This window comes from Leuresthes tenuis, unplaced genomic scaffold, assembly GCF_036924035.1.
Source record: "Leuresthes tenuis unplaced genomic scaffold, fLeuTen1.0.hap1 SCAF_15, whole genome shotgun sequence".
In the NCBI taxonomy this organism is placed as follows: Eukaryota; Metazoa; Chordata; class Actinopteri; order Atheriniformes; family Atherinopsidae; genus Leuresthes; species Leuresthes tenuis.
The window spans coordinates 25,937,646-26,008,809 of NW_027325369.1; the positions used below are offsets into that span (position 1 = coordinate 25,937,646).

The window sequence follows — 71,164 nt, forward strand, 5'->3', positions numbered from 1 at the left end:
TATTATTGAACAGGTTGGGTGTACACCATTGAGGTGTATTGTGGAAAAGCTTCAAGCCACAAGGGTGAACAGCAATAACTCCACGGAGCTTCCAAAGAATTGCAATGAATATGATCACCTATTTTTAGTACCTCTGTGATTATGATGTCTGACTATGTGAGTGCTGGCAGCCAGCACTTTGTCACTCACAGTGCATGCTGAATGCTGTGCATTTGCTGTGGATTCGGCAGAAGCGCTGAAGCAGGCGTTCTATCCAACTTTCTTTTTGTGGTGAGACATCAAGACTTACAAAAGCACTGAATTTTTCACGCAATATTTGAATGCACAGCAGACAGTGATGAAGAGGTTTTTTACACAAAACTGTACTTAACTTGTTCTCATCTTTCAATATCCTCTCAACAGCAAAATTCCTACTCTGACTCTTACACCATTCGTCGGAGTGTAAGTCTCACTGTGATTAATAAGAAGACTTATGCAAATGGGGCATATGCTTTTCAGTGTATTGTGCACTGCAACATATTATGTAACATTTTCACACAAATCAGTGTAGTTTTCTTGAATCTTACAGTGCCTTTTACTCATCCAATGCCTTTCTCTGTTAGACTGTAGGAAGCTCCACTCTCATTCAGGATGGGGCTCTGTCAGGCAGTCAGCGAAGCTCTTCCCCCCACAGAGACTACAGTCGGCACTTACAGTATTACGTGACAGTGCACAAAAAGAGGAGTCTTCGGGAGATCAAACATGGTATAACATCCATTTGAGAAGTTACCCTAAGCTAAGAGGGTTTTCTCTGCCTGACATTCTCCACATCCGAGCTCCTTACTAAGGAATTGATGCAACTGTAATTAAATCCAAGAAATGTAACTTGTCAAATCTGATAGCAAAAATCACTACATTTTGTTGTTTGTGTCTGACTGATAATGCTCAGACATGTGATTTTTAGTTTACTTCTCCTACACAAGAAAGAAAAATCCTACAACCAAACTGCTAAAACACACAATTTATTTAAGGCTTACATTTTCATAATTACTGTGAGAATGAATGAATGTGTGCAGGAAGATTGTGAAATTAAAAGTCGAGAAGAGGAATTACCTTTTTCAGAGCTGACATTCTAGGTGGATCCTCCTCCCGCAAAGCCCGTTCACATGCTGAGGTCCCAAGCCAAGTTTGATGGGTGCGCAAATCTCAACTCAGCCCGGTGCTGATGCTGAGCCATGAGGTGCATGCTTAGTATTCTCATCTCGCTTCAACCACGTCCTACAGCTTGCGTGGTGTGCGCACGCCCAAAGCCGCTGTTATTACTACATTCAAACACATGGGGAGCTCTATCCTGGTGTATCATACTTCACGGAAGAAAGTCAATCATTTTAATCCATTTTTAAATCAAAGACGAAGTTTTAAAAGAGCCTGAGTTACTTTAGCTGCAATGACACGCTTGTTCAACTCCCTTGTGATTATTTTCAAATCACCAGGAGTCACAACATAAATCGACGGTCTTTGGTAAAATATACAGCGAGTCCTTTTTATTAAAGTGCCCCCCCAGATAAATTGTGTCAGAATGTGCATGCATTAACCATGATATTGTACGAAAAACCTTGATTCGTATGCCGATTTCAGGAGTGGTTTTGACTTATTCAAGAGGTGGGTGAACTCGAGATAACACGATCCTTTTCTGTTCTGTCAACAAAGTGAACTTTAAAGTGGAATGGTTTTGAGTGGAAAGTGGCGCAGCCGGGCGGAGGTCTTGTCCCCGTTTCTAACCATATAGTATGTGAGTGATAGGAGGTGGAGAGCAGCAAGAGTGGACTGGGCGTTAATCTTGTTTGTTAGGTGTAGTTAAATGTTTTCTTTAAAGTGGTTTTAGCGCTCTATCGGTTCTTAGAGATGCAAAAGTCTGTTATATCACCTGTATGTAATACCGGATGTGAGGCAGACAGCTAAAGCGGCTAAATTTAAAGCATATTTGCTAGTTGACTCAGCTAGCTTGCTAGCTTGCTAGCTTGACTGTTTCGAAAACTAGGCGAGCTAAAATCCGTGGCTTTCTAGCTTCAACTGAGTTGGATATGCCAATATGTCTCATAGGAAAGAAGGTGAGTACGACGTGTTTTCCCAAAACATTATTGAACTCAAACAGAACTACATATGCCGCAAGCTAGCTTGCTAATGTAACTAACTGTCTTACTCTCATGCCAAAGTACGTGACGAGCTTTATTGTAAACAAATACACGTGCTCCACTGTCAGATGACAGGATATTCACTCTTTTCACATCCAGCGCAACAATACTCCTTATATGTGTACAACGTATACTATGTGAAACACTTACTCACCCATTCAGAGTCTTATTCTCTAAATGTGTCTTAAACTGTGTCATTCGCCAACATTAGAAGTAAATACTTGCCGGTTTTTCAGTACGTACTTGTAATGAGTGATGCGTTCATGAGTTTTTTTTCGTATTCTATTTATTTACCAGTATTTATTTAACTTTTGGTGCCTTACACTGTTCATTATTATTACAATTAGCATTATCTCTGTTGGTAATGTGGGAGTTGTATAAACATGGTCTACAACACTTTCTGAGGTTGGTTTGACGATAGTCATGAAGGTGGATACTGGATAGGTGTCTGACAATAGTAATGAACCAGTTCAAGATAGTTTTTCTTCTGTCACCCATAGCGTTTCAGTCAAAAGTTCTTCAGAAGCTTTACCCCGCAACCTCCACACCTGCAAAGGACCGCAACCCTCCAGCTGTGGTAGATATCAAAGCCAGAAGAACTCATGTGAAAAGAAAAACTTCTGGAGATGACACAGTGTTTGGTGAAATCATATGATCACTGCACACACACACACACACACACACACGCACGCACACGGTTGTCGCCACATTTGCTGCTCTTGATTTGAGTTTAATTTAATTCTTGAATTGCCCGTGTTTCCTTCAGGAGGTGAGCGAAACAGTCCCTGCCGGCGGATGTACACAGTGCTACCGCCTCCCCCAGAGTACAATTTACATTCAGAGAAATCTGTCACACTTCCCCAGCCAGAAAGCATAAACAGTGCAGAGGATCCAGCTGGTAAGAGAAGCATAATCTTTATTATTATGGACTTGTGTTATGCACGATTTAACTATAAGAAATTTATGGTGTGATATTTCTTCAGGTTGGCTGTGTCTAAAATGAAAGTATTTCTTGGAGATTGGATGTAAGGGAATTTGAATGCAGTGGAGATACTAGTTGAGTCTTTGTGATCATGTTTTCACTTTCATCTGTTTGTAGTGTTTGCCAGGATAAACTTGGATAAGTTGAAATTTTCTTTGGACCTGTGGTGAGTTGAGGTTGATGGCTGCCTTATTCATGAATATGTCACATGCCCTGCCATTGATGTGAGTCATTTAATGACTGTTTATGTATTTTCTGAGAAAATGATCAGGCAGCAGTAAAAACCATGGTTCATTACACTTTGCTGTGCTTATCATATCCATTAATGCTGATCTTCGTGACAGACTAATGCTTACTTCAGTGAAATGAAATAAATTTGTTGGCTTACGCAGGACACGGTTTGAGGGTACCCACTGGAATGAATGGCAAGGTTAAGTTTGATTAATTGCCCCTGCCAGCCTAACAGCTCCTAATTGAACATATTTTTTGATTTACTGGGTACTGAACCTACAAGGCAATTTGCTATCCAGAGTCCTGTTTGAGGACAGCTTGGCTTTGATTTTAATAAAGGTTAATAAACCATCAAAATGATATTACAGAAACCATAGAACAGATCTAGCTGGTGTGGTAAAGTAATGATTAATGTGTTATGCTCAAAAAAGACAACCTGTGGTTTTCTCAAATTAACAGATGGCACCAAATGGATGGCACCGTTAGAGGAAAAAACAAAATCCCCTGAATCTTTGACCCTGACAGTGAGATGATCTGCTGGCTTTACCATGACAAAGCCCCCATCCATAAGAAACAAGGGTTCGTTAAGTGGTTTGAAAGTATGAAAAATGAATTTAATGATATGCAATGGCCTTCGCAATCACCAGTTCTCAGCCCAGTTCACCACCTGAAGAACACAGACATGCAGGAGCCGAGGCATATTAAAGGAAATGCAAAGAAGTCTTGTAATAACTTTAAAAAGCAACAAAAACAGAAGCGTTTCGGTCCTTAGCTTTCCTCAGCATACCTGATGCATTAGTGGATTTAATCCTGTTCAACCTGAGACCATGGTCTCACAGCTGATCAACAGCTAACTGAGCCACATTATGTAATCAAGACAAATACACTGCTATTTTGACTACTACTCTTTCATTTATCTCAGACATTGGAGGAGGTGGTTAGAAAACACTGGTGTTCTTTGCCCAGTGATCATAATGTCAGTCATGTGTTTGTAAACCCTCCTATTTTTGCTGCCAAGCGATAAAGCAATTTGAGGGACAGACCTACATAGAAATCTGTCTTCACCAAGTATCTTTTAACCAAACAATCTTCACTTTTGTAACTGTTTGAATTGCAATGCTCGGATCAAAACAGGTCTTTTTTTTTTTTTTTTTCTTCTTTTCTTTTTTTACATCCACACAGAGGCAGAAAAAGGTTAGGGACAGGGTCACATATAGGACTAAACATGATGTTGTTGAAATGTGTGGGCTGTGTTATGTAGACAAAAAGGAAATTGAAGATCAGGATTTCTAAACTAAAGACTCGTAACAGAAATTGAGATGAGACGCTCTGGTTACCAAAGAAAACATTTCTGGATTCCAAAGAATGCGCCTCTGCCTCTGCAGTTATCAGGCTGAGATATTTATTCATCAGTGTTATTGATTTCAGTGTGTTTGTGGCAGTTGTGGCTAATTAAGAAGTGTATGGATTAGTTTGAAGGGCTTGAAAGGTGTTTTGCTTCCTGCCTTAGCACACTCGGTGTACCACAAAGCAGGATTAGTGGCTTAGATAACTTCAAGTTCAGATCGGATTTTCAGCGTCGCGAAGATGGTTCACTTCTTATCAGGATGTGTCACAATATCTTATGCTGGTTCAGATAAGACATAACCCCATGTAAAACCACCTACTCCCGAGCAAAATTCTCTTGGAACATTAAAAATAATAAAGACATCGGTTCTTGGACAATGACAGAATGTCTCTCTGATTCTCCCAAGCCCAACCCAGCTGTTTGACTTTGACTGACACCAAGATAACACAGCAGATAACAAGGAAAACACGGCAGATAACAAGGGAACGCTTCTGTACTTAGAGACTCATTACTCTAAAGCTCATCCTTGATGATGTTTGAAGATTTGGAAGTATCAATAATTGTTTTTATTTGTTAAAATACTCACTGAATTATTAACTGTTTCCTCGACATCTGTTTCCTCGCACAGTGCAGGGGAGTGCACGGTGCAGGAGTGTGCACGGTGCAGGAGTGTGCACGGTGCCGGAGTGTGCACGGTGCAGGAGTGTGCACAGTGCAGGGGAGTGCACAGTGCAGGGGAGTGCACAGTGCAGAGGAGTGCACAGTGCAGGAGTGTGCACAGTGCAGGGGAGTGCACGGTGCAGGAGTGTGCACAGTGCAGGGGAGTGCACAGTGCAGGAGTGTGCACAGTGCAGGGGAGTGCACGGTGCAGGAGTGTGCACAGTGCAGGGGAGTGCAGGGGAGTGCACGGTGCAGGAGTGTGCACAGTGCAGGGGAGTGCACAGTCACACTTTAGCACTTTCTAAGTTGCATCAAATAACGTCTGTATATTTATATTAACATCCACACTGATCTTATAAAATGTTTGCTTGCTTAGGGTTAGTCAAGCCAGATAAGCCAGTTATTGTGGATATGTTGAACCTGCTTCATAATGTAGGCCCCAGGTTTCAGTTACTGATTGCAAAATATATCCCTCAGTCTACAGGACATACTAACAGGTTTCCTTTCAGTGTCAGATCCTCTTTGTTGTTGTTGTGTCTATAGTTATTTTTCTCCCCCATGTTAAGTATTGTTCTCCTCCTGCCTTGCTTGTCTCGTTGTGTTTTGGACACCGTGCCGCGTCAGCGCTTTTGGTTTTGTTTAATAAAATGTATTAAGTTTCTTCACCTGTCTTCCTCCTGCTTGATGTCTGCATTTGGATCCTCAGTTGTTAAATATTAGAAACTATTACTTAAAGTATTCTCCTTGTGTACATGCTTTAGATGTTTTCATGGGACTACACATATTTTTTACAAGACAGTCGACCGCTTATCAATCTAAAACGAGCTGTTGCTTGTATTGAATTTCTTCCATCATTTGCACTGCCACTGTTCTGGCATCTATTCCACTGCTCAGGTGAGTGACTGGGTCAACAAGAAGGTTTTTGTCTTGTCAGTACCTCTAGTTAAGCATAGGGGAGATGTAGCAGTGAAACTGGAGTCATCATTGGTTAAGTTTAAACAACAACATATGTCAGAAAAGATATTTGGCACTGTGGAAAAAGTTGTACTCAAAAAAGCTCAAACTGGAGGAAATTTGTTCATTTCATGTGTAATCAAATGCTTAAACTGACATGTAGATATACATACATATATATATATATATATATATGTATATCAGAGTAATCAGTGTGATGCAGCGATCAGCTAGAAGGGAACATTCGGTCTCACCCTTCACAGCATTTCTGTGGTCCATCGCAGTCTGAACTTCATCCCCATTTTGTTTCATACGAAGAATTATTTTGGCGGTGTAGATATATCATAGTGCACATGTTTTGAAACTTATCAGGAGTTTACTCTCCTATTTCCTGCAGAGGAGAGTGTCCATGAAAGCAACGAAGAGCTGGAAAAAGAGGTAGAAGAGCAAAAAAGGAGGAGAAGAAGAAAGAGGAAACCAGCCCCTGCTCGAGACTCTGGGAAACATGGAGCAGCTCTGAGTGAGTCCAGCACAGGTCAGAGTCGGGTGCCTGTGGATGAAGAAAGTGAGCGCTTAAGCAAAAACAAGAGGAGAAAGCTGAAGAAGAAAAGGCACAAAGAGAAGATGATGTCCATGGGTCTTTTGCCCCGGGCTGCTGCGCTGGAGTTCACTTACCATAAAGATGGAGAGGAGAAAGAGGAGGAGGAGGAGGAGGAGTATAACGAGAGGAGAGTGGCTGAGTTGTCAGACTTCCTAAGGACAACAACGGAAATCTATATGTCAGATAGTAAGTACTGAGCCCTCTTGCTTGCCTTCTTTGACAGTGACCATGATCTCTACACTTAATCTTGTGGTTGTTGCAAATGTTCACGTTTGGACTTAATTTCTTTCATATAATTTACTAACAAACGCTAAAAGGGATAAAAAAACTGGACAATTCTTTGTGACCGTGTCACGAAACAACTATTTAAATGCATATGCATATCACTGCAGGAACCCTCGTGGTGTGATGTGATGGTGCTCAGCATCAGCCCCACAGTTCACTAAAAAAGAAAAAAAAGAAATGCTGATATTGCACTGCTAATTGAATGTTTTAGATGGAAATATCTAAGATTTGGTAGTTACAAGCTGTACAATATTTGTACCCAAGTTCTGACACTATCATTGACAAGAAATTGTCTTTGACTGATTAAACTTAAAGGTTAAACTTTAAGGAGACACAATCTCACAATCTGTCACCAATTGACTACAACTCATTGTAAATTCAATAAAAGTTTTCCAAATGAGTCAATTTGTAAAACAGATGTGAACCCTGCCAAAAGATGTGTTTGTTAAACACATCCAACCTGAATCTGCCATTTTTGGAGCGATGCTAGAACCTCTGCCTTCGACAGCAGGCATGCGATGCTGCACACTTTGATTTGGAAGGCAGAGGAAGGGAAAAAATATGAACAGTTTTATATTACCGGCCTTGTTACTTTCTTGTTAATCTGGTGTGTTGTAAACATTTGACTTTTGTGCCAATTCTCATTTCATAAAATATTATTTATCTTGTGCCAAAAGAAAGCTACATTTAAAAAGCTCCGCATTGCTCGAACAACCAACCACAGGCTGCTCTGCTTTGAGATAATGGAATATGACATATTTGTTTCCCAATAATAGATTAAAAGTTGTTAATTTATTATACTTTCTCATCTTCTAACAGTAATGGTTAAATCACTAAATTTGGTTGAAATTATGAATTATATAAAATATGATATATATAAATCGACCACTTAACCACTATCAATCAATCCTTTTTCCTTTAATTTGAGATCGGCCCCAAAATTCATGGTCTTAGCAGGAAAAAATCAGTTACAGACTGTCACTTTCTCTGTGCTCCTACAGCCTCGCTGCGTGAAATCAAGGCCCCACACCTGTCTGCCACAGTGGATGACCTCCTGGGCAGCATATCGCGTGGATGCAAGCCGTGTTCTGTTCTGAAGCAGCTATGCTGTCTGAAGGCCTTAGCTCAACGCAGTGAAACAGACGGTCTTGAAAAGGCACTGGATGAGCTCAACCACAACCCCTCCATGTCTGCAGGTGAGTAGACATACCAGCAGTTAAAAACATTAGGTGTTCGTTAGGGAAGGAGGCCAATAGGAGGCCTGTGTGAAGCAGCATTATTATTATCGCATCCCCTGGCTTTCATCCCGGTCCACACTGGCCTCCTCTTGCTGGAACACATCACTGACCTGTCCCAGCAGGTTAATACTTGCCTTTGTTTGCCTTTGCTTGCTTCCTATTTAGTGTGCTCTAACATTAATATTTATTGCTCACTTGAGTGTACCTGCCCTTTCTTGTCTTTACTAGCCTTTTCGTGTGTGCACCTGCCCATGAGTATTTAATTCAGGCGCTGGTCTTGTCCATAATGCACCTCACAAAGGTTGCCCCCCTCTAAAATGAACTAACATGTTTAATCTTGCCTGAACTCTGTCAACAGCCAAACATCTCTTGCATCCCCTGACACCATCTGAGTGTGTGTTTGTGCATTTGTTGGCAAGCTCGCTATTTAACTGGATCAGCAGGGACTTTGCTGTTGTTACACGCACACAAACACGTGTGTGAGAATGAGCTTGAGGGAGACCAGCCAAAAGATTTGGGCCTTATTACTTTGGCCACAGAGTGACATTTGTTCCTGTCACCCCACAACTTGGTGAATGAGCTAGTTTTGAATCTCAGACAAGAGAACCGGTCCTTATTCTCCCCTCTGCCTCCCACCCTCATCACACTGTTTGAGTCATGCTTCCATTCACAGTTTTAAACGTCGGCTGGTTTTAATGCAGCATTTCAATCAGATTGAAAGCGGTTCTGTCTAACTACAGCTCAACAGCATAGGAACTTATAAATCAATCTATTCAATTTGTAAAGCTTGAGTTCCCGCTTGGAAGTGAATGAGAAAGGAACCAAAGAAAACTAATATTTGGTTACTCAAAAGAAACACAATGAGTTGAGGAGATAAGTCTGTTTATTCAGAAGCGTAAAACAGCGAAGCGTCTTGGTAAATGTGGACTGTTCGCTCTGACCGAAGTCCTCCCAGCCCTTACTGCGGGGCCCACCAGTGCCTCCCACCAGTGCCTCCCCCCGGTGGGAGGGATTGGGCAGGTGAGCCCTTTCTCTCTCCATGCATGCACCTGTCTCCTTGCATACTGTTTGCAGGCCAGAGTGATCACAGCTCTGCTGCCTCCTCCCTTTCATGTTGGAGAGAACATTAACAAAGAGTGAAATTCTTTCTTTGGCCGCTGACAGAGTGGCATTGCAAAAGGAAATAGTGCTCCTGAATAGTGACAGTTCCTACGTCAGAGGCCCCTTCATCAGCGTCTTGTTCAATTGAATTCATTCTGTACCATTTTTATTCTTTATTTTTGTTTAATACCTCTAAGAAATCAACCCAAACATTGTAGAATAACACATTAATCCCAAGTAAACCTGATCAAGTAATTATTTGAAATATTGCATAAAATATCAGAGAAACAGAAAATATTTCAGTGTAATTTTTCCAGTATTCTGCTGCACACATTTCTTCATCTGACTTTACATTCATGAATCACTGCAACTGGAACATTTTCGATGTATTTGTTATTTTGATTTTCATCACCCTTATTGAAGCAGTGTCTTATAGTTAAACATAGCCCACATGCGCTGTTGGGAAGGAGCTAATCCAGGAGCATGCGTGCTTTTAAAGCCCTTCAGGTGATTTCTCTAAACCTTTCCTCGTTCCGTCTACCATCGCAGTGGCAATCTGTTGACCACAGGGGCACATTTAAAGCAGATTTCTTTTAATCGTATCTCAATGCATCCTAGACATCCTCTCACAAATGACACCGACTGACATTGATTTCTCCCATTCATACAGATTTATCAATCTCATGTGCTGCTAGCATTAGATTTACCTTAATTTAGCTTATTTAACTTTTTTTAAGAATAGGAATGAAACTCTGAGTGTTCCTATGACGTTATCTTGTCAGCAGAAGCTGAAGTGTTTCCCTTTCTTTCTTTTTGTTTCAGAGGAAACCACTGCGATTGTTTCACTGTTCAAGTACTGGATCAGAGACATTCTTCCCATGCAAAGAAGCCAGGAATCAAGACTTTCTACAGTACACCCCTGAGACTAACAATCACTCAGAAACAAAGGGATTATTTTTACTCCAAACTCTGCAAATTTTCTTTTTTTTATGCATGTAAAATATTTTTTTATTGATACATATTTTAGACTTTGTTTTCTGTGTCCAGTCTATTTTCACATTACATTGTCTCATTTGTGAGAATAAAATCAATTCCTGAGTTTCTTTTCACCTGCAATTAATTCACTTGAAAATTACTTAATTGATCATCCTTTTATTGACTGTTTTTCTGTGGCTTAAAGTAATCAAAAATGGAATTGGTTTCAGCACCATATCTGCTCTGTTCTAGCCCTCTGAATGCCAGAAAAGCAAAAGTCTACTCTGTCAGGTATGGCTGTTCCTTGTGCCCTTTTGTGTTTGCTTTTCAACTAGCTGCTCTGGGTGGAAAATCTTCAATCCAAACTATGTCTCTACACATATTCATCACAGGGATGAACGATAAGGAACATCCAACTATGTGCTTAATACAGCCACACAGACTATTGTAGATAGATATTTTAAGACAGCACTACCTGTGGGGGTTGTTAGCCTAACCCGCTACATCAACAGCATATCTGTCTGCTTCTCAGGAAATCTATTTTAATACATCTCCCCATAGCTCAGTGCCAAGTGACGAGTTCAGGTAAAGGGCAAAGAATTATCTCAGCTTGATGGTGACATTTTGATGCCCTTAGTGAAAGCTGCTTGTTATTTACCAACTTTAGTGGAACTGTTGTTGTAGATATGGGATGTGCCAGTAGTCAGCAGCAGGTTACACTCTACACTATAAGGGACAGATCTGAGTGTGTGAGTTTGTGATTTAACGGTTAACACGAGGGTGGCCATCTGTGGTCTCCATTCATGGGTGAACTCACCAGATGCTTCATCTGATGGAAGTTCAGGGGCTCATTATGCAGATATTAACCACAGGAGAAGATAAAGGCAGACGTGTGGGACATGATTATGCAAGATAGTAGAAAAGTTATCATTAAAGAATGAATGCATTTTTTTTTCAGACAAACTAAATGTCTCGAGATATTTCAGTGCTGGTTAACAACTGAAATGTCTTTCTGGAGGTCTGTTTTTATCTATTTCAATCCTCTGTGCCTCAAATTGTACCTTTGGCTCAGGGATTTACATTGACGCAATGCTTTTAACGCTCGACAGTGGGCGAGACTGACATCTATAATTGTTGCTACAGTAAGTCTTTTGATCAAACAAGCGATCAGCTAGTTGATTACATTGACTGGCACCTTCACTGGCACTTAAACATTTGAACTGTTTTAATTTTCCAACACAAGCGATGTCAGTAGAATAAACCCATAATTCAGTTCAGCAATGCAAGACACCCAAAGTGAAAGTGAAAAGAAGTGAGACAGTTCAATGTGTTCATGTGAATCCTGCCTTACAGCTGCTTTTATATATTTTCTTACACGACTGATACATTTAAAAGTTCTCACTTTAAGGTGAAATCATAGACTGGTAACTGTTGGAATATGAGTGCAGGTCTGAATTTTAGGCAGCAAAATAAAGGTTTATGAATATTTTTTCACAATGTTACCGCACCACATGGCGATCTCTCATAGAAGTGTATTTTTTTTCTTTTCATTTTCTTTTTATAAAAGCTAAATTTGACATTTTCATTCTAAAGCGTCTCAAAGGCCAGTTTGGATTTTAAAAATCAGGGTGTGGAGAACTTACTGTACTATTTACTTTTGTAAATTTACTTTTGTAAATAGTACAGGAAAAAAAACCAAATACAACAAACTGACCTGAGTCATATAGGTCAAGGACATTTCTGTCTACTTAAGGAAGTAAGTTGACTTTTTTAACTCCTACACTTCCAATTTAATTTGGGTGAAATTTGTGAATCTGACTCACTCGCTGTAAAATTTCCTCTGGTATGACACCCTTTTCTCCACATGACTCTTATACAATCGCTCTGTCATATAAATTCATCCCTCCCAAAAAAAATAAAGAACAAACCTGAAATATATTGGAGGGAAATCCCTGGTTGGGTTGATGTGGAATGCTGGATAAGGACAGATATCCAGCATGCCAAGAGCATGAATTGGAACTTTTTGGTGATCCATGTCATTTCCTGTACTGGTGAAAGCATGTTGAAGTTCAAAAACTGTAGCCAGGGAAATGTCTCCACTTCTGTAGAGGTGGCAAAAATGTTATTGTGGATATTTCTAGTTCCCAGACAATACATCTCACTATTTATCTGTCATCATGTCCACATTTGTGGCTGTTAGGGGAATGTCTCAATTAAGTATAGATGGGTAGCCTTCACGTTTGCCTGTTTTACATTTTATAGCAGAGCATTCATTGGTGATTTGATCTCTCCCATACAGTTCTTTAAATGTGATATGCTTTCTTCTTTTAAATAAAAGCCCCTGGGCATCATAAGTTACAGTACCAACTAAGCATTGCAGCATAATTGCAGGACTTTGAGTTTACTCATTGATGCATGAGTTTAGAAGCAAAATTGCACCCTGTGAACAGCGATTAGAAGAGGTCATCACTGCCTGCCATCACTGTAGAGAATCCGTCCCGTCTACTGTGAGGGACATTCAGCGCAGCAACCCAGCTACCTCATCATGAGACCTCACTTGGCCAAGGACCCTGAGGCCAGGAGGGATAATAAAGCTTGAAGAAATTTGCTGACATGGCGGGGGGGGGGATTCTAGTGAGTCAAATGGAAATCTTTCACATTTGATTCTGATGTGGACCTGAATTAGTCATCATGGCACACTTTGTTTTTGTATTAAACCTCCTTGAAACAGTAAGAAAAGGATGGAAATATGCAACCTTATAGCCTTAAGCTGTAGAATGTGAAACAATTCTACGTCATTTCTTTTTTTTTTTTTTTTTTGTTTATTTATTTTTTTATTATTATTTATTTTTTTCCCCTTGTCCTGTCCAGCATTATGGCAGCAGAATTGTAGTCTGAATACCTTTGATGCCAAACAGATTTGCTTTGCCAAGGGAAGTTTTATAAATGTAAAGCTCCCCTTGATGCCCATCTATTTATTTCTGTTTACAATATATAACATGTAATAGAACTGAACCGGACCGGGGGACAAGGAAAGAAGAAGAGGAAAGAAGAGGAAACAGAACAAAAATAGAAACAAAAACCAGACAACCAGCTGCTACACCTGTAAAAAAACAAACAGACAACAATCCATGGCCTCTGAGGGGAATCCAGCCTTAGAGCCACCAGGAGCACCTGAAAGCAGACAAGCAGAGAAAAAACAAACACACAAACAAACAAAAACAAGCACAAGAAGCGGCAATCGCATACAACACAGCTGTGGATATAGATGACCTGAGACGACATGATAATACATCATCTACGTCATTTCAACACAATTCCCTTAAAGGTTGGTATCCCTTGACATCAAAGTATGATCTAACCCTATGCTTCCATCCAACCCAAAGTCTTCCTTCTGTTTATACTGACATCTCCCTCCCTGTGTGCCAGCTCCTGTAATCCCCTTAGTTACACCTCCTGCAGCCTTCCTATTATGTAAACACTGGAAGGAGGCAATATAAGGGTTGACCAGACAGTCCTGAATCAGAGAGCTGAGCACAGGTTGGAGAGTCGACACTCACACCCAGACAGACCCTCTTTCAGTGGGTTTCCCGTCCTGGGACACCAGGGAGAGGAGCTTGAGTTAAACAGCCAAGTGTCATCTGGCCTTTGAACTCATATTTCACCACAAGATCATCGTGGAGGGCTCCAAAATGTTTTTCAGACTCCCAAGACTTACGCCTGGTTACATCAGGCTGCTGCAGGTGAGTGTAAAGCTTTGTAGATTCAGAGTTTAATTATTCTGTCAAATTGAGCATTAATAAAATATGGAAATCTCTGTGCTTGAGTCTTGAGATTATTTTCCAAGTGACACCAATGCTCCTGAGACTAAAAGACTCCATAGAGAGCATTTTATCTTCACCAGGACACTTGTTTTTAATTTTTAAATTAAGAATAATAAATAAAAAAGGAGAAAACCTGCCAGATGTTTTGGATTTGATGTGTAGATTGTAGTGTTTTTACCATTCTCCATCTCTATCACAACTTATGAGCTAGAATAAAGTGTCAGAAGAGATCACTTTGAAGACTTGACATGTTAAAGTGTTTGCAAGGCTTTGGTTTTAGAGATATGCTCAGTTTTATTAAAAGAGACAGCTCAAACAGTGCATCAAAATTCTTTCACCAAGCCTAATGCTGCCAAAATGCAGTCCAGTCCATTGTCTCAACAAATGCGTTCATAACAAGATGATGAAATACACAACTATCTTATTATATACTCACAAACCACAATTAGGAGATATTTCCAGGTTGCTGTCCCGGTGACTATTGAATTGTTTATATTTTAGCTCAGTAGTAGTCGTGTTTATCACTAACAATGGAGACTGTGACTGTCCATTGCATTGTATGTAGAAATGGGAAGTGGATGAGTGAGCAACAATAATGGCCTCTTAAAAGACTATGACATGGCTCCATTAGAAACTATGAAGCCTCCATTATTTGCTCCTCTATGTTCTTCATAATTGTCAAGAGCCCCATAGAGGAAATTGTCCATGTCGCAAATAGATGAGGTTTTTGTTTGTCAAAAGATGCCGACCACAGTTTAGTAAATGAGAAAAGATGGGTTTTTAATCTCTACAGAATTGGTGGGAGGGTCAGATGGAGCAGCAGTGGAGATGAGCATATCATGCTCATGCTCAAGTAATATTACTTATTTGATGCAGCCAGCTCTAACTTTTCTCTCTTTTCAGACCCAAGCCTACCATAATATGCCTGTGACACCTCAAGCTGAGAAGACCATGCCTGGTATGGCTATGCTGCTGGGGGCTGTGGGGATCGGGATGTGTGGCTACAGCTCCAGGCAGCTGGCCCTCCACCACCGGCCCTCAGCCCGTGTGCTGCACCGGGTTGGCACCCACACTGATGCCAGCAGCATGGGCACAGCAGCATATCGGACCCCCGTCTTGGATGTTACTCGCCGGGCTGCTGCTTATCAGGAGATCCCACCTCTCTCCTTTGTGGGCCAGAAAGTTCCTTTGAAATAACCTGTGATCATATACTGGATATAGATGGGCAAGCATCATAAGTTGAGCTCAAGTAGCTACACTTTCGCGCGTCTAAGATTGTAGCTATGCTGGCCCATTGCAGCGATGTGGCCCATGTGCTCTCTGAAGACGAGCAAGTGTGGATACCTGACTTAACCTATACGTAGACAGAAAACTGGGAATTGTAGTAATATGGAATTCTCTGACCAGTGCAATACATATTCAGTAAGAATAGTTTACTTTCTTCTTGATTGTGTAGCTCATTCACTACAATAGCTTTAAAAGCATGGATAGAGCACTAAACAATAAGAGTGTCTGGATGAGTATGTAACTATTGCTGGAACTTCCCAAAGACTGTTGCTGATTGTGGCTTAAACAAGCTTGCATGTTTAATTTGGAGACATTGTGTGTCTTCTCAAACCCTGGTTTAAAAAGGGACAGACTCTTGGCAGTGCCCCTCTGTACACAGATGGTTGGCAGCGATCTCTCTGTGACCCCCCCTTCTATCCTTTTCCAGGCAAAAAGCCACATGTAAGTGCTTGAGCAGCCCATCCATGCCCATGGCTTCAACTGATTTCCTCTGAGGAGGAGCAGGTGACATCAATCAACTATGTTGTTTCAGCTTTCACTGGTCGTCCATCAAGTGATACACATTGAAGTCTTAATCCAAAACAGCACTTTTATTGAAAGGAAGTAATTTGGCATTTTTCCTTAGTATGAGTCTGCAGACAATGTTTTCACAACTACACCTTGTTGGATTATGAGTCCTAATTTGGGCGTGTAAGACGCTGTAGGAGACAGTCGGGCAAGGTTGAGTGATGATTCCACCAGGATAAACCTGTGTCCTCAGTGGGGATTAACCCTGGTGCAAAATCAATCCTGGCACAGACACACTCATTAATACGTAATCTGGCATTAGAGAGACAAGGACCCTTGAGAAGCAGACAGCTCCTGTGCATCCAAACGTTGTGCTGTTCACCCTGCGGTATCCACCATTCATCTCACAGTCATACATGGATTTATAGAGTAGATTATAGGGTTGGTGTTTTCATTCATGTCTGCACCAAAAATGAAGCAGTGAAAGGGGACTTGAGATTTGGCGAGGCACTGAGCGTGGTTGAGAACGCACACTGTGCCTTATGGATTGCACAGGATTACACTGTCTTGACATAGTTGAGTTGATAGATATGTGGAGATGTATCACATATACTGATGACACAAGCCATTAAAAGGAGAGGGAGGAGTTCCTTGGCTTTCTGCAGTGTTGTGAAAAAGATGGTGAGAAAGTTGAGAGTTTTATCAGGTAGAGGTCAGCCAGACCTTGTAATCTCCTTTTTCACAGCTAAAGAGCCAGCCTCGTCTGTCAGCCAAATTGGACAAGCTGCGAGTTTTAGCAGGTTGGGAATTTTAGAGCCCCGACAGAGGCCCTGCAGAACGCTCGCACAGCAGGTCACCTACAAAATGGTCATAATCCACTCAGCAGAGGGAGCTAATGGCTCCAACTGGCATCAAATGCTGAACAATTGGTCACCTTATACTGTACACTGACCAACACCTCTAAACAATTTCATAATGGGGTTGTAATGGGAACAAATGAGAACAAAAAAAATACAGATTTAGCTCTGGTGCACAAACATGTCTGACGCAACATGGTTTTCACCTGTTCCAACTTCCAAGTCTGACATATTTGTCATCCCTGCTCCAAACTACAGTCGGTAGTGATGTTCAGGCTTTGGAGTTCTGAAATCAATGTGGTTATGGGCTGGAGGCTGTGTAATGCACCTGACTGGTTTTGATGGATTCTCTCCATACTGCAGTGGTGCACATTGAGCACCAAGCACTCTGGAAACCTATTGATCTCAATCAGAGTGTGAGGGAGGAGAGCTTGTCTCCTCTCTGCAGTAAACCTTCAATCAGCATTGTGCAGTTTACGAGGGAAGACTGCCACAATAGAGCCCTGAAAAATAAGAATATCTGAAAACTTTTGCTGCTGGAATGAAAATGCAGGGGATGTTGGGTGTCACACATCAGTGCTCATCTGTTACTGTCTGAGTAGTTCTGCAAACATTATGTCAGCTGTGTTCATTAAAGTACAAGTTTGTTCTGTCTGCTGTAGGATTCATATTTAATTAGACCATGTTGGAAAAGATGTATTTAATAAAAGTATTTTGAAAACATACTGCTCTGCTGTTGCACTTTAGTCGCAGCTGTGGGTCAATTATCCCGCACACCTATGAAATAAAGTTTTTCTCTTTTTTTTTGTACAAAAAAAATAAACACTTTACGTCAAACTAATTGCATATCATGTTTGTTACTTCCATGACAATAGAATTTCTCAGTGGAAGGACGTGAGGGATCAACATCAGATCAGACCTTCTACCTGTTCAGATATAATAGATGAACCAATAGATGTCTGACCTGAGATTTGATATGATAAGTTGAAAACATGTTGGTTATGAATTTGAAACATTTGATAATTTTTGGGAAATGCTCAATTTTCTTTATTGATCCTGAAACATTTTCATATAGAATTCAACAAAATATACAGAAAACAATCACATCTGAAAAGTCCCTGAACAGCAATTATTACTGCCAAAGGCACTTTGACCTATAAGATTTATTAAAATGTCTTTGTATAGTGACTTTGTACATATTCTTGGTAACAGCCCTTTTGTGAAGGCCTTCTTTTATCAATTATTGTAAACCATTTCTAGAGGACCCCAAAATCAAATTATTAACTTACAAATTAACATTACTACTTAATGCGATTATTAGAATAAGACATCACTGAGTTACATGCTTAGACAATGGGTCTAACAATGGGTTAGTGTGAGTAGAGATTTAAAGTGTAGAAATATACATTTAACTGAGTCAAGAGAGAACTGAGGGCGGGTCACACACAGCCCTGGGGCAACAGGTTTTTCTTTAACAGACTTACTGTGCCCTCCAGTGGACGCATCCAGGAAAGTCGGTGCCCTCGGTCATCCATGTTCAGTGTTCCCTTTCCTTTATAGTGTGGACTAAAAACAGGCTTCGTCTTCTAAACAGTATGCTTTCAGGAGCAAAATGTTGCTTGGATTAAACTTTATTCAGTCTGAACTGCAGCTGCATTTCTTTGCTGCCGGAGCCGCTCCTTTGCGAAGACTGGGCACGGCTGTGCGTCTGGCTGAGCTGCGGTGAAGAAAGCAAAGCTGGGAAAAGAAGGAGAGCGAGAAGGTTCATGAAACGCAGATCTGAAGAAGTTGGGAACTATTTGTCCGCTTTTAAAAGGTTTGTATCAGCTTTTGTTTTTGTTTTGTTTTTTCAAACTAAAGGTATGCGTTTTAGTTTCTCTTATCTTAGTTGTAAGACTTTATTGAGCTTGTCAAAGATTAAGACCGTTCGTCATGTTGTCAGTTTGGATAAGTTATGTCGTCCTTGATCGCGTGGATTGCTGCTTCGGTTATTTTTTGCACTTGTGAACAATCAATACTCACTCATAAGCACTTTTGTTTTTTGCTGTGATCACACAAAAGTGTCCTGGCTCAGCTGCTGACCTCACCGATGTGATTTAGCCTCAATATGTAAAGAGACTGATTTTATTACCATGTAAATAAGCATCAGCACGAGCCCCACTCTCAACTCACTGTTAGGACTCACGTTGGTTTTGAGAGCTGTGTTCACTGAATTATTTCTCATCTGTATAGCAGTGCATGACTTCACCCATCAACTTACTGGATGTCCTGTGCCTGTATCTGTGCGCGTGTATAGGTCACCTCCAGTGATTGTAAGTGCAACAAGCACCTGCAGGGCCGCATCATAGGTCCAGACTCTATTACTGCAGCATGGGCAACTTCTCCGGCAAGGACAGCCATGGAGCCACAGGTAGGTCAACACAAACGCATAGTAAGTCTAATATTGTATTATTGTTGTTATCATTTCTGAGCAGATCACCTCCCTTGCTTCTTCTCTACTGAGCATATGTAATGTAATGGATTTAATGGATATTTGCACAGATGGCTTTTGAAGATTGATTTCATGTAGAAGGATAGAAGTAGCAGTGTTGTGGGGAGAACAAGAGGAAGAAAGATAGAAAAAAAGAAAACACAAGAATTCCCTGAAAAGAGTGGGTGGATTAGAAGTAATCATGAAACTGAAGGCAACAAAGGGAGAAACAAGTGGAAAAGCTGTGTGTGTGGCTGCAGGAATCTTGGCAGCCCTCCTGTGTGTTGCTCAGTGAGTGGTCATTCTCCTCGCGTCCCTGTGTGATTCGTTCTGGCCCCGCCGGGCCAGCTGTGATGAATCGGCAGAATTCCCCAGCTCGGCACAAGGGCAGCAGATTAATCATAGGAGGCCTAATGTTATCTGACATACATACACACACACTCTCACACAGACCTTGGTTAAAACACGCATATAGTCTCTCTCATTCATTCAGTCTTGCCACCGATGCACATGGTTGAAAGAGCACATTAAGGTATGGAATGGAGAATATGAAGCAGGGGTGGCATTAGAGCATTATTAGACCATCCTGTCACTCTGTAATTTTGGCCTTGCAGCAGGTGGTGCATAACTTTGCAAATGTTCACTCTTACATCACTTAAACAAAAAAAAAATCCTAGCTTTGCTAGCAGTGCTGCTTTTGTCCAAACAAGGAAAAGAAAGGAAGAAAGAAACGAACGAACGAGACATTTTGCCTTTTAGTTCCCATAGCTTCTAAAGTTATTATTGTTGCCATGCTGTGCTGGGCAAGGAATGCTGAGCCCAAAAAAGTTTATATCACTTGTGTTGTTGTAGATTTGGAAATGTATTGATTGCCCACTGCTGAAAGTATGTCTCTGTTTGGGAAACATTAGGGCTTTGTGTGTATGTGCGTGTTCCTGAATTTGGAAAATGAGTTTAGCAGGAACATAATGGATGACCAGTCCAAGAGGAATGTCCGTGTAGCAGCATTCATCTTTACGGGTTTGACCTTGGTGTTTTTGCTGGTCAGTGAGTGCGGCGTCCTGACCATCTCACTGAGCGGTGCTTTCAGTGTCAACATGCCAGACCAGTGACTGGTGACCAGTGCATAGGCTCAGGAACGCTTCCGGAAATGAACATGTCTGTGAACATAGAAGCGCGACCACCTTTGCTGGGCCAGAGATGATTTAAAATTAACTGAGGCAAACTGGAAAACTGTTTTCCAGTCAGTTAATTGAAATTTGAGGTTCTTTTTTTGGGAATCATGGACACTGCATCTTCCAGACTAAAGAGAAGAAGAGGGATCATTCGGCTTACTATTAGCACTCAGTTCTAAAGCCTACAATATGGAGGACTGAAACTGCCATAATCCAAAATAAATACAAAAGTATATCAATGGCTAAAGAATAGATTTATATCCACTCTACAATTAAATGACAAATTATTTGATTTTAAACCTTACATTTTCTAAATTATATATTGTTTATCAATTTATCTACTTCCCTGTCATTTCCTCCTTGCATTTTCTTCCCTGTTTATTTCCCCAAGCCCATTTATTTCCTTGTTTCCTTTTTACATTTTCCCTGTCTCTGTTTTTGCATTTGTGTATGCATTTCTGCTTCTGTATGCAAATGAGGGGACACAGCGATATGACAGAGAGGTAAATACTTCTATAGATAAGATAATATGAGAAATATAGAATCTTCTTTCGGCTTCTCCCTTCATCATGGGTCGCCACAGAGAGTTGATCTTGCATCATCGATTTGGCACATGCTTTACACCGGATGCCCTTCCTGACACAAACCTCACCATTTATCCAAGCTTGGGACCGGCACTAGAAATATACTGGCTCGTGCTCCCAGACCCAGTGACTGTTAAGGCATCTGGAATCCTATATCAGACAAGAATGGGATAACATTCCTCTCAAAAAGGTCCAGCAACTTGTCTCCTCAGTTCCCAGAAGTCTACAGAATGTTGTTGTAAGAAGAGGACTTGCTACACAGTGGTCAGCATGATCCTGTCCAAACTTCTTTGATACGTGTTGCTGCCACCAAATTCAAGATGTGCAAATGTTTTTCATGAAATATTAGACATGTCTCATTTTAAACTTTTAATATGTTTTTGATGTTCTGTTGTAAATAGGATGTCGGCTTATGAGATTTGTTAGTCATCAGATTCTGTTTTACTTTATACTTCACACAATATCCCAATTTTTGGGGAATTCAGGTTGTTTTTGGAGGCAGTCTTTCAGTTTCAATATGAATTTAAAAAGCCAATCTTGTACTCATAGGTAGCTTTAGAATTATATTTTGGGGGAGCTGCTCATTCTATGTTTGAGAAAGTCCAAACTTGCAGTCTTGTTGGGATAATGCATGCGTTTTCTGATGATAAATCTTGGACTGCCGATGAGGCATTTCAGGACTTTTGGAAGGAGAGTTCTCTGAGATAAAGAGTAATTCCCTGTGTACTGAGTTCTGCAACTTTGCAGACATTTTACATGCACATAAAAACTGAAGGAAAGAGAAACAACTAAAAAGCTATCTACAAGCTATAACCTGTTGATTTACTTTTTTTTCCCTAGCAGCCTGTGGGGAGAGTTTCCACACTCCACCTTCTTCTCCACAGAGTGATGGGACTGGTTTCATGTCTAGTGTTCCCAAACTTCAATCTTCTCCTGCAGTCCCAGCTTCATCCTCATCTTCAGCACCAGCTGTCATATCCAGTGGGAAGAAATCCCAGCAAAGGACCCCAGTCACTCCCAGCACTCCCATTCCCCCTCCTGTCTGGAGGCCTCCTCCACCGGTCACCTCAGACAGCTCCACAGCTGGTCCTGGAGTTAGCTCAGTGCACAAGAAGACAGGAAGTACTGTAGCAGGCATAGGAGAAGCTTCTCTTGGGAGGAATGGGAGTCCGCCAAACTCTGAACCAAGGACTTCTGTTTCCCAAGTTAAGAGTGTGGCTGTCAGCTCTATAAAGTGTCCTTCCACGGAGTCCAGTGCCTCGTCTCCCACCAGCTCTTTGGGGCAGAACTGGAAGGAAAGAATCAGTGATCTGAGTCAGTCTCTGCCACCAGGTCATGAAGAAAGGGATAGCCATGGTGAGGAGCTGGTTGACCTTTTGGAGGAGTGTAGGACAACACTTGGTATTACTGCCAGTCAAGACGGGACCCCAAACACAACAGGCAAGAATGCGACTATTCTTTCCACTACTACTAATCAAGTTTTCTGGTGCAAAATATATCTGGCCAGCAGAACTTTTGAGTACTTCAGCTTTTCATTGTGGGCCAATGTTGAACTTTTTTAAGAAGGGCAAGTTCATGTCCTTGGCATTTTTGTGCTTGATATGCATGTGATGTCTTCTGGCATTTCTTTATCCCTCCCTCAGAGATACTGAAGCTTCTGCTGACAGAAGTGAAGAGTTTGAAGAGTACTTTGCAGGTAAGATGTGCCCGATGGCTTTCTTTACTAATTCTTATCTGTGTGCTCATCGAATTGTAATACTGACGATCGTGACCATTCCTTAAATCCCTCTGTGAAGAAAGGAATTGTGAAAAGTTTATATTGGGGCTGAACTCACTTTTGAAGATTGTTGTCTCAGTTTAATAAAGTTTGTTGTTTTCTTCTCTCTAAAAAGAACAGTTTCATATCAATAGTCTGATTTAGGATTCAAAATTAATTTATTTGGCAACACGTTTGATACAGTAAATATGTAATTTGGAAGTCAGATATGCAAACAGGAAGTCAGTGTAATGCTTATAAACTCTCAGCCAGGAGATAACACCAACACACACATTCTGTCACACTCCTGCCAATCACAATAGATCATGGAATGGGCCCTGCTCTGCCCCCCTAGGAGCTGCAGCTTTCCTAATTAAGGTTTTTCCTGTTCTCTGCCTCTCTCCAGAGGCTCAAAGAAGAAAAATCATTGATACCATCATCTGTAAGATAGTGTTGACTGTTATGTCTCCTTTTGAAAGAATAAATAGTCTTTGGAATCAGTAGAACACATCTTAAGTAAGAAGTGAAGGCTTCAACTTGAAAGTCACATTTCTTCCTTGGATATCAGGGCAAAAGATGTTTCTACAAGCGATTTGGGACTGACCCCAAGTTGAATAGCACAATAAAAATGAAATAAAATTTTGCAAGAATTCTTCAGTCGTTTTGCTCAAGTGTTCCATGCTCTTATGAGGGGGATATTCTTTAGTAATTTCCTGTCAGTCGCCTGTTCCAATTCCTGACCCTCCCTTATGATTGTAGCCAGAGGCTCCCAGCTTCCTTTAGACCTGCCACATATTACAACAGCTGGAATATGACCTGCTGTGTTCTTCCCTCGCATCTGTTAGTTTTTAAGATTTTACTTCATAGTACAAATCCAACGCACTTGATCATCACAAATTCTACCTCCTGTACTCCACACCTCTGTGATGTCAACTTTATATTCAGTCTCGGTGCACCATATCCTTTCTTGAGTCTCTTGTAGACTTTCCCACCTCCTTATAAGGAACATAGAAATATAATGCTTTCACAGGTCAGCTAACCTCAGACAGACTGTGGTACAGCGCTGCGAGGGAGCTGTGTTATGGAAATGCAGGGCAACCTAATACTATGTTTACATGGGCCCACAGTAGGGCGATATGAGCCAGCAGAGCTCAGTTTTATGAACCCTCTCGGTCTGCTCTGTGGTCTTAGGAGAATGGAATTGCAGCACGGAGGAGGGGGTTCACGTTCGGCTGTTCAGGACACAAAACATGTTTTGTTTTGTGCTGTGCGGTGAGGTAGAGGAGGCTGAGGGCTGCAGCTTAATTGACTAACCATGTGTTTTTAAGTGCCACGCACATTAGAAGGAAGACTAACAAACTCATATAAATGCATTTTTAAGCCTTAATCTTTCTTCTCACTCTCTGCTGATTGCCTTTACTTTTACAGAAGACTTTTGCTGCTGTGCCACCCTCCATCTCATCCTCCCTTCCTCTCTGCATCTTCCCTTCACTTCTACTGTCTCACTTTATTCCCTCCTTCTCGTCTTTTATCTGAGCCATTTTTTTCTGTAGGCCTGACCCTGTTGCTTGACCTTTTTTACATGTAATTCAAGTAGCTATTATTCTTCCAGTCACATTCTCACAGCCAAGCCTCTCCTACATGCTTTCTTCATCTTCCTTCATTACCACCCTCCCAAATGCTCCTTTCTTCCTTTATTCACTTTTCCTCTGCATTTTAACATCAATGCACCATCTGTCAGTGCTTATGTGCACGTCCAGTCTTCAATTGTCTTAACTAACAAAAATGAAAACAGTCATTCATGGGGGCTAGTTGGGTGTGTGGATGGCTGGTCAGATTTGTGTTCCCTCCAATTGATCTCAAAGCAGAGCTTTGTAATCAGTTCCAGGCGAATGCTGCCAGAGATTTTCAGGAATGATGTCCAGGTTCACTCTGCTGTCTTTTTTACTCGCTAGACTGCTCCTACAAGCCAGGCTTTAAAAGGCCTGTGCCTGGAGGTCACGCAAGCTGGATTCAGGGGGGGGGGGGGGGTGGGGGGGGGGGTGGAGTATGTGCATGTGGTGCTTGGTTTCTTTTGCAGAGGTAGTTCCTTAATAATCTAACAGTAGATATTCAGAGAAAATAACGTTTAGGCTCTCCCAAGTTCTTTTGTGTGCATCATTTGGCAGAAATTAGGCAATTTTGATTAGTAAAAATGTGTTTCTGCTATGGATGGAGTAAAATGAATTTTAAAAGGCGCAGATGTGTGTTCAACCTCTTGTAGAATACACAGAAAAGGCTGTGGAAAACCGAAGAGCCATTACGAAGTTGGGATGTTTCCCCAAGTATGTATTAGAAAGACTGGGTGTGGAGGTGAACTAGGGACAGATGTTGGATGATGGAACACATCGACACACACATATACACACACTCACACCAATGCACACAGAGTCCACAATCTCCAAGTGTGCTTGGACCCCTCCTCCGGAACTGTCAGGGTTTCAGATGTGCATCAAGAGGACAGAAAAGTGTATGTGTGCCTGTCAAGGCTGGACACCACATCTGGCCCTGCAGTGGGGCATGGGTTCAGGTCTTTAGGGACTGAGTGTGTGTGTGTAAAAACAGACAATCCACACCCTTATCTCACTGTAAACTGAGGAGCGCCCCTTCCTGTTTCCTTAAGCAGACACGCTCCAGTTGGAGTATCCACATTCAGATAAGAAAGACTCTGTGAAGACAATATCGGTCAAGACCAAGTGGGTCTTTTAAGATTGCTTAATATAGAGCTTAGACTCCAAACTCCAAACGGGAACCACCATTTTGTTGTTCATTTCATGTTGTCAGGCAGAGTGTGTGGTTTAGCATTGAGGTAAAAGAATAGGAGGGATGTATGTATGGGAGAGAGGAAAGGAATATGATATGATGTGTGTGTCTGTCTTTGTGTGTGTGCACATGAATCCAGTGTAATCAGCTCCAGCTGTGGTCTTGAGTCACCGGTCAGATGAGGGAGCAACTTGGCTCAGACATGGCCTCCTCCTCCACATCTCCATCCATTCTTCATCTAATTACCAACCTTCCTTACCCCTCCATTCTCAGCACTCTATCACAGTTCTCTGGCTCACATAGCTCCACAGTCTGTATGCTGAACCAGTGTGTGACTAAAACTACTTTTATTCTGCTTCCTCTTGTCATTTTTTTCATATCTCCATTCTTCTCTTGTTATGATAATGGTTGCTTAAAATTTTGAAACAGTCTGTTATCGTTTAGCTCTTGGCTTTGATGGTTTGGAGTGCCTCTTTAGATGTCTTGGGGTAGTGTTAGTACATGTTGAAGGCTAGTATACTGACAGAATGAAAAGTGGAAACTTTTTCATTCATCCTCAAAGGTACAAAAGTGAGACTGTTTCAGAGTGAGATTCTTATCCAGCTCTGCAGCCCATTTATAAAATGTGAAGAGAAGTTTTTGGATCGAAGTCACAGTGATGGTGACACAAGGCCAGTCTCACAATGTAATCTTGGTTAGGGTTTTTTTTTTCCCCTAAAAAAGAAACTAACAAAAAAGCACATTTGTTGCCTATGATTCGGTATTCATTGCAGTTATGCCTCATTGGAAGTGACCTCCCAGCTCCACTCCTCTCAGCTTGTCGAGGCTTGCTGCTCAGTTCAGTTCAGTTCAGCTTGTGGTGGTTAAATGGATATTTGATTGCTCATTTGATTGTAGTCAGTTTGTGGGGGCAGCTGTGTTTGCTTCTGGCAATCTGCGTACGTTTAAATATTCTAGTCATAATTAATATGTATGACATTTTTGTGGAAATTACAGTACTGTGCAAAAAAACTTGTGCTGCTTTTCATTTCTTTATGAATTTCTAGAAAAACGGGAAAGATGTGTAATGATTATTGAAACTGTTTGTACAATTCTAACAAGCTTGAAAGTCAATATTTGACACCTTTATTCTTCAACACAGCCTGAACCCTTTTAGGCAAGCTTTCTTTTAATTTTTTCAGTCTTCAGGAATAGTTCTCCAGGCTTCTTGAAGGACATCCCAACGCTCTTCTTTGGCTGTTGGCTGCCTTTTGTTCCATTCTCTGTTCAGATGATCCCACACTGCTTCAATATTGTTGAGGTCCGGGCTCTGGGGAGGAGCAGTTGTTCATTAAGACCTGTTGCCACTGATTTTCAGTCCACTTCTTGTGTCATTTGGCATATTTAAAGCATTTTCTCCCTGTTTCCCATCCTTAAGAATGGCTTTTTGAAAGCCACCCTTCCATGGAGACCATTTCTGATGGGACCTCTCTCTGGTCCTGTGTCAGGCTTTTGCTGGATTATTTTTAACACATTAATAAACATCTCTTGCCGAACAAGTTTACAAAATGCTGATTGGATCTATCAGCACCAGGTCAACTACTATGTATTTTGCATGATATCAGAGATTTGAATTTGGATTTGAATTTCCCCCACTGGGGGATGAGTAAAGTGTTTTTCTATTTTTTTTTCTATTCTATTTGGTTTGGACCTGGTTTATCTGGTGACATGACACACTAGTAACCTTCTGTGCAACTGCATTTTCCAGAGGGGAGCAGCTAAAATGACAGTCAAAGTAGACTACAGCAACTAGATGTATGGTTGAGCCTTTTGCACAAACATCAATGAGGGATCTAAGAAAATGCTCTGTTGTTCCAAGTAAAAAAGAAACTTGCCAATCGGAAGAGGGTTTATAAGCCTAAGAAATACTAACAAAGAAAAAGAATAACATGTTAAACTACTGACTTTTCCATTAGCTTCAGCTGCACTTTGTATTTTGCTAAATTGCAAATGATAACACGTTGGTAGTCTGGGATTTCAGATATTTTAACAGTATAGTTGCTTATATTTGTGTTTTCTCCATTACATCTGTGCTATGTGTAATGGCTGTGTCTTTTGTAACTAGTTTTGTAATTTAAATTTGTTATTAGGCAGATTTACCAAAATAGAAATTATTGTAAACTAGTACATTGTGTAATCTAGATTAAGCCACCGAGTAGTAGATAAAGAGAGTAAAATTAGTTCCAGTTTTAACTGATGCTACACAGGGAACTTTGATGCAAATTAAGCTTTAGTTGAGTTTTCCACAGTGATGGTGCAGTGCTAAAATGAAGTGAGGAGATTTGTCTGACTGCGTTACCACAGTTTGACGAGTAATGTGCCGCTCTGTGAATAAAATGCTCCTTTGATGTTGATCCTAGCCTCCCCACAGCTTTTCTCTTTTTTCTTATTTCAGCTTTTCTCTACTTTCTTGCCTATGTGGATTTGTGTAGGGGGTATGTGTTGTGCTATGTTTTAAAGTGATATTAAATGTTGTTATTAATGTAAACTGTCTCACTTTCCTCCCTATAGCGCCTTTATTTATTTTTTCTTATCGACTTTGTACTGTCAATACAAACACCCGCTGTTTCCCCTCCAGATGGAAAAGGAGGAATGGTTGCAGTTCCAGGCAGACCTCCAGGTGGCGGTCTCAGTGGCAGACCGCCTGAGAGCTGAGGCAGACGAAGAGCTGACAGCACTCAGATCAGCTCATAAAGACATCGAGAGGGAGCTGGCAGCTGCCCAGCAGAGACAGAAGGAGGCTGATATGCAGCTGGCCACCCTGCAGGAAGAGTTAAAGGAGAGCAGGCAAAGACTGGCTACTCTCACCCAGGCTAAAGACCAGACCCAGGCTCCCTGTCAGGAACCAGAGAGGCCCAGTGGAGAATCCAAGAAGACTGAAAGAAAAGAGGGATCAGAGAGGGGCAGGGGAAGGGCTATGTACAGGTTGGGAAGAGAAGAGGATGAAAGTAAGAATCAGAGTGAAGTGATTAAGAGTGTTGGCAGTGAGGATGCGAGAATAGACTGTAAAGGTGTGACTAAGCGTTACTTGAGAAATGTGACCAATGAGGACAGAGAGGGAACAGACGTGCGATCCAGTGAGACACGAAGGATGATAACTACAGAGAGGTCAAGGTGAGATAAACACTTAGAACCTATACTCGCCTGGAAAGACACATAACACAACATTTCTGCAGCACATTACTAAAGCACATTTTGTATTGATGGGACCTTACTGTGACAGTTTTTGCAAAACAAAGCAGTTTTGCTTCTCCATTTCTTTTCTCTGGCATGCAAAGATGGATAACAATTACCATGTTTGGTTAGGACTGTGGTTGTGGTTTCTTTTGAATGTGTTGCACTCGACCCATAGAGCTACACTGGGCCAACTGAGGACAGTTTGAGTAGTTAAATTTATAGCAAGAGTTTAATGAAACAAATGTCCTGGACAAAAGCAGCTGGTTTATCTGATCCGTGTCTTTTACTGTGCTGCAGAAGCCTGTCCAGATTACCTGCCTCCTCAGACTCCCTTACCTTGCACAACGGAACATCCCAGTCCAACTTTGCTTCAACTCTTGGGCCCACAAACAAGGTGAGATACCTTCCCATGATGAAGATCTTGCACAATTATTCACGTTGTTGATCAGTTAAGGTTTATACATGTTATCAGTTTGATTTGCTGTGTTACCTAATTTCATTTAAATAGTTTCTTTGTTTTCAAGAACTCGGGGCAACTGAGAGCACGCGGAAGTCTGGAATGGCAAGACAGCAAGTCGAGCAATGACACAGGTCAGGTCATTTTTCTACAAAATGCCGTTGCATTGTGTGTCACGGTATGTTTCAGTTAGTGGAGGAGCTTTTTCTGCACTCTGGACCAAGGTTTTTACACATGGTGATGGTGGTAATACTAAAAAAAACACCAACAGAAGCAGGGAAAATGACATATGTCTTAAATTTGAAAAAAAAAGATAGCTTGTGTTCAGCATATTATTTAGACTCTTAAGAACTATGAGTTTTGGGAACATCATGGAAACATGCATTTATTTACACAGCAGATTTAGACAGCACAGAGCCTGTGGGGTTCTTGTTCATGAACAATATTCTGGACATTTTGGCCAGAAGAAATTAGCTCAGAACTTAAAATCTGGGTTCTGGGACAGTTGGTTGAAATCGATGACTTGCGCTGGCCTTTGAAACTGTGAAACTTATGATCCTCAGCATTGCTGCTGGGTCAGTCTCACCTCTCACGTAAGGCTGTTTTTAGTCATTAACCTTTTCCAGAAGAAAAAAAATTGAGTTTGATGGAGAGTGAAAGGAAAGAACTTGCCAAGCAGTTTGTTGATTAGTAACCTCCGGTTTATCAGTCTGGATCAGGAAGTCCCACAAGAATTTGCTCTGCTATTGTGCACCACCTTTGGAGGCATCTCCCACTTTGACTTTGGGACTTCCAACCCATATTCGGCACAGAAGTTCCAGTACACTATTCCTGCCACTTGGTCATGGTGTTCCATGAATACTCTACCCATCTGCATCTTACACTCTGCAACCATGTACTGGACTGTCCTCTTTGCACATCCTCCACCATGGATCCTGTCTATTGTGGCTGACCCTGACCCCTATTTCTCTTGTGCTTAGGGACTGTTCTTGAGCTGCTATGATTAGTACTGTCTTTCAGACCAGCCCTTTCCTGCAATGGATGGGACTTCTCGATATCAGTCACTTTTTCAATTTGTCAGTGGTACATGCCATGCAGAGGCTTCCCCTTCCATGATGGTTCTTCCTCCTCCCCTTCTCTGTCTGAGGCACGCACATAACCATTTCGTCACTGGGGCCATCTTCCTGATCTATTTAGTATCTTTGTTGTTTTGTCCTGGATAGTGGCTTTGACACTCACTAGCCTCCCTCCTGCCACATAGTGCACAGCCTGAGGGTGCTGGAATTGGAGTGAAATCCTCCATGCATTGTGAGGAATTTTCTTGTTTTGATACCAGCAGCTTCTCCTCCTTTAGCCAGGTTTCATGCCAGCAGGGTATCTGATAACTGGCAAAGCATAAATGTTGGTGGCTTGGACGTTGTTCTTCCCACTCAGCAGACTCTCTAGAACCTTACTTTTTGTAGATATTTGGTTGTGGCCGACTTCCTTGTTGCCATTTGCCTGTGGGACCCCAGGGTATTTTTAGCTGTCCTGAACATTTGCTTTAATGCCTTCTGGTAGTTCAACCCCCTTCAGCTGGGATCATCCTGTCTCTGGGTTATCCAAGGTAATCTCAGGGCACTTTAAAGAGAAAGCAAACAAGTTAAATTCTAATCCACTGCAAACAAGCCAGTTCAGTACAATCCAATTAAATTGAATTACATCCAATTTAGTAGGATTATAATCATTAATAAATCTGGGCTGCTTTAAAGAAGTTTGTTAGTGTGTTCATGTTTGTATTTGTGGTGAAACTAAACCTTACTGATCCAAGTGATTAATTCGACAATTAAATTAAATAAGTAAACAAGTTAATTGATTAAAAGATTTGCTGTGAGCTATTGAATTAATTTCCAGCAGTTTTATTGACTTAGTAATTCATTTGAATGAAGAAAAACACATAAAAATACCATGATCACATCCTCTTAACGTTTTATTTTTTCATATTAACATGACTGATTTTTATCACTCCTTTATGCTAGTTAAAGAAATATCTCTGTGATGTAGACAAACTGGGAGATTTTGGTTTAGGGTTAAAGATAATCTTGGGCTTTGGGAAACACTGACATTTAGAAAACCAACAATTGACTGATACATAAAACAAGGAATTCAGTCATTATTTGTGTCTCATACTGTTGCTTACCTTTCCAGGAAAACGTGAGGAGTCTTTAAACAAGTACAACTCTGCCCTCACTGAGTTGCCAACCACAAAGTGAGTCCACACACACACACACACACACACACACACACACACACACACACACACCCCTACCACTGTGTTACTGAGCCCATCCTCATACTCGAATCCTTTTGAAATCTTTTAACTTGTTGTCATCCAATTTGTGGGATGAAACCTCCACATTGAGGACGCCTCCTTCCGCAATTGTCATGCAAACTATGTTATTCTCTCTGTCTGAATCAACTGTGTATTACGGATGTTTCTTTGGTATCGCTGTACAAAAAGGTCGACTTGTAACTCTTACTTTGTTTTTATCATGTTGTCAGGTCCCAGGATGGTTTCAACCTGCTGCTACGTCGCCATGGAGGCTCAAAGAGAAACTCGCTGCTCCGCTGGTGTCAGAGCCGAACCCAAGGCTACAAGGTGATCCTGATCCTGATTTAGGTTCATGCTTTTCTAAGGCTAAACCCATTTAGATTACATATGATTTGGTTTTAAACACTGAGGCTATAAATGCGTTTGATGTGTATGTTTCTCAAGTAAAGGCAAATCTCCAGCACAGCACAGGAACTCACCTTTCCTTTTTGTGCAGAATATTGACATTACCAACTTCAGCAGCAGCTGGGCCGATGGTCTCGCATTCTGTGCTGTCTATCACACCTACCTCCCCTCTCACATCCCTTACAGCACCCTTAGTCCAGAGAACAAGGTAAAAACTGTGCACACTGACTGTTATGGACTGGAGAAAGTGAGCTATGGTGTTCAACTTATTGATTTGTTCTTTTTTGTAGAGAGATAATCTCAGTCTGGCATTCAAAACAGGAGAGACTGTAGGAATTGCACAATCTCTGGTAAAATCCACTTCTTTGTAACACTCACACAAAGTTGGCTCTGTTTGTTTTAACACCCTAAAATGGCTGAAACTCTTTTTTACAGACAGTAGAGGAGATGCTAAGAGCAGGCGGCCCTGACTGGCAGAGGGTCCTGAGCTATGTGGAAAGTATGTACCGTCACTTTGAGATGTGACTGCTGGAGGTACTGACAAACAACCCCAGAATGGATTCTAAAGGACTTAAGCAAGGAAAATACAACTATAGAAATAGTTCCCTCAGTGCTACCTTCAGTGGATCGAAATGACATTTAAAGCTACACTTAGTAACTTTTTTGGCTTGGCGTTAAAAAGCGGAAATCTTAGAAATAGCAGTAAACAATGGCTAAAAGCCTGCAAAACCAAAAGATGGAGTCTAAGGCTATCCTCAGCTGTGCACACTCAGGCCATTTCCATTTATTTTTTATGTGACTTAAGGGAAGGTTGCTCATGCAATAAAATAAGTGTTAGTGCACTGCACATGCCTGTAGTGTGTGAGAAAAAAGGCCGCACTACCATTCCTTATTTACAAAGGTTACATTTATAGTTTTCAAAATAAGAATCATTATCTGCCCAACAGAAATACTAAATGTCTAGCAGGAAGAGGTTGCGTTGCTGTAAATGTCTCCACACTGGTACTTCACTGGCAGAAAGTACTGTAATTCATGTAAATCTGTAAGCAGCTGTCCAGCTGCACATGGTTTTATCTGTCAAAATGTTTTGTATTCGCTTTTTCACATGTGATTCTTTCAAAGGATTCTACATTCTTCTAGCCCTTTAAGCACCCTGTAAATCTGCACTTTTGTCAGCACTTTGTTAGAGCCAGGATGTAACAGTGCACAAAACAAATGTCACAGAACTGCTGTGTTCTTTAAGGGCTCAACAAAAGCAAGGCTGCAGTTTGGTCAGAAACGACTGATGATTTGTCCCAGATCAAGTTTCTGTGAGACCATGGTCACAGTGTGGTTTTAAAAGTGCCTTCATGTTATCACAAGCGTGCCAGTGATGTTTAGTTGCTCTGGGATGTGAACTACAAGAATGCAAAGGCAAATACAGGCTTGCACATCCAATTTCAACATCATCTCACCTCTTATCTGCATCGTCACAGATGCGCAACTTGGTACTGTTAAGACACGTTTAAAGCTGAGTTTGTTGCCAAAGTTGTTCATGCCAAATCTTGGACACATATGCCTTCCATTGTAAAATATGTTTATATGTAACTAGTGTGAAAAGATAATGCCAAAGCAATAAACCGTTGAAATGTTGTTGAGCATTCTGTAATCATTTGATGTTAATATTTAACAGCTGTGACGTGACAGTGAAAAGAATTGACATGAACATCCATTTATGGACCTCGGTGAAGCATTCTCAACCCTTCCGTTTGTTGAGCTGGAGTTGGGAGGAGCTAATTTGAAGTGCCCTGTCAGGTATGGCTTTACTGCCACCTGCTGGTAATGACGGTGCAATACAAGCATTTACTGTTCTTGCATCATCATGCTACTCAGTTAAAAAACTTAATTATACATATATAACTCGTGGTTCATGCTTGACCCATAATGTCAACCTGTATCCTCTAAACTGCTTTTAGTGGAACCTTTTATTTTCTGTCCCATTCATATACCCATTCAAAATACCCATATCAATTCTGGTTTGTGTCTTTTTTGGATACTGTTTTTCATAAATGTAATTTGGTGCCTGATCTTTCCCATCATTGTCTCATGAGACAAACCACCCACTTTGTCTCATCCTGTGTTGTCACAAGTTAATTAAAATGTCAAGCCTGTTTACCACGTCGCTGAACCCTGCTAATATTGTGTTGATGTGTCCAAGGAGAGCTCTGTAATGTGTTTAATTTTTCGCTTAATGCAGACTAAAAGGCAGCATCTTTTTTTGATATTATGGAATTGTGTATTAAACTCTCAGGTGATTTCTTTATGCATATTTCATGTGGTGTTCTGTCTCCTCAGACATCCAAGACGTGTTTATTGTTTCTCGGTATAGATAGGGTGACACTTTAATAGGGCTGGGAATTGTCTCTGAATAGACAGATGAGACTCATCCCTCTGGGCAAAGGTGATAAGAATGTGAGAGCATCCCCTTCTCCAGGGAGGTGGAGTTTTGTCACTTGCACGACAGGCTGATTTAGATACATGAAGTGGTGGCTTTCAGTTTGGGGTCCGAAAGTAAAGCTTAACGTGTGACTGAAAGTGCAGCCGGACAATATGAACAGGATCTGGACCCAGGTTGTGTTTTGTGTTGTTTCTGTTTCAGCACAGGCTTCATCCAAGTAGGTGGTGTGGTTTGTGGGGATTGCAGTTAAAGCTATTTAAGTCATGATAGTTTAATTCATCAATAATGCTCTGTTCTTCACTCTATTCTAGTACCACATTGTTTCTGATCTCAGGTCCAGAGGTGGTACATGCTGGTACACCCACACCTCTGGCTATCACTGTTTTTGCTGACTTTCCTGGCCAAGTGATGGCTGAAGTGACACATGGCAACGACAAAGTAGCCCAAACAGCAAACTTCCAAGGAGGTAATGCAACAATTACTCAAAGATTTATTGTTGGCTTGATTTGCTTGATGGTGTTTTGACTTTGTAGATGGCTAAAACATCTTTTGTTTTTTTAAGGTTTGACCAGTGTCCTTACGCTTCCTCCTGTGAGTATATTTTCCTTTTCCTCCATCTTTCTTCATGTAGAAAGTTATTACAATTGAGATAATAATTCTTAGAAATTGTTTAGGGTAAATTTGAAAAGAAATCTTGAATGTTTCTAATAATCTCTCCAGATTCCTGGCTCTCTATCGCAGAATTCCCTTTTAAACTTGACAGTGAGGGGCTACAAAATGGACAGCCTAATTTTCTCCACCACCACCACCCTCACCTTCAGCCTCAGGAATGTCACCTCCTTCATTCAAACGGACAAATCACGCTACAAACCAGGGGACACTGTCTTAATCAGAGTAGTTTCTGTTCAGCTGGATAACCATCCATACAAAGGCAGATTGGAAGTTTCTTTACGGGTAGGTTTCTGCTTTCTGTTTGAAAGAACAAAGCCAGAGGACATCAAAAGATATTTCATCAGGTATTGTTCCAGTGGAGGCTTGACTGATGTTCCTTTGTCACACAGGATCCCGGTGGGAGCATTGTTGACAGGTGGGAGTCCACAGGGAATCTGGGGATTGTCTTGCAAGACTTCACTCTATCCCAGATGTCTCCTCTTGGGCAGTGGGAGATCAGAACAACAGTGAATGTAAGGTTGAAAAACAGTAAAGTGTTTGCTTTTGTTTGGCCTTTGTAATTTGAACTGAACAAGAAACATCACGTTTTTTTCCCTCCATCTTCCTCTTTATAGGGCGTGACTGATGAGAAAGCATTCATTGTGGAGCATAATGGTAACATCTCTACCAATTTATTGTTATATTTTCAGCCATTTTTTAATGGATTTGGAAGATTCATGGTCCCCAGAGGATGAATCAGATTATTTTTTCCTGTACAGCCACAAAGCAGATGATGTCCGGGGTACAGAATGAATCCTCATGATAAACAACAGAGATGGTGCAGGACTTTTTCTTTAGCACCACCAGTCATGGGAACATTTCTGTAGGGGCCTACGAGGAGTAGGCCCAGTGGCCCAAAGTTTCCGGGTTTCTATTTGAAAATAGAAAGTTGTTATACAGTGACAGACATCAGCCTCTACAGCACTCTGTATTGTAATAGCTTCTAATTAACAAAGTAATGTACACATCTTAAACAAAGTTAAAAATAAAGATTTCCTCATAATTTTACCACTTGCCTTTATAGAGCATCCTCAATTTGAAGTACTGGTGAAGACATCTTCACAGGTCCTCATTGGAGATAACATCTCAGGATCAGTGAGAGCACTGTGAGTTCAGTTTGAATAATATTACATTTGAAGACGTTTTAATCAAGTATATAGAAGTACTTTAGTATGTTTTCCCCTCTAGTTACCCCAGCGGACAACCTGTACATGGAACATTAGCTGTTAATGTCACTTTGAAGACTGCTGCAAACAATGCAGCCTCTTTTTTCCTGCTAACTCAAACTAAAGAGGTGAGATTTTAGTGTCTCTGATGCTCATCTGTTCATCAATAAACATAAACTGGAATGCAGTTAGGATAGATCTTACAACAAGTTTTTTAATGAAGTCCTCTAATCTCTTTCAGATCTATGGGTCAACACAGTTTCTCTTCAGCAAAGATCAGCTTCAAGCTCTACACTCTTCATCAGCTATTAGCAGCAATGGTCATGTTGTAGTACACATTGCTGCCTGTGTTAATGACAGCTCCACAGGTATAATCTGTTTTAATCCAGTTTTGGCTCATGTAGAAGATATATTTCAGTTGCAATGCTAAACTGCAGAATTTTGTTTTGCTGTCTCTTAAGGACTTAAAGTCAACAAAACTGTTGAAGTCAATCTCATGCAGAACACATATCAGTTGATGTTCCTCGATTATCCACCATCTCTAAAGCCATCCTTGCACTTCTCTGCAAAAGTGAGCGCATTTTTTTATAACTATGTTTATTTTAAAGATAATTAAAACTATTATTCCTGAGATGTTCCTGTCCTTGCATTCCACAGCTTAAGATCACAAGATATGACAGAAAGCCTCTCAGCTTGTTGGAGCTCATGCACTCTGCCGTGGTTGAAGTCACTCAGAGAATCTCTTTGAATGAGACGGAACCTACAACTCTTACATTTCGTGTGCCCGAGGATGGAAATGTCCACATTAAGTTTAAATTACAGGAAAAAGTAGTAATGCTTTTTGTTCAAGTGAGTATTCTGAATTACAGTTCCTAGAAGCTTTTCCTCCGGGAAAGCACTTTTCAGCAGTTTCATCGCATGTGAGAGGAACAGTTTCAGTACATTAAGATTACATACGTTAATGTTAAGAAGTATAGCACAAGGAAATTTACATTACATAATCTGAAGTGTAAGATTGCGTTTTCTGATTTTGAAAGAACGTATAAGACTAAGGACATAATTTACAGAGCCCCAAATTAATGTTTTAGTCAAATCTGCATATTTCCTTTATTTTACTTGTAAATTCAGGCCAGATTCCAGTCCAGCGAGGAGACCCTGAGGGTCTACACTAACTACTCATCTCAGAGTGGCTCCTATATTCAGATGTCCCCAGTCAACACATTACCTGCACAGGTAGCTCTAAACACATTTTGTACCGTTAATGTCTGTATGTAAAACAAGGATAATACACAATGTCTTAAACTTTCAGATTGGATTTCCGTTTCAACTTAATGTGGAGAGCACCTTCAAACCAATGACACTTCACTTTGTGGTATGATGGTTGAAATTCATCAAATAATGCATGCAATTCATAAATTTTTTTATGCACTTTTGCCACAATATGCAAGGAAGTTTGCATCTGGATGCAAAAACTATAAATCTTCTCTTACATTATTTTTTTGTTTTTCTAGGTGAGCTCTAAAGGTCAGGTGGTGGCTGCTGGAACAAAAAACTCCTCCTCTTTCTCTCTGACACCAGCGCTGTCCTGGTCCCCTGAGGCCTCTGTCACCATTTACTGCTTCCTTTCTAACGGAGAGGTTACCACTGACACAGCGCGCATACCTATCCATCAGCACAACCCTGTATGATAACTCCTCGTTTTATTGTCATTTATATTGTATCCTTCTAATAGTTCCATACAGTGATCTTGCTGGCTTCTCTGGTGATAGTTTGTGTGCCTAAACTTCACAGGTAACTCTAAACTGGAGCAGTGAGAGGGCCAAGCCTGGTGAGCAGGTGTCACTCACTGTGGCTGCTCATGACTCCAGGTTCCAAGTAGGAATCGTAGTAATGGGGACACATGATGATGCCCCGCAGTCTGATCTGGACTTTAAAGTGGAGCAGGTATAACAACTCTGTGGATCAGAAAAGCCCGAAGGGTCAACTCTTGCTTACAATACAAAATGTTAATATTAGTTTAAGTGCTCAAAGTGGGATTTAGAATCACTTGATCAGAACCCTGAAGTGACATGCCGGCCTTGAGTAGATGCTGTTTATATCAGCAAACAGAAGAGAAAAAAAATTAAGCTCTGAAATAGAAACTTCTGTTAACCTTTATCAGAAAGTCACCTGTTTCGACACATGCCCCTTTTGTTGCTTTTATAACAAAGAAATCTCTCAAGTCATCCTAATCCCTTTACGCTCTTTTCACAGTAAGATAATGTGAGTATTCAGAGTGTGGCCATTGAACCGGCTGCTCTGGATGTAACATATCTGCCTGCTTTGTTCAGAGGTGGCTTCCTTCTCTAGGAGCTGGAAACGTTTAGAGTTTTGATTGCAGGACCTTAGGGTTATGATGGCTGTGAAAAGAAGGAAACAAAGGTTCACCATATTTTTTCATCTCCAAATATCTGGTGGCCGGTATTATGTGTAGCAGAAAAGATCATTTAAAAACTGAGCTTCCTCAGGCATCGACAGGGCTGAGACTATTTTACAGGTTACAAAACCTGACCTCTTTTTCATGGGTGTCGACAGCAAAGCAACATCTGAAAGTGGATCTCTGTTTCTACATATCTAAAAACATGTTGATACAATATTACATGTTTTTTTTATTTTCACAATGCAGGTATGTAATCTCAAAATGCTGACCAATACGGGATTATATACGGAAAATCGACCTAAAAATGGTACAATTTGCTCTTGTTCCTTCTATTCCCTCTAGTGTTCATTTAGAATATTGTCTTCACTCAATCATTTTAAAATGTCTTCATATGTAAATTCAGTTAAATTTAATCTGTTTTGGATGGCTTTCACAAGGTGAAAATCTTTCAGATAAGATAGGAGATTATCTAATTGTGGAGAAATACTGGAGCCACTGGATGGATACCAGTGAGTCCCTACTGTGGTTCGACACCAATGTGAGGTGAGGGTTAAAAGTTGCACATGCTGTGAAAGAGTGGCATATTTCAAATGATCCATATCAGTTCAATGCAAATGGTTATTGAGATTGAAACATGCTTTCTTTCTATCTAAATCTGTCAGTGATAAAATATGGACCAGTGGAAAAATAACTGTGCCTGATGGTGTAATGTGTTTGAGAGCTGTGGCACTGGTGATGTCAGAGAACCTGGGTTTGGGCTTCACTCCTGTGCCACAAAAGGTAACAAAACCTTGCCTCGATAAGACTGTGGCGTTTCTTGAGTGCTCTGCCATTAAAAGTAGATTTTCTCCACTATTCTTCTTCCTAATCTTTTAATAATCGTGTCTGATGTGCTCTCATTGACAGTTGACTATTTCCAAAGATTTCTCATTGTCTCTGGTTGTCCCTCCACACCTCATCAGAGGGGAGGAAATTGTGCTGGAAGTAAACATCATTAACCATTTAGAGCAGGACATTGAGGTATGTGAGACAACATCCATTGCTAAAATTAAACTGGAACAAGCCAATTATTCGTTTCTCTTTTTAGACGTAGATCCAAGAGTCTCACTGTTAGATCATTTATTTCTATCTCCATTCTTACTGTTAAAAGTACACACTTTGTTCCATTACAGTATGTTTCTCTCTGTAGGTCATTGTGTTAATAGCCCAAAGTGAAGCCTTTGAGTTTGTTTTGATGGGCCAAAGGGATTCGTCTGTGATAAATGCCCAGAAACTCACCTTGAAGAGTCACATGTCTGCCTCGGCCCTGTTCCCTATAAGGTCTTTGGCTCTGGGCGAGATGGAAATATCAGTGGATGCTGTATCTACTGAGGCCTCAGACAGCCTTGTTCGGAGAGTAATGGTGAAGGTATGACATGAAAAAAAGAAACGTAGTGGATGGAGTCTAACTAATTGAGGGTTTGGTATAACAGGCTTGTGAGGAATCTAAATGTGTATTCATACTTAATGCTCTAAAAATACCACTTGCTACATGACATTTAGTTAATCCTGCAATAACAGTGACTACTTCCATGTTCTTGTAGCCTGAGGGAGTTGAACAGTCCTTCTCACAGACTCTGTTCCTTGAACTGGCACCGGAGAAGCTCAACAATGCCAGATCGGTCTCCTTCTCTTTTCCACCACATGTGGTTCCAGGCAGCCAGAGAGCCTATGTGGCATTGGGTGGTACGTTGACCATTTGCTCTCACTGTTGTGTTAATGGCAGTCCTATCTGAGATCAGTTTATCTTTACTTTAAGGCAGTAATTCTGTGCTTTCATCTTTCTTTTGAGTGATGACAATAGGCTTGGGTATACTGAATGTTGAAAAATGGTGAGGATAGAAACAGGAATAATTATGGAAGACTGACTTTGAAATCCTGCTAAGCTGTTTGTCTTTCCTTTGTTTTATTACATTCTTAATTAACAAACCAGTGATGTGACTTTCCAAGTGGTCTTTATGAGACGGTTGGGTCTGTCCTGTCTGCTGTGCTCTCCTGATAGAGAACACGTTGTGCAATAGTCATTTTTTTTCAACTTAAGACAAGTAATGCTTTGTACAGGTGACATTTTGGCTTTGTCCATCAACAACTTGGATTCACTGGTTCAGATGCCGACTGGGTGTGGGGAGCAGAACATGATCCACTTCGCTCCAAGTGTCTATGTTCTCCAGTACCTGGACAAGTCAACCCAGGATGACAAAGAGATCAGGAGCAAAGCTTTGGAATATCTGACAAAAGGTAAGCTGGTTTCAGTCACTGACTATTAAATATGCATTTTAAAGCGTTTTATATAACATTATTTTGAGTGCCTTATGTGATATAACATATACTGAATGATAATCTCCAGGATTTGATTCATGGTTCTTTCATCCTTTTTAGGTATTTATTAATATTTTCAGTGTCACTACACAGCCAATTTATGATTTTATTTTAAGTTCTATTTTCTGCTGTAGGATATCAAAAACAATTGTCCTACCAACGAGATGACGGTTCCTTCAGTGCTTTTGGATCGAGCGACACCTCTGGCAGCACATGGTAGGTCATGGTAGGTTCATTTGTCAAGTCTTCAGTATAGATTCATCTTTGCCTCTGACTCTTCTTCTCTCCTTCCCTTTTGCTATGTTTGGAGCCAGGCTGACAGCCTTTGTGCTCCGGTGCTTCATTCAGGTTCAACCCTACATGCAGGTAAACCAGACGGTCCTAACCAGAGCCATGATTTGGCTCCTGAAACATCAAAGGCCTCAGGGGGAGTTCATTGAGGGAGGCAGGCTAATCCACACTGAGATGCAGGGAGAGCTGGATGATGGCCCAGTGGCTCTCACTGCTTATGTGCTACTGGCATTTCTGGAGGATGATACCTATGCAGTGAGTTAGGCGCATAATGTGTGTCTGTAAAAAGAGCTGATTACACTTTGTAATTGATCTAAAATTCTTTTGTAGTTATGCCAACTGAGAAATGTAGATTTGACTCTTTGGAACATACTGAGCCACACAATGAGCTTTTGTCTGGTTTCTCTGTGTAAAGGAAATGTATGAAGACAATGTGTCTCGGGCCCTGAGGTACCTGGAGAGCAAAGTGTCCAGTGGTGTTGTCAGTAACTACAGCCTTTGTTTAGTGGCTTATGCTTTAGCTCTGGGAAACAGTCCTGTGGCTGGGAGAGCGCTCACTGAGCTCAACAGGAGAGCTGATTACAGAGGTGATTCAAAGCGTTTTCTATTGTTCTACGTTTTTATTCAATCTCGTCTCATTTTCATTTTATTTGTATACATGCCAAATGTAATAAGAAATTATTTTAGGCATACACAAGCATGCATAATATCTCATCATCTTATTATACTATAGCTTGGTTAAAAGAATTTCACAATTATTTTAGCACCAACTTAAACTGAATTTTACCAGAATTTCCATGTAGAATTTTGATGAAATACAAAATATAAAAACTTTATTGCTAAATCTCACAAGATGCCAGAATATCTTTCCTAACTTTTCATTTCTAGTGTTGATTTTAGTGGGCTTTCCTATAGCTTTCCACCCCAAGGTAGAAAGTATCCATTCAAGATAAAAGTTGATGTTGTAGCTGTATATAAGACCAAAGACCAATCATTTTAAGCCTTCAATGTCCTGCTTCAATGTCCATTTGGTAGAGCACATTTATTGTGACTATATTGTATCTTATGAAAAATGGAAGAAAGCCTTCTTGAGCCATCTTTTACCATGAAGTGGTAGAAAGCTATATGAAGCTTTTTTTTCATTAAAGGGTTTTCACCTTTTCAACCCATTTGAACTGAACCACGCAGCCCATTTATATCCTTCAGCTGCAGATACTCAAACAAAAACGAGATTTCTCCACAATGTTGGCGGTTAGAACCTAATATCAGAATGTACTTTTAATATGTGGACATCCTTATTGGTTGATTGAATCTGTCTTTTATTTTCTAAAGATGGAGTCATGATGTGGACATCCTCAGCTGGTCTGAGGTCACATGACTGGCAACCACACTCGACGCAGATCGAGATGGCCTCCTATGTGCTGTTGGCTCTATTTAAGCGTGGCAGCTTTATTGAAGGCATTGCACTTATGAAGTGGCTTAGTACTCAGAGGAACCATCTTGGGAGCTTTGGGACCACCCAGGTGAGACTACACCTTTTTTTGTTTGTTTTTTGAGGAACTGATCTTTGCACTATGAAGCAGGAAATTGAATAAGAACTATTTAAAAACTGGAGACACTTGCTTGCATTGTAAAATTGTAATTTATCTCAACTCCAACTTGGTATCATATTGACAGAATGTCCTCCAACTTTGCACAAAATTGTATACTATAAATGTTGATAGAATCCACTGTTTATCTCTGTTTATTTGCAGGACACTGTGGTTGCCCTCCAAGCTCTGGCTTACTATGCTGCATTCAGTGGAGCCAATGCCATTGACCTCAGGTTAAATATATCTGCTCCGACGTCTTCCTTTGTGTCACTCTTTCAAATCAACTCCACCAACTATCGGATGTATCAAAGCCAAGAGGTAGGAGAGGAATACTTTTCAGTGGTTCACTGTTTACTGTTTATTCATTAATAGATTAGCTCAATGATTTATATGTGCTGTATTAACTTAATAAAATGCCTACAGAGGTATAAATTACACACTAATCACCAAATTTTCTTTTTTTTGCATTTCTTAGATTATTGCTGATAAAGATTTACCTCTAAATATATATACAGAAGGAAGGGGATTTGCCATATTTCAGGTAAAGTTAAAATATATATATATATCAGTTTTTCTATGCTTTTAAAATGACTTTGACATAACATGGGTTAACTTTAAGATGCAGATTATACAGTTTTCCACTTTCCCCTAAACAGTAGTAAGTTTTCATACCTTAATCATGTTTTGCTCAATAAACAGTTAAGAGTTTTAACCACTGGAGCATGACCTGAATACATTAATGGCAGCAGCTGTGCATGATAGCATCACCGAGCACAATGACCCACATTATAAATGCTAAATCAAAGCAACAGATGCTAATATATTATGATAGTGGACTCATGGCAGTTAACATCTGGAATGCAGACTCTATCTATTCACTTTTAGTGCATCTATATAACATAAATCAAGAGTACAGTGACAAACGTTTTTTTTACTGTATTCAGCATTACAACCTTATTCCTTTTTTTTGAGACACTGTTATCTTAAACTTCATGTTTTTAAGCCCTGTATAACTTTAGACATTTCCAAATTTGCTGAAATGAAGTCAGCAAATTATCAGATTGAGTACAAAAAACCTGCAGATTTCAGCTATTTCTCATATCTCCATGATTTCATTCAGCTGAACGTTTTTTACAATGTGGAGAGCAAATCATCTTCGCAGAACTACGAGAACGCCTCTGACGGGGAAGCGTTCTTATTAAATATTGATCTTACAGAGGACAGTGACAGCAGTCACATGACGCTGTCTGTATGTACCAGGTAAGAACAACAAAGTGGATTTTTGCACTGAATATGTCAATTTAGAATAATGATATGAGCACTCTATTTTAAAATGTTTTGAGAATCTCATCATGTTGGCATGCATGTGTGTAGAGTCATGATGTTTTGTGTTTGCTCTCTCTAGTCTAAAGGAAAATCAGGCAGTGCCTCATACAGGTATGGTGATACTGGATGTGGGCATGCTGAGCGGTTTCTCTCTCTTTCCTGGAGTTGCTGTCCAGGCTAATCTTATTAAGAAGGTGGAGAGAACGCCAGAGAAAGTCATCTTGTACCTTGATTCAGTGAGTGTTTGTCTTTTCTTTCCTTTATGTGTTTTTTTGTCTCATTCTAAAGCATTTGTTACTTCAAAAATAGACTGAATATGAAAGATAGACATAGCGTGAGGTCTGAAAAATAAAGTCAATGTGGAGGTGTCGTAGATCTGCCCTCGTTCTAATTTCCAGCAGGGCGTGAGTCCTGTGGTTGGTGAATTATACAAAACCCTTTATTATCTTATCAGTTATCTCAATCTTTATTCTCAAGTCTTTTTCAATGTACCATTATATACAGTTTGTAATGTATGTTAACCTTTAGAGAAAAGCAGATGATAAAGATAGAAATACAAAGGGGCAGAGCTGCCTTGTGACTGATAAGTATTCACACTTTTCATGGTTTCCTCCCTCATTTATGACTTCTTGTTTCAAAACACCAAAATGGCAGTGGCTGAAATGCTATACCCAAGGCTTTGAAGTGGTAGAGCACAAACCGGCAAATGATGCCTAAATAGCTTTGTTAATTGTTTATATATAGTCTATGCTTAAAACAACCAGCATAATCCCTTTCGACCCACAAAAGTAGTCATCTAAGCAGGAATGTCTTACCAACCCTTGAGTTTATTGCTCTTTCTATACTATTTATTTCACATTAAAAATTTATTTTAATGCTGACCTCCCCACCAGATAAAAAAACAGCAGTTTCCTTGAAAAGAAAAAGAATGTTCAACTTGAAAATCACTTACATCATTTTATGTTCACTGGGTCCCGCTTGTGTTATCAAAACAGCTGTGATTTGCTGAAGAATGGATTCCACATAAGACTTCCTGTAGTAACAAGCACAGAGACCTTAGCAGCAGATTTTTGCAGTACCATAAGTTACCAAATGGAGTCGCCATCGATGAAATTTGTTTTGACAGGGCATCCCAGAGATGCTTTTTCTGATTTGATGCCAAGTGATCATCTTTTATTCTTTGCCATATTTCTAAATTCCATCATCAATTAGTCCTTATCCCACTGAAACCAGAGAAGTTCCTATTCCTATCGTGGTGGTCTGCAACATTGCTTAGAAAGATAGTACAGTATATGTCAATAAAGCATAGCCAAGAACTCAGGTTTACCAGCAGAGCATTGTACAGAGCGTCACATTGACTCTGCTGACTTGCCTTCTTTCCATGGTGCAGCCTGTTGACATGCAAACTCCACCAGCTGCAGAACCACGTGTGTTTTTTGGCATATTTCCAAAGCCAGAATAAACTTTTTCAGCAGTTTGTGCTGGTGGAGCCTTTCTCTGTAAAGGAATCTTAGGCACCCATGACCCCACTTTGGCCCACTGATTGTTCGTCTTTGGACCACATTTGGTTTACACAGAGAACACACAACAAGACTTGCATTTTTCAGACGCTCTGACCCAGTTTTGTATCCATCACCTGATCAAAGTCACAGAATTCTTCATGTTTATCCTTTTTCCTGCATCCAGCACATTAACTTAAAAACATGCTTCCTGTAATTTGTCAGTGCTATTTACCTAACAGTAGTTTTAATGTGTGGTTAATCTGTGTATACATGCTCAAAATATATTTAAAAAATCAAATAACCTTTAACGCTGTGAGCAACAAATCTTGTAGAATGTATTTCTGATATCATTTGCAGCTCACCAAGACAGAGGTTTGCATCCAACTCCCTATTGTCAGACATTACAAGGTGGCCAGTGTAAAGGATGCCATGGTGCAGGTTTATGACTACTATGAACCAAGTGAGTACAATTGCAAAACCTTTTGTAACTTTTTTAAGGGGACACTATGATAACAAAATGATTTAACATTTATGTGATACCCTCAAAGTTTGTTGTAGAGTGTGACAGACGCAGAGTTTGACACAGCAATGTCATTATAATATTTTCAGCGAGGAAAGCATCACGCTTATACAACTCAGACATCCTTCGCAACACAGACTCCTGCTTCTTCTGTGGCGCAAACTGTGATCTCTGTAGGCCGGGAATCACAATCACAGTGACCTCACCGCTGTTATCTCATACAGTTAGCGGAGCAACCTTCAGCTTAAGTTGCCTGTTTCTTGGAGTCACTGCTTTTATTGTTGTAGTTTGATTGGATGAAGACTTCACGAGTTCACGTGACTTCTATTGTTTACTGTGTTTTGTTGTTGTTTTATAAATTAAGCTAATCAAAAATAATTGTCCTTAAAACTCTGTTACTGTGAAGTTCATTAATTTATGCAACACATTTTAGAAAATTATACATTATGAAGCAAAACAAAAATCAATATTTCTATTTACTTCTTTTAGTCTTTTAGTTTCCATTCTTCAAATGTTTCCATGTATTGACTGCAATAAAACATTTCATAAAGAACTGAAGGATGGTTGGCAGGAGAGGAAATGAAGGCGATTTATTTCTATCTTCCATATGTGTCCTGTTGTCACACTTTTGGCAGAATGCAGTTGAGTTTGGTTCACTCATTTTGTACTGTTATATATCAGAAGGAGTGAAAGCAATTGAACTCATAAGTTAGCCATTAGCTGGAAAGCAGATTCATAGAACAATACTTTTGTGGTCTTTTTATATCTTCATACTGCTTAATATGTCTCTGAGTTACAATGTCAATATGGGAGAAAGGGTATGCTTTGTGAAATGCTTAAGAGTGAGATAAAACCTGTCATATTACTGTGAGTAGGGGGAATGCATACCGACCTACAGAAGTATGCAGAACGAACACACAGATGGAAGCCATCTCTGGTGAGAAACCAGGCTTGACATCAGTGACATTATCATGAAATGTAAATGCTGTCAAATTTTGCCCTTACTTGCTCAATATATGGCATATTTTGTAAAGAAACAACAACTTATTTTTGTTCTTCTGAACATTTAACTTTAAAAGTGGACCGTTATGCTTAAATTAAAACATGTCCTGTTGACATTTGCTAGGCAGCCAGACATGAAAATTAACCTCTCAGTAGGGAAGCCACATTCTACATTTCTAAGTACATTAGTAGTTAATAGTTTTAATCTTTTGTGTTTTAAAGGAAATGCATGTCTGGGTTTTATGAATGACTTTTTTATATGCTTTAAGGCAAAATAGTTTCCATGTTGGGCCAATAAAATGTTTTGTTAATTAGCAAAAGCAGAGATGGGAAGGAGAACTGTGTTACTCAAAAAGCAAATACATTATTTACACAGACATGGGAACCTTAAGCCTTTGACTTCTTTTGCGTGTTATTAAAGTTTTCTGCTTGGGTGTCCTTGGATCATTTACTTTGCATTATTCTCTAAATGAAAATGAGCAAATTAAGCTCTACAGTAAAAAAAAAAGGTACTTCCATCTTCAATAGAGAATTAATTGTGATTATTTTGTGCTTGAACTTATTCACCCTGCTTCTTATATTGTTCACATATGTTATTGTTGTTGTGTGTCATTATGTGTAAATGTTAGTGCAAAACAGCAGCTTAACTAGAACTGGACACCTCTTGCCAGCTATCCAACAGCTGTTCCGTGCAGGTCCCATAAAAAGCTCAAAAGCTGCAGTTCTGAATCTACAAACACTAGATGGCAAGCTTGGTATCATAATGATGATGGCCTCGAAGTTTCGGTGAAAACTCTGACATACAGGCGTGGATCACATCAGAACGAAATCTCTACACTAAACATGTGTTTTAATTAGATAACTTTGCCATCACTAATGAATATAATAAGCACTTCAACAAAGTGCTTATTATACTTTCTTTATCACTTTTTCTTTATCACTTTCTTTATCACTTTTTTGAGTCATGTGATAAAGAAAGTCCCCCCCCCCCCCCCCCTTCAGTTTTTAACTTTTATGCATCAGGACATAATAAAGAATCATCTGATCCATACCAGATGGTATAGTTAGGTAAATAAAACCTGAGCTGAACATCAACTCATGAATGTGTCATCAAATATTTAACAAAAAATTAAGAAAAATACAGAAGCAGTGTATTAAAAACTAAGTACACCATTTCTGCTGGAATTAAGACGATAAGTAGCAGCCAGGTGCTGCAAATCAAATGCACTTGATTAACTGGTTATCAGCAGGTGTGAGCACCTCTATAAAGCAGAAGTGTTGGTAGTTTGCTGGTCTGGAGCATGCGAGTGTGTGTTAACACAATGCCAAGGAGGAAAGACATCTGCAAGATCTTGGAGAAGCAATGGTTGCTGCCCATCAACCTGGGAAGGGTTATGAGGCTATTTTCAAACAAGCGGAAAACATTGAAGACAGTTGCCAATCTTTCCAGGAGTGGTGATTTCAGCAAGTTCACCCCAAGGTCGGACTGCAATGCTCTGAGAAACTGCAAAAAATCCAAGAGCTGCATCACAAACTCTCGTCAATTAGCATGTGAAATGTTTAAGTTCCAGATGGTACAGAAAGAAAAATACTGAAGCTTGTTTGGAATGGTTATCATGAGAAAGACTCTTCTCTCGAAAAGGCAACACAAAAATTGCCAAATTGCTAAAGGTGGTTCTACATGGTACTGAATTATGGGGTGTATTTAGTTTTTCCACACACACAGCTTTGGCTGAATTAGCTTAATTTTTGCTAAATAGATAGTAACATAGTATAATATCTCCTGTGTTGTTGTTCAACCGAGCTTGTATTTCCCAAATTTTAAAACCTGGAGAGGAAAAAATGTTTTCAGCTATGACCCGACATATTAGTAATGAATTCTTTTTCACATGACTGTACGCTGCCACTTGATTTATTGCTTTTAGATGTTTGTGGATGTCTACTTTGTTTTCTCTTTGGTTCCTCTTATTGCGCAATCGCCAGCCTTACTGACACCTGAAGTCCTATTGGGAAAAAACTGGAGTCCTGATGAAGAAAATGCTATTTATTAGGTCAGTGGGTAAGAGTGGGATTAAGTGTAAGGTGTGAATGAAAATTAGGTGCAGATTAGGGGATTGTTTAGGCTGTCTACAATGAGTAGTCATCAGTGCCAATGTCAGAGCAAGGTTTGCTATGCAAGTTTTTGTGTGTTTGACTGCGCCTCTGAATATGTATTTATGTGGAATGACTGCACATACAAAGGTCATGACAAACAAACCTTGAAAACCTGGGTCCTTCCTGTAGGTCAAGCTACAAAAACAGACAGTCAATCAGTCGCATACAATGGTCATGGTGTCATGCATTCACTATGTCTGAGGGTTGACAACCACATAAATTAAATGGCCCTAACTGACAGATAGCTTAGGTTAAGTGCAGTGAAAGTATTAAGAGTTTAAGAGGAACTTGAGCCTTCCTTATGATAAAGATTTGTGTGGGGGGAGAAGATTTATGTCTGTTCAAAGCATTTATTTTTCACTACTCCGCCATTAAGTTGTGAAGAACACCATGAGATAATAAAGGAAGAAATGTAAAATCTTCTTTGAAAATAAAAAGGCTTTGGTAGAAATCACTTAAATGTTTCATCAGATGTTTCTGGAGCTTGTGGTTAGCCCACATCATGCCCAAGACAGCACTGATGTCTGTACTCTTAAATCAGGTCCATTAAGTGTGAAGACATTTATAACACTCATTCTCGTCAGTGTCGCTGTTCAAGGAATTATTTAGGCAACATGCCCTCCATTAAGGAGGTGCAGATGGGATAAACAAAGCGAAGGGGATAATTATTTATGACTTTCATCTCCTGACGGGAGGGGTTAGTAACATGTATGTTTGGTTCTCATAAACAAGTAACATTGACAGCAGATTTAGAGTGCTTCGTATTCTGTTTTTTGTTAAACAGATTTTGTCGAACATGCGCATCAAATATAAAATTAGATGATTTTACTGCTTATATCCATGTAGTACCTTTGTTCACCCAGCACTGACTCTGACGTGACTTATAAGAATATATTGATAAGTGGCATAATAACAACTTTAACAATTTACTATAATATAATGATAATATGATAGTAAGTTGCATAATAATAACTGTTTGTGTGACTGCTGTTACTCAGAGTCGTTGATATGGACAGGAAGTGCTTTTGGCAAGTTTGCTTTATTTCATGAACACATTTATCTAAAAAACAGAGATATTAAATTGCTCCCTATGGCCCTACTGCAGATTACATCAGTAGGAAAGAATCACCATCACAATAAACAAGCACATCCTATGGAAACCCATTGCAGTTTGAGTCATGGAGCTGCTACGACGGCACAGACTAATCGAAGGGAAAACTTCTAACTCCCAGACGATGCTACCTAAATGGCTCCCTATGTCAACTAGGATGAGGATGACTCATTTTGTTTGGCAAGCCATACTTCATTCACTGGGCGAGTCATGGAAAATCCGTTTGAGCTTCTATCCCACCCACAGGGAGACTACATTTACACAACCCCCCAGTGACCTTGAGCTGACTAGGCCAGACAGACAAATCTGTCCTGAACAGCAACACAGCAGAACTGACTGTTAACATAGACAGTCACTGTGGTGTGATCTTCTCAGGAAGAGATGAGAGGACTCCAGGAGTCTGGATCATGATGTGTCACCACCAAAGATTGTTTGTGTGATTGCTGTCTGCATGTACATGCACATGCAAGTGTTATCCCCTTGAGTGAATCACTGTCTCTTAGTGTGTCATCAACTGTTCATCAACATCTGCCTTTCTCTACATCTTTGATATTTGTATAACTATGAGCTGTTACAAGCCTAATGGGAGATTAAACCAAACATTGTGGCTCAGAAACAGAAACCTATTAGTCTGTCTGTCTACTGGAACCTGGACATTGCAGTCACAGGTGCTCATAAAGGTTGTTAATGATCATTAAACCTACAAAAACTACAGTATGTAAAATCCAAGATAGTGTCCTTCCCTGGAGTTTTGCTGTTCTCCCAGAAGATGTATGAATGAGTTAAGATTAGAAAACTATATCCAGACTGTAAGATCACAACAACTGTTGGAAGACGACCGTGAAATTTTGTACAGACATTTGTGTTGCGCTGATGACAAACCTACATGAGCTACTATCAAGTTTAAACACATCCTGGGAAATGTCTCCTCCCACGCTGGATGGTGTCACACAAAATTTGACACAGATTATGTGGTTTTCAGGTGATGAATCCTAATTACTTTAAAGACACTAAATTGACACTTTCTCTGTCACGCAGACATGATGTTAAAAAAGTGAATATGCCAGTGTAGAAAGACATTCCTGGAAATGAATATGTGTGAAAGTACATTTCTGCAACCATTCTGTAATAATGCTGTGGGGGTCCTGAGTCAGTTCTGTTGTCCAGCCACTCTTGACTTCAGCTTTATGTCTGATAGAGGAACAGATCATTTTGTTTGGGTTTATCAGGCACTGGATATTTGAGAGACCTCATGACTTTCAAGACTGTAAATTCAAAGGCTGAGACTGTATCTTATGAGTTGATGCTTGGTCAATGGAAGAGCAACATGGAGGATGTGACTGCTTCCCTCCCAGGGTCTGTTCTGAACCCAGACCCTTACTGGAGGTAGTACCTTTCAAGCAGGGGGTGAGGTCAGGATTGGAACTCTGGTCACTCATATGAAGGGCAGCAATCTTACCCCTTGTTCTTTATAATTGTTTTTTGAATGCGCCTTTTGAAATGGACCAATTAATCCTAACATCTAATAACATTGTGAGCAGCCAGTTATTGATGACAGACTCAATCTTTCCCAACAACTTTCTAGACAGATGGGGTTTTCTTAGTCATTTGTTAGAGACATTTCTGTATTTCTTCTGGTTTGTACTAAAAGGGTTTTGTTGCCCTTTTTTCTTTTTGAAAATAGACAAAAGGTATTTCATTGGAACTCCGTGCGTTTCATCCCCTGTTGAACACCCTGGAACTTATATGAGACAAGCAAATATACTTCGACGTGACCAAAGAATCTGCTCCAAATATCTATCAGGCTTTGCTTCATGCTCTTTGCAGTTTTACTCTTACAGTTTTGTTTCACAACAGTGATTACACATTTTCTAATGTGTGTCAGTGATCATTGTGACTGGTGTAACTTAACAAAAAGTATTGCTATTTACTAGTAATTAAAAAATTTTGAGTGACAGACCACTTGACTTCTTTTATAGCCCGAATGACATTCACTACAACAAGAATTAAACTGTTTTCATTTAGATGAAAAGGCTTTATTGGATGAGACAAAAACAAACTGCCCCTGAACTGTCAATGTTAAATTTCTGTGTGTGTTTAAAAAAAAAGACCTAAGAAACCTAAGATGGGACCTAAGAATTAATAGTTCCCTTTAAGAAACAGACTAAACTGAAGCAGTCTTCGTACACACAAAGATGGGGAACCATGACTGCAAATTCAAGTATGACCTCTCTCACTGAGGCACTCTCCTAGTTTTCCACTCATTTTTCACCGGGGTCAGTTTTTCTGCCCCAAATTCAGCTGTCACACATTTCCTCAACTCAGTAATCAGAAACAGGTGGAAAGAGGTTTGCTCCACTGATTCTGGATGTATATGTGCAGAGGTGTTTGTTAATGCACGTATAGGAAAGAGCAGACAAAAAGAAGAGGAGAACTTAAAGTGTGTGGAAGCCTTGTGACATCGGTAAATGTGTGTTTGCACATCCATATCTGACTGACATGAGATTATTTTGGGTTAAAACCACAGAAAGAGTGGGAGTTCCTGCGGACTGATTAGAACCGAGTACTGTCTGAGTCGCCTGCAGTTGTTCAATCAGCTGCTCTGATTACTCCTAAGGTAGTAACCCAATGGCTATGCACCCCTCAGCTAAACTCATGTGAGTTGAGGTTTCACGCTGTAATAGTGATCCACAAGATTGATGAATGGCGGGAGTTGAGAAAACAAACGTCCCAACTGTGTTATTCCATTGACGAATGGCTCGACAATAATGAACAGTTGAAATGGTGGATAGTAATGCTGCTGGAAATACTTAAGTCACAGTTGAAATGGAGAGTAATGAATCAGATATAAGCCTCTCTGTTTAGTTCTCTGGCAGCACCTCATTAATTATATTTTATCGAATGATGAAATTCTGAACTATAAATCACTCGTAAGGCTTACTTACAGACAAAGAAAATATGATTTTAAAGTAACTTGATTTTTTAGTAACAGTTAAAGTTGCAATAACTGATTGTTTTTTGACAGTTTCTGGTCACTTGATGAATGTTTGGCCAGTATACACTTGCTTTTATCTCTTTGGTTGTGACTGTGTTTGGCACTAAGCTCCCCTGTTTTCACCAAAAAATTCTGTACTTGTCTTTTGTCTGTTATTTATCTGCTGAAAAAAGCCAACATAAGAAACATTTTTGGAGAAATGATAATGATACAAAACCAGTAAAGCTGCGGAAACCTGAATCGAATATTTCCATTGTCACAAAACCCTATGCACTGATAAAAGTGATAATAAGGTAAATAATCCCAGCCAGTGTAGGAGATTACAGTCAAACAGACTTTCCACGTTCAGCACTAAAAATGGGAAATGAGAACCAGTTCCAAAATGTTCAGAATCACACATCTCTGAGTTTATCATTTCATCTACCAATGCCAGCAGCTGCTGACATGCATACTGCTTAAAAATCAGTGCCATAAATGCAGGGCTCTCAAGTTCTCAAGTGCAAGACTTAAAATTCACACTTTTCCCGCCACATATCCATTTTCTTATACAGTAAAAAACACATTCAAAACGTTTAGTGTGTCATACTATTTGCATGAGACATGTAAATATAGCTGAAGCCCGAGAATTGTCTCTAACTTATTTGGATGGGCGGTCATGTATATATTTATCAAAGCTTAATAGCCAGCTCGAAAATGTTCTCGGAGTGACTGTGAGTTGATGAGTGGCCAAATGGGTTGCTTTTCACTTCCAATTGTTTTGCCATGAGATAGAAGACACAAAACTTTAGGAGTGATGGCAGCTTTTTGTAGCTCTAATAAAATACTGGATAAACAAGCACGGGTGAGAAGCAAACATTTAAAGGGCCATGAAGTACATGCAACACAAGTTCTGCTCTTAACTGTTTACTAATCGAACAGATCTTCTGTAACCAATGACGGACATCCTGGATTAAAACCACATTAGCATCATGCTTTTCCTTATTTTTCTGACTCAGAAATTCTGAAATTTCCTTCAGTTTAGATGTTGACAGAGAAACTGTTGCCACGACTAACATTACCTCCCAGACTGCTGACAGCTAGGCTAAACATCTTCCAAGTTGCTGCACAGGCACGGAAAGTGATGAGTGATAAAATGGTGAAAGAGTATCACCTTGCTTTCACGAAAAGAGTTGTAAAAGGTGTACGCCCTGTCTCAACAGCAGAAAACCAACATTTCATGTAATTCAGGTTACATGGTCTTTTATTGTCAGGTATGAAAATAAGATGCTCAGGAGAGAAGGTTTGAGAATTGTGGCTGAAATGATTCACAATTGTAAAGTTCCACGTTGATTTTCTACTCTAATTGGTTTAAATTGTCTGTGTTGAGTTGACAAAGACACAAAAAACAAAAAAATGTATTAGGTTGGGATTCCAGAAAGTAAGCACTTAGGCTGAAACTGAAAACTTGTGTAGTGTACTTGTTTCTTCGTAGAAAATCAGGTAAGAAATCGTTAAGGGAAATGCTAAAGAATGGGATTGATGAGCAACATCAAGAATGGCTTTTGTATGAAAAAAACTGAACAGTTCCCATCCCTATTCCACACACACTAACTGAACCTTTATTATCTCAATATACTTCCCACCACTGAGTAGTATTGAACATTTGGATTTTCTTCTGAAAACTTGAAGAATAGACTTTTTTGATAAAGAATTTGTACATCTTTTGACTTTCTGGAGGTACTTCCAAAGTGTGAAATGAAGGATAAAAGTATCTTTTTACCTCGGTTTGGCCAATATAATGAAATTTACAAGCTGGAATATGGTGTCTGGGATATTTACAAAGCAAATAATACATTAATGGATGCATTCTGTGCAATACCACCAAGTCTCCTCACTTTATGGAGAAATGTAGAACTAAATGACCATTTTAAGATTACAATTCTTTGTGTTGGTCATGGTCTCTGACAGCAAAGAATAACAGGAAACACAGTAGACACAATAATTTCAGGATTTAACACATAAAGTACTGATAAAGTCTATGTCTAGGTCTGTTTAAAGACAAACATCTTTTGCAGACTTGGCTGGCAAACATGGAGGAAAACATTCTTAAGATTTCATAATTGGTCATGCTGTTATGCTACAGTCTCTTTCTTTCTGTCTGTCTGTCCACATTCTGTCTGGTCCCTTGTGTCTTGTGATTTCAACAGCGCTGATCTTGTTGTCTAAATATTTCCTGTCACAGCCAGTTTTAAGGAGTTTTGCAGGAGGACTGGTGCTGTAAAACTCAGAGGCATAGCACTGCAGGCCATGCCGCAGTGAGTTATAGGAGGGCAGCCTGTGTCGCCACATAGAAGGTAAGCAAAGAGTAGTCTTAAAGATGTAAAATGTTGCCACCCCATTAGCATTAATGAGCATGGATGTACTTATGCTAGCATGTTATGAAGTTCACACTCAGGAGTTTCATCCAGACGTGTGAGTCTGTGTCTGCAGGTCATAAATACAGATCATAAAAGGTATGCTGCAAAGGTATATCTGTACAAGTGTAATGTTTGTGAGTCTGATCTTTCATCAGTGAGGCCACAGTGCAACTTGTGGACATTCAGGACAAACAGATTATGTTTTGGCTCAGAGAAGTGAAGTATGCATCCAGGTCCTTCTTTATAAGCTTAGTGGAGCTTGTGATTACTTTGACAGTCATTCTCTCATCTCTTCTCCTATGTCTCATTAAAGTGTACTTTTTGTGAAAACAAACTGATTCTGGACAATTTTGGTTACAAAATATGTCTTTTCATGATATCCTACGGCCACAGCGAGGATGATGTGTTTCTCATATTTCTAACGGTAAGGCAGAAGGAGACATTCAGAAATTGTGCAGGATGAATGCTACTCAGATGACTCTTTTTTAAAAATCCATCTGTGGTATCAAGCCCCAGTTGCGCAAATACAGACAACGCAAACAGTCACACACCCATACAGTCATACAGGAACAGCCAAATCTCAGCCAATCATTATATTGTTCTTTAAAACTGTACTGCTGCCACAGCCAGAATTAGTATGTACATGCACTGTATGAACCAGCACTCCACCCATTTGAATACCCCGGGGGAAACACACATTCACACATCCAATCTGTTGATTTTACTCATAACTGTAGATCCCCCTCCGTCCAACTTGTGAAGATTGGAGACAAGATGTTCTCTTGTTGTGACAGACAGACAAGGAATGTCTGTCAGGGCAATACATGGGAGAGGCTAGAAGCGAATGAAGCCATGGACAACAGACCAAACCTTTGAATATCTCTTTGTTAGAATTGCTGCACAGAATACTTATACTATTATAATATGGAAAGTAAATATGCAATTGACCTGTTGCTAATAGACATGTTTCTAAGTTAATTTACTAAACAAGTGTGTGTGTGTTTAAGTAAGTCTACTTAAACACACAGAGACTTGTAGTGATTGTTGCAATCTGTTTGCATTTTAAGTTATATATCCAACTTAATTTTAATGCACTTCATTAATTACTGTCTTTGTGTGGTGCATAGAGATCACTGTACAGCCATGTAAGGCACAAACTGGAAGAATTGCTTTTTTGGTTGGAGTAAATAAAAGCAGAGAAAGGATCAGCACATTAGTATGTTATTTATTTAGATAAACCCATCCTTGAATTTTGGGCATGCTCCCATAAACACATGTGCAGCAAGGCCAAATTACTGTTTCCATGTTTTTCAGGTGGAAAGTAACCACTGCAGCTTGTTAGTAAACACAGACGGTAAAGAATTATTGCCAAAACAGAATTTGTAACAGACACAGAAGGTATCAGTCTGGGTTGACTTGAGAAAGAGTTTTAACCCAACTGTTTAATGCAACTGCTGTGCTGGAGCCTGTCCCAGTTATACCATTGGGTAAGAGGCAGATTACACCCTGAACATGCCACCAGTCCACCACCGAGCCAAGATTCGAACTCAGAACCTTCTTGCTGTGAAGTGACCACCATGCAGCCCCCTATACAATGTACAACTTAGTGAAATGTTTTATGTGTTTCATGGATACCAGTGGAAACCTGCTCAGTGAGCACATTACACTCTCTAAAACACGGTAATTTAGTTTAAATAATTGCTGGTGCAAAAAATTGAAAGAATGAAAAAGAAAAGGAAAGAAAAAAACAAACGTAACCTATCATTATTCTTCGAAAACATACAAAATAATCTAAGAAAGAATGTAAGAACTACTTCCTTTCGCCTCTCAGATATTGATGGACAGAGCACGTCAAGTGATGATCTGGAGTATTGTGTAATGTTTGCCAGCTTCACGCTAAGCCTAGACTGTCTGTCTGGAGACTCTGTGCTTAAATCAAGATCATTTCTGTTCCCAGGATGGATGGTCCCACATCTACAGTAGGACTCTGACCTCCCTTTGCCCTCGTCTCCTCAAACTGAAAAGACCTGCCTACCTAAGTCTTCTCTTACACAACTGTCAGTCATGTTGTTCCTGTTTCATATTGACTCCCTCTGATCTGCCCTTTTACATACCATATACTCTGTCAAAGTGCTGCAGTGTCTGCGGCTGTTGAATTATTGTCTGTACACTGTGGAATTCTCCTTTTCTGGCAGCATCTAACATCTGAGTTCCACATGAGGCTGGACATCATCTGTCATAAATATTCTTCAGCAGCTGCCGAAAGTATGTACTATACTTCCAAACGCATCCATTCCAGGATGCATACGCATTTGACTTATAGATATTGTACATGAATACACAGACACACACACAAGAATATGCTGAAAGCATATTTCACTTGGAGCAAGTGAGATGGAAATCATTACAGTGCTAATTCATCCATTATGGAATTCTACTACAAATCACAGTAACTGTATGATGCAGCATAAACTTGGCCGTGAATATTTTTTTCTGTCATCAGTAGCTTGTTAGCTTTGTTTGCCATAAAATCAGGAAACAGGGTTTTGTGTCCAAAATAAACCAGTTTTATACTAAATTACCCAGTTTGATCAAAATTTCCAATATTCTTTGACTTACTTTTGATTGAATAAACAGTTGTAAGTGTGTTACAATGTGTGTTATCGCATCACTACACACATTCTTGTAAGTGAGCCACTGGGTCTCTCCACTCTGAGGGCAAATTCATAGTTTTCACCCACATATACCTGGTTGGAGGCATATGTTGAGGTTGACAACTGTACGCATTCATTTCCATTCATATTTCACATAGGGTGTCAGTGGGCCACATACATGGGTCACTAATGTATTACTGAAAAGCTCATTGCTCAACATGACAAACAAAAAAAGTATGTCATGCCATTTGTGTTACATTTAATTCCTTTAATTAAGTTGTGGTTAGAAACTGATATCCAAATACAGCCATAATCAAGCAGGCACTGATTTTTATCCTGAGGCATGCACAGGTAGGACTTGCAATGGTTACAGTCAGAGTGGTCACAAACTGCTGGGTGCATGAGGACACACCGTGCAGCTCAAACAAACTTGGGAATTTTTTTTCTTTTATGCCGGTAAACAGAATTAAATGATGGCTTGTGACATTTCTGCAAATGTATCATCAGGGTATTTCTGTACCAAATAATAGGGTCTCACTCCCAACTTGTCACATACAGCATGCAGGAGCTTGCAGACTTGTGAAAGGCTGTATTCTATGCAGACCTATTATTTTTTCCTACCCTTAAATAGTTTTGGTGCTCAAAGCAAACCAAACATTGAGAATGACATGTGACCCTGAAGAAACTCGAGCTGCAGAGTCAAAAGGCCAAATTATGCTTAAAAATGAACACTGCTTATTTAATCTCTACCCTGCCAATTTCTTGATTCCAATTTTGCTCATGGCATGCACATATTTATGTTGCCTGCATCTACTATTGCCATAGAGTGTTCATCATAGCTCCAACACCAAAGATTCAAGGTTAATATACTGATGGTTTGAAGAAGTAAAATGTCTTGAATTGCTGAATTCCACTGAGCAGAACCTTGGAGACCTTCATGAATGCAGAAAGCACAAATTGGCATTTGCTATAGAAAAACAAGACAGTTGTTAGGAAAGCCTTAAGGAAAATGAGCTTGCACGCTGAGCTAATGACCTTGAATACCTCAATCTAAGAAAAAACGTACAGTTTCTTGTCTGTGTTGTATAATTGTCTTCCGTGTTGCCTGAAAACTATGTTCCATACATAAGCAGAAACATCTACAGGATTAAGACAAATGGAGTTAAGGCACCCTGGACCCCTCAAATTGCTGAGGCAGGGAACAAGGGTTGTAAGATAATAGCTTTGACCTAAATAGATTTTTCAGCCGTTCCTTCTTAGCTTGGGGAACCAACATATGCAAAAAACATTAAGAAGAGGTGAGCAGCAGCAGACATTATCTTTCTCCCTTTGCGTAGTCTGGCATGAGACATGATTGGGTTAAGCTCAATGCCATGCAGGCTGCAGCCTGTGGAGAGCGGGAGGGAGCTGTGAAAACCAGACCTGCCAAGTCTTACATAATCCTGCCCAGACAGACTGTTTTCCAGTTTGCCTGAAGCTAAAACCCTGCCCTTTTTATCCAGGTAACCTTTGTGGTTAATTAGAGAGTTAACTTTGAAGAGATAAAGTCTCAATACAGAGATGGAAACCAATAATACCAATAGGAAAGATAAAGAGAGGGCCAAAAAGAGTGACAATTGATAGAACATAATTTCCTCTTAGTATAGCAGGAGCAGTTATTTAGTCTTGACTTCCCCTGAAATACTGTGGAAGCCTGGACCAGTGAACTCCGGGGAAGCAGAAGATGCACATCCATCTGTATCAGACCACTATTTTCCTGTTTTAGGCCTCTTTTCAGGAGACGCCTGGGAGCCTCCATGGTGAACACCAGAAGCTGCTAAGATTAAGTCATGGAAAATCCAGGCCTCAAAGCTTTTAATTGCTTAATGTGATAGCCTCAATACTTCAACTATTTCTCTAATCTTCTTTTTCTTGCTGGTGACAAGCATTGATGAGAACATTAATCAGAAAGCTCGGTCTGAGAGGTGTATGTGCAAACGTGTGGCAGCACGTGCACCGTAATAGTGACTGTTGAAACTTTCCTGCAGCCTGCCTGTGGTTCTCAGATTTAGATCCGTTTTTCCACTTTAAACCACATGCTGATGTGCTGCTCTTGCAGCAGGGAGGGAGTTGCATATGTGCTTGAGTGTTAGGGTAAAGGGAATATGTGTGTTGTTTCTGGTGACTTTCATCCTCTCTTTCCATTAACAGTAGTAAAGAGCAAAAAGCAGAGAACCCGATCAGAATAGTTTAATTTCAGCTTGTCCACAGTAGCAGTCACTTCTGTCTATGACAGGAGAAAACAATCTACACACACTGTCTTGTAAACCTCTTAAATGACCACTCTTGCGTACTCTTTTATACACTGTAGATGTTTCTCATCTAAGCCAGAATGGTATCAAAAGTAGGCCATGTTACTTTTAAACATCCCACATCCTTTTTAATATACCCACAGAGAGACACTGGGTCCAGTATGGCTCCACTATATACCTTCAGCTATAGATCATATGTTATTCACATCTCTCAGGCCCCACTTTTGCCACATTCACTCTAATCTCAACATCAACGCTTGCTTTATTGGTGGAACACCCAGGCGAACATCCTACCTGGTCAAGTCATTATGCCAGTTGAGCACTAACATGCTGTGAAAGTCAGCAGACCCTGCACCTTCAGAGGGTGAGAGCTATTCTGATACTGCGGAATAAAAAAATTAATACTTACGTTTATTTTTTAAGAGTTCTTGTCTAGGAACAAGGCTTGTCAAAATGAATAGTTTCTGAATACCTTACAGTCTGAAAAAAAGATTAATTTCATATACTGGTGTTATTCCATTTATTTAAACAGAATGAATAAGAATCAACCCATTGTAACTGGTCTGACTGTGACTCTGTTGGTCCCATCAAACCATTAGAGGTCCTTGCCAGTCTGATAACAAATGTTATTAATTCATGCTCATTCATCCACTGACCATCGCTTTTGAGCTGTTAAACAGATGCACACCAAGTGAAGGGATTTCCTCTTGTCCTGAATTTGAACCAACCCTGTCAGCACCCAGCATGGTTATGTCACGCATCGGTGCTGATGTCGTAATTGTGTGCAGATTTTAGAATCAGATTGAAATACCTGCTGCAGACAAGGAGCAGGCTTTTTCTCAGCATGCATGGTTAAATTTCACATCAAAATATCTTATTTTGCTTTCACTGTGGTCTTGAGTGCAGCTTAGCTCAATATTTTCACATTTAGTGTGCATAACATAACTTCCACCAAATTATGTTAACTTGCCCTTCTCATTGACATTGCAGGCATGTGTAAACATTGGGAAAAAGCCTTGATGTTTAAAATTCAAATTACTCCTCAAAGCTGTTGAACAGATCAGTGATGATGGCTGTTTGGCTTTTAGATAAGTAATGACACATTTAATGTCAGAGGGCTGCAGATGCTCTGAAAGGCTAAAACAACATTATTTTTGGTTTAAAAAAATGTCACAATGAGGATCCAACATTGTCAAATCACTTAGTTATTTTCATCAAAGACAAATTAGCATCTCTTCTGGGAGTTGAGAAAACAAAACTGTCAGTATGAATCAAGTCTGAAGGGAAAAGTCATTCACATAAAATCAACTTCAAAATGGGAATCGTAGTATTGTTTCATTAAATTTCTTTTTTTTTATATTAGTCAAATTTGAAATGTAATTTTTTCTGCTTCTAGTCCTATATGGGCTGAGCATGTCAGCATTGCAGATCATGTTGTGGAGGCAAGACTAAACAGAAACAACTCAAGAGCTTTTGAGGGAAACAGGATGCATGAATCATTCCATGTGTATTTGTGTACACTTGATATTTGTTTTAAAAAAAATCACAGACTTCCTGGAATGATAGTTGGGTGGGAAAATAATTAGAGTAAACTTGAACAGTGAAAATATAAATAATGCTAAATGGTTTCATTTGGCCTTTTTTGCCATCATTCTCAATATTTTCCTGATTGGCTGAACTAATTTCTTTTTTTTTATGATAATATATTAGCTTAGATTTAAAGTTTCACTCCATTCTTTATGCCATTTTAGCCCCTATTTGATGATACAAGACCCAAGAGACAAGTAGAACTTTATTTGTCCCCAGAGGGACAATTTTTTGTGCAGCCGTAATAACAAACAGGCAACATAACACCTCAAAATGACTAAAGGTGATTAAATACTAATATAAATGATCATAAAAGTTGACAAACTAAAGCAGATTGAGCACAAAATGTCTTCTGCCGTCTGTCTAAAATTAAGCACAGTTTGAGCTTTTACTGGAGTTTTACTTAAGAGTTTGAAGGGATTTTTGCTGGTTTTGGTTAGCTGATGTTTGGAATTGGACATTTTAGAAACAGAAGGTGTCCAGTGTCAAACAGGGATAGTCTTCTCTATAACAACTGTTATACAACTCAGACTTTTGTGCTGAGTACAAACCTTCATCACTTTGGTTTGGAACAGAAAAAAGAAGTGATATATCATGGCATGCTAATTGCATACTATTTCCCCGATAACTGATGAGTTTATGAACAGACACCATGTGTTCTTTTTCCCCCTTTTATGCAGAGTTACAGTATCTACTGAAGTTAGCATGTTAATCAGTTCATCATGTACGTATATGGCCATTTGATACCATTCTTATACCATTCTTTGATACCATTCTTATTCTTATACCTCCATATGCAGTAGTTTTCCTGTATTTCAATCCATTTTAATTTTCGTTTAAATCAGTCAGTTTAATGTGATGCCTTAATTGATCTTTAATGTACAACACTTTGGTCAATGGGCAATTTTTTTTATGTGCTTTATAGATAAATCTGACTTGACTTGAGTCACAACAGCGTTCAGTCTGGCTGCAATTCAACGTGAGTGGAAAAATGAGTTCTGGAGTCCAGAGACTCCATTTTTCTTACTCACTCTGTTACTCAAACATTGAGTCTGTGCTGAAGGACATGCTTGAGAATGAATGAATTAACAAATGTAGTGCTGGCTGAAGCACATGGCAGGCAACCATGTGAAAGCAGGATGGTCAGGAAACAAGCTAGGATTTCTTATAAGACCATCGCTACTTGATGCAGTTCCACTTCCCTGCCCAACACTTAACGTGAACTCTTCCCCTACAAATAGCATCAGGTAACACCAAAGACTGTGGGACTTAGATGTTATGTCATGGCAGTGTCTAATGCTGGTAGATTAAACGTGTTCATGCCTCACAGAAATTCAAGAGAGTCATGTCAGGTAAAGAAGGAAAAGAAATTAAACACTACTTATGCAAGAAGTTGCCACTACTTGTTGTTGGAACTCTTTCCAGAGAGTTCAAGATATTGCATGCAGGAACCCTCTCCAATGAAAATTTAAATCCCATATTTTTTAAATGAGTGTAGTAAAATTTCATGATGTCATCATGAGTGTAGGATGTGCAGGATTTCATATCGTATAGAACTTACATCATATGAATAAATACATTTCAATAGGTTAGGCCATCATTGACATGGGAAAATACATTAGTTCTACAGTTATTTGAATAAATTCTTATTATTTGAATTAATTCAGAAATGATTGCTGCATTGGTATATTTTCTCATGTTAAACTGCTTACTCATGAACTATGTATTTCTTTAACTGCCTCTACCCATAAACTTTAAGCTGCTCTAAACCATGCAGAGACTATACAAAAGTAACAAGTTGTTAATGTGTTTAATTCGGTGTGAATAAAAGCAAATCCTTATCTCTGAATGGGGCCCAATGATCCTAATGTGACAATGACATTAACAGGCAACCATTTTCTTATTTTCATTTCCCTGAAAAAAGTGCAAGGAAAAAAAAAACAGAAGTCATGACATCATTAAAGCCTAACAAAATCTACCCCATTAACAATCTTTGCTTCTGACGCAATCCGTCTGCCTCAAGAGTGACTTCATACCTAATTTAACACATGGTGAACAAGCCTAAATGGAAGGTGCTGATAGCAGTAATGTAGAAGATAGAATTGGAAACTATGTTTTCCAAGAGAAAGTGATGTATCAACTCCATCAAATGAAGTCATGTCATCATTTCTTTCTTTGAGCATGTGCAAAAATGTGTTGAAAGTAGTTAATCTTGAGAATTGGAGCCCCTGTTGTCTATAGACAACATAAGGATTCTGTCTTTTTCAGCACCCACCAGGCTTTATGATGAGTTTCCAAGCCTTTCATGCAAATTCAGCTCCCTGGCTCTGTTTTTTCCGCTTATTAAAGAAAGACCCACAAACTTCAGTTCAGCATGACAAATCTCTCCGATCATCACATTTCTCCACTAAAACAATACAACAGTGTGTCGACTCAGCACTTCCTCCTCATCCCACATTGGTTGCAGGAGTAGCCTGGTTCTCAGGCTTGGAGGTTTTATTGACTGTTGGAGAGTAGGTTCAGGGGTGCTCATGCTGCACAAACACACAAGCCCACACTCAGAAATATGTATTACATCACGGTGGGGTCAGGGAGTTTGCACTTTACCAGTGAGATTTAGTTTCCTCCTGTTGCTCTCATCAAGTTTACTTACCCCCTCAGTTGATCATAAACTTTTTGTATTTTCAGTGTAATTTCACAACTAAGGAGATCTTTGTAGTTGTACAGAGAAAACACAGGACACAATAGGTGTTTTTTCTGTCTGGGGCCCTCTCCCATAAAGAAAATTTCCTACACTTTTATACTACGCAAACCCTTTTTAAGCATTAATAATAGAAAAAAAACCACCCAAGTCTAGATTAGTTGGGGGTGTCATATCAAATTAGAATTTACAGTAAAAGCATGAATGTTTTTGAACTGCCAGAGGAAGGCAGAGTACCCAGAAAAACCCAGGCATTGGAATAACATGCAAACTGAGCATGGAGAAGTCGAAGTCACGATGTTAACTAGGAACTTCCTTGCTGTGAAGTGATTAAGTGACAGGGCTGACCGTAACACCAACCTGACGCCTGTTATAAAAATACATGTTGCTTAAAATGATTGTAGGTTTCAGAGGATCATTTTCTTTGATTTCTCCAGTATTTTTAATACAATTCAGCCTGGACTGTTATGCAAGAACTCTACAACATAGAGGTGGTTGTCTCAACAATCACCTCGATTACTGTCTAACTGACAAGTCAGTTTTATCTCTCATAGGTTCCATAATACAAGTGAGAAAAGAAAGACGCAGTGAAAGTTTTGCTTTGTTTCTTTGCTGTTAATGGAACGGCTCCCATCTACTTGAATGCTCTGGCAAATGTCACAACTCGGTCCCTCCGTTCGTCCCAGGATTGTCGTCTAGCAGTGCCTACACCACGCCTAAGACAATCCAAACTCTTTCATGTGTCGTCCCATGATGGTGGAATGACCTACCAGAGGGCTACCAGAACAGGGGCGTCCCTGTCTATCTTCAAGAAACTCTTGAAAACCCAGCTCTTCAGAGAGCATCTCCTATCCTAACACTTACCTTGTACTTACCTACCCCCTCTATCCTTGCACTTTATCTTTCTGCACTTCCTTCTATGCCTGCACCCTATCTCTACTCTTTCACCTCTGACAGAGTCAGACTAGTGGATTCCTTCTATGTAGTTTATTGTTAGCTTTTTATATAGCTTGTTATATCTTGATTTTTACGCCACTTTGGATAAAAGCGTCTGCCAAATACATAAACATAAACACCAGATATATGGATAGTTTCGTTGAGCTGCTGTTGATGGGCTAAGGCTGGTGGTCCAGTTAAACTTGACTCAACTATGCATACAACTGTGCTGAGATGTCTATTCGTCGCCCATCAGTCTTATGATTATGGGGTTGTGGTCTCTCAAATGCTTGTAAATTTACATTTTCAATCCCTTCGGCTTTAAAACTCCTGCGTGGAGCTATGTCGTCTTTGAAGTGAACAAAACTCTGACACTAAAACAGCTTTAAACGTTTTTCCAATTCACCTATAGACATACCTTACTAATAAACCTAGTCCTTGCTTCATACCATTGAATGTTAATCACTTGGATTGCTGACCTTGCCTTTTCAAGCATACCAGTCATGCATGTCATCTATGTAAACCCAAGAATATGAATCAGTAGATTTTGTTCCATCATAGTTTGGGCTTTCCTTGTCTACGTCTTAGTTTAAAACTATCTTTAACCTACCAGGATGTCAGGAGCTGGAACTCTAGTGTGCTGATGGAAATCTTTTGCCCTCATTTTTTGCCACATCTGAAGGGAAACTTGGCTGGACTCTTGCAAACACAAAAAGCGATCAGCATCTTTGAGTCAGAAAATTAGTTTACCATAATTTCAGCTCTGGGGGATTACTGTATGCTGTAACCAGAACATGTAAACACTCTGTCTGCCTCCACACAGAGATTGTAGTTGCTAAGCCTTCTCTGCCTTCTCTGTTAACAAAGGATGTCCAATTCACCAAAATGTTTGGCCAGTTCAAGCCAGACCATTCCCCAGACTGAGGAATTGCTCAGAGGCATTTTATGAAGTTCAAACCACAGATGCTGAGTGGATGGAGGGAAACTGAAGCTGTTGACAGAATCTGTAAAACCATGTACATCTCAGCTGGGGTAAACTCCTTTACAAGGCCAGTTTTTCAGCATATTTACCTCAAAGTGGATATATAGACCTTTAAGAAGCTATTTCATTTTCTTGAAAGTGGCCTGAATATATGTACAGTAAAGTCAAAAAGGCACTCTGTCTGACTGCATCCCATCTGGTTATACTAATACTAGGAGTAGAATGCGACAGTAAGTAATGCATTACTTAACAGGGCTTTTCTTTGTTATTCTTTGTTTCTTAAACCTTTAAAGCGGTCATAGGTCAAAGTGACTGCCTGGGGAGAGATGCAGGCTGTTGATAAGGCCCAAGGAGACAGAGAGTCATCGCAGATGGGAGGAGGAAAGGACCAGAAACTGGTAATGGGATCCAGAGTGGTGAGGGATGATGTCATGAGGAGAGACAGGCGGGCAGCCAGGCCAGTCAGTGTGTGGATGGATAGATGGAGCGACAACACTATGGATAGATCCCAGATACAACATTGTGAATATCTGATCAAGGTCTGACATTCAGATGTTGCATTAATCCTGTCTTTTAAGCAATATGTTGTACCAGATCTGTTGCTGATAAAGACATTCAAATGGAAATAGTAGAACTCACTCTATAAATCTGCTGAAGAGCACAGAAAACAATTCCTGTGTTGTCATTTCAAGTTATTTTGTTTTACATTGCTGTGCAGGTAAACGCTCTCCCACATTCAATTAATTTGTTATTCATCTGCCTTCTTTTCAAGGTTTTTCAAGTCAGTTTCCAGTGTTCAAATCCTTCACTGAAGAAGAGCAATAACATAGTGTGAAAACAAATAAAAGTGTTGCTTTTCTTCAAGTATCAAGAGTAAAATGCACTAAATCATACTCAAAATGAAAGCTCTGATTTGGAAGAGCAATGCCCCCTCTTAGTGTCTTCCTATTATATAAGATGTTTTTGAATATCTCTTATTTAAAAAAGCAAACAAATTAATTAACTTTACTACCGCATGTGTTTTTAGTATCGATGTCCTGTAGAAACTATGTGGCTCTTAAAAGTCAAGTCTCCATCTCAGAAAAAAAACAGCTTTGGTTTAAACTTTTGCATTATGTTTTCCAGCTCATACAAAAGATTTTATTAATAATTTATCAATCTTGAGAGTGCATCAAACCCTTTCAGTAGCACTCAATGTTGCAGCTTATGACAAAAAATAAAGTTCTAAATCTCTACATTCTACATGTAGGCTCTTACAGGACAAGAAAAATATGATAATCGTAATCTCAAAAGTACTGGAAACTGCAGGGGAGTTAATAGACGAGTGGGGGTTGAACATTTAGCCAGCAGGTGTCACTGTTTATCTGCTGCACCTCCTCCCAAGGTGGCTGTCAGTTTGAAAAAGAAAGAAAGAATGAAAAAAGCTCAAGGGTGATCCTGATAGTATATGAGATCTCTAGAACTACTGTCTGATGTTTGTGATGTGAATATGTGTGTGTGTGTGTGTGTGTGTGTGTGTGGCATTCTGCTTGTTTAGTGTAAAAAATTAGCTCATTTGTAATATTTTGCTTGTGACAAAGAAGGTGAAGAGAAATACACGTTTTCATACTGGAAGTGTAGCATTTACAAACTGAAGGCATCCAGGGGCTAGGAGGCTCATCCTTCTTGTTCAAATTATAAATTATGTTCAACTTGATGGTAAGTGCGGAGTGGATAGACTCAAACACGTGTAAACAGAAATGTTGACACCTCCTCTCAAAGGCAGGTGCACATAAATCTAACTGAACATGTCTTTGGAGGTGAAAGTTACCCATTCCTCACACTGAGCAGCAAGGCCACTTTGGTTTTCTCTTGCTTGTCACGCAAGAGAAACCATGCTTATGTGACTGTTTTCAATTTACACAATTTATGACTTGAAATATTCACACAAATTGAGATGCATGAGAGCATTTTTTTTCTGATTCTGCAGATTTATTCCTTATACCGGAGTATTACTGGAAATCCTGGGTTGTAAACACTGCAGCAGTAACTGATTCAGTATCCCAACATTTCTGAAGTAGTTATGTCACTTGGTTTAATTTGAATTTAGCTTTTACTACACACAGTAAAATAAAGTGCATTTAATGCTCATCAACTGCTTTGCACCCCACCACTTTAAAATGTCCTTGTAAAAATTACAGACTAAATTCTTGTCAGGTGATATAAATGAATACCATTATGGAGGAAACAAACGAGTGTAAATTACAGATTACAGAAGGATAAAGAGAATAATGTGAGAGAACCAAGTTTTCTGCTTATTTCTTGCACTCCCTTTAAGTGTACACTGATCGTGTCTGCAAGCTGGGTCAGGATTTTTATCAAAAAGATAGATCAGTGGAACACCAGGGAACACCTCTTTAATAGCTAACTGCTGAGATGCAGATCACACAAATGTTCATAGATACATTTAAAAGATGATTGTGGTTTTATTTGGAGAAAAGTGTCGCTCTAAAGCAGACTTGCTTCCAGATGTGATCACCCAAAATTCCTATTAATCATTTTCATCCTTACTTGAACTCTTGATGGACAGTGCTTCAGATATTCTTTACTGTATATGAAACATGATCCATTCAAATGCAATCAGTTGATACCACACTGCTGCCACATGGTTTTTCATTGTTTTCTCTCTGAAAGTTGCCTTTGGATGTTTTTAAATCAAACATTTTCCCAGTCATTGGGTCTCTGAGGGGTAAAAAATGTCACGAGGCAATGCAATTTTGTGTAAATGTGGGTGGAGTGTCACTTGAATGCCATTTTCATCTATACAGTCCCAAAACCACGGACCACATAAAGCCCTGTGCCCTTGAACACAACTGGGATGCATCTGGAAGGCTTTAAGATACACTCACGTGTGCACTCTTATGCACAGCCTCGTAACTTCAGATGTTTGTACACATACACAACCACAAGTATGCCTACCTTTATTTACTGCATATATACTCCTGTAAATGTATCAATATTTCTGAGAAATTTTAAGCTAAATGTCCATAATCCAAAATATTTATCCTCTTAGTTTTCTACTTTTTCTACTTTCAATCTCAAAACAAAAACTTGTTTAAATCTGCCAGTGGAGATAAGAATCCTTCACACCACATTTTCAACATACTTCCAGGTTTACTGTGCCTAAAGCTTGGGGACGCCTCCCAAAATAGTTCCATAATAGGCTTAACAAACTCTAATGGCTCTTAATTGACCATACGTCAGGGAGTTGACCAGAGTGTCAGCAGGTTTCATGTCTGAACATGAATGGAAGTTGAGAGGTTAGTTCACAACAGTTTGTGCACAACCTTGAATCAATTTGGTTGGGTTGAAATGTCGTCATAGTGTCCACAGATGTTTTTACTGCTGTTTAGCGGTAAATACAATGAAAAAGTCTAATGTATTCCTGCTCAACAAAGAAAAGACAATTAGAATGTAATCAAATAATCAAATGTTGAATGTTGTAACCTTTTCCAGAAGTTAAGTTTTGTTATTTTGTTGTGCTTGATTATGCTGAGAAAATGAACAGGTATTACCAGTTGGTATTGGTAATTCCAATGGCATCATGTCATTGTTTAGTCACATGGAGCTACAACACAGCCAAAATACTCTGTCATAGTACTCTATTCTGTTTGATGTCCACAATCTATTGAATTCTATAATGTTAACCAATAAGAAACCCCTGTTCTCTGTTCTTCATTACTGGCTTCTATATATATTCTATCAATCCATACAAACAACCAAAGCAAAGTATATCTGTGGTCATCCAGCTCTTAGTTGTGGTGGAGGAGGAGGTTTCAAAAGATCCCGCATCC

General features: G+C 39.8%; 5 protein-coding genes across 5 annotated transcripts; all 5 read left to right on the forward strand.

The window, feature by feature from the left end:
* Positions 1–1,551: 1,551 nt before the first annotated feature.
* Positions 1,552–10,607, forward strand: erich1 (glutamate rich 1). The gene is made up of 6 exons (XM_072366146.1): positions 1,552–2,090; positions 2,675–2,815; positions 2,941–3,072; positions 6,747–7,136; positions 8,237–8,431; positions 10,397–10,607. Exons 1-6 carry the CDS (start codon positions 2,072–2,074, stop codon positions 10,495–10,497), a joined length of 978 nt encoding a protein of 325 aa, XP_072222247.1. The 5' UTR covers positions 1,552–2,071; the 3' UTR covers positions 10,498–10,607.
* A 3,387-nt stretch (positions 10,608–13,994) lies between these two features.
* Positions 13,995–17,804, forward strand: LOC140270684 (uncharacterized). Its single transcript, XM_072365882.1, has 2 exons — positions 13,995–14,292; positions 15,277–17,804. The coding sequence occupies exons 1-2, from the start codon at positions 14,242–14,244 to the stop codon at positions 15,568–15,570; spliced, it is 345 nt and encodes a 114-aa protein (XP_072221983.1). The 5' UTR covers positions 13,995–14,241; the 3' UTR covers positions 15,571–17,804.
* Positions 17,805–18,536: 732 nt separating this feature from the next.
* LOC140269832 (uncharacterized) lies at positions 18,537–24,322 on the forward strand. Its single transcript, XM_072364812.1, has 5 exons — positions 18,537–18,840; positions 19,321–19,434; positions 22,094–22,790; positions 22,897–22,949; positions 24,201–24,322. Exons 2-5 carry the CDS (start codon positions 19,395–19,397, stop codon positions 24,320–24,322), a joined length of 912 nt encoding a protein of 303 aa, XP_072220913.1. The 5' UTR covers positions 18,537–18,840; positions 19,321–19,394.
* LOC140270173 (uncharacterized) lies at positions 22,766–33,832 on the forward strand. Its single transcript, XM_072365273.1, has 9 exons — positions 22,766–22,949; positions 28,429–28,964; positions 29,325–29,421; positions 29,552–29,618; positions 31,672–31,732; positions 32,026–32,122; positions 32,292–32,408; positions 32,491–32,550; positions 32,636–33,832. The coding sequence occupies exons 2-9, from the start codon at positions 28,429–28,431 to the stop codon at positions 32,723–32,725; spliced, it is 1,125 nt and encodes a 374-aa protein (XP_072221374.1). The 5' UTR covers positions 22,766–22,949; the 3' UTR covers positions 32,726–33,832.
* A 783-nt stretch (positions 33,833–34,615) lies between these two features.
* Positions 34,616–47,849, forward strand: LOC140269833 (CD109 antigen-like). The gene is made up of 33 exons (XM_072364813.1): positions 34,616–34,651; positions 34,839–34,854; positions 34,972–35,103; positions 35,200–35,228; positions 35,358–35,591; positions 35,699–35,821; positions 35,924–35,963; positions 36,373–36,454; positions 36,537–36,642; positions 36,756–36,882; positions 36,976–37,085; positions 37,172–37,363; positions 37,643–37,747; positions 37,824–37,886; positions 38,026–38,196; positions 38,306–38,458; positions 39,180–39,240; positions 39,386–39,476; positions 39,596–39,713; positions 39,840–39,953; positions 40,123–40,341; positions 40,517–40,658; positions 41,034–41,210; positions 41,426–41,507; positions 41,606–41,837; positions 41,998–42,169; positions 42,915–43,105; positions 43,337–43,492; positions 43,650–43,715; positions 44,295–44,434; positions 44,580–44,736; positions 46,360–46,462; positions 46,612–47,849. Exons 1-33 carry the CDS (start codon positions 34,616–34,618, stop codon positions 46,812–46,814), a joined length of 4,143 nt encoding a protein of 1,380 aa, XP_072220914.1. The 3' UTR covers positions 46,815–47,849.
* Positions 47,850–71,164: the final 23,315 nt, after the last annotated feature.

Bases quoted from the DNA above. Each gene is read 5' to 3' on its own strand.
- erich1 (XM_072366146.1), top strand. The intron at 3,073-6,746 runs GTAAGAGAAGCA...TATTTCCTGCAG, and splicing joins CAGTGCAGAGGATCCAGCTG to AGGAGAGTGTCCATGAAAGC. The intron at 7,137-8,236 runs GTAAGTACTGAG...GTGCTCCTACAG, and splicing joins GGAAATCTATATGTCAGATA to CCTCGCTGCGTGAAATCAAG.
- LOC140270684 (XM_072365882.1), top strand. From the start codon at position 14,242: ATGTTTTTCAGACTCCCAAGACTTACGCCTGGTTACATCAGGCTGCTG. The intron at 14,293-15,276 runs GTGAGTGTAAAG...CTCTCTTTTCAG, and splicing joins GTTACATCAGGCTGCTGCAG to ACCCAAGCCTACCATAATAT.
- LOC140269832 (XM_072364812.1), top strand. From the start codon at position 19,395: ATGGGCAACTTCTCCGGCAAGGACAGCCATGGAGCCACAG. The intron at 19,435-22,093 runs GTAGGTCAACAC...TTTTTTCCCTAG, and splicing joins GGACAGCCATGGAGCCACAG to CAGCCTGTGGGGAGAGTTTC. The intron at 22,950-24,200 runs GTAAGATGTGCC...CTGTGGTCTTAG, and splicing joins GTTTGAAGAGTACTTTGCAG to GAGAATGGAATTGCAGCACG.
- LOC140270173 (XM_072365273.1), top strand. From the start codon at position 28,429: ATGGAAAAGGAGGAATGGTTGCAGTTCCAGGCAGACCTCCAGGTGGCG. The intron at 28,965-29,324 runs GTGAGATAAACA...ACTGTGCTGCAG, and splicing joins ATAACTACAGAGAGGTCAAG to AAGCCTGTCCAGATTACCTG. The intron at 31,733-32,025 runs GTGAGTCCACAC...TCATGTTGTCAG, and splicing joins ACTGAGTTGCCAACCACAAA to GTCCCAGGATGGTTTCAACC.
- LOC140269833 (XM_072364813.1), top strand. From the start codon at position 34,616: ATGAGACTCATCCCTCTGGGCAAAGGTGATAAGAAT. The intron at 35,822-35,923 runs GTAAGGTTGAAA...TCCTCTTTATAG, and splicing joins AGATCAGAACAACAGTGAAT to GGCGTGACTGATGAGAAAGC. The intron at 36,643-36,755 runs GTGAGATTTTAG...AATCTCTTTCAG, and splicing joins TGCTAACTCAAACTAAAGAG to ATCTATGGGTCAACACAGTT.